Source organism: Rhinoderma darwinii, chromosome 4 (assembly GCF_050947455.1).
Source record: "Rhinoderma darwinii isolate aRhiDar2 chromosome 4, aRhiDar2.hap1, whole genome shotgun sequence".
NCBI classification, from domain to species: domain Eukaryota; kingdom Metazoa; phylum Chordata; class Amphibia; order Anura; family Rhinodermatidae; genus Rhinoderma; species Rhinoderma darwinii.
In genome coordinates, this window is record NC_134690.1 from 393,499,475 (window position 1) to 393,571,563 (window position 72,089).

At 44.1% G+C, this 72,089-nt stretch overlaps 1 protein-coding gene across 3 annotated transcripts; it reads left to right on the forward strand.

Annotated features, from left to right (window-relative positions):
• Positions 1-24,809: 24,809 nt before the first annotated feature.
• LYPLAL1 (lysophospholipase like 1) lies at positions 24,810-60,446 on the forward strand. 3 transcript variants are annotated; one of them, XM_075864601.1, is made up of 5 exons: positions 24,810-24,870; positions 36,530-36,629; positions 52,551-52,720; positions 58,642-58,757; positions 60,133-60,446. In XM_075864601.1, the coding sequence occupies exons 1-5, from the start codon at positions 24,825-24,827 to the stop codon at positions 60,367-60,369; spliced, it is 669 nt and encodes a 222-aa protein (XP_075720716.1). In that variant the 5' UTR covers positions 24,810-24,824; the 3' UTR covers positions 60,370-60,446. The 3 variants fall into 3 exon arrangements, with proteins under 3 accessions (XP_075720716.1, XP_075720714.1, XP_075720715.1); XM_075864599.1 differs by lacking the exon at positions 24,810-24,870 and adding an exon at positions 29,506-29,736; XM_075864600.1 differs by lacking the exon at positions 24,810-24,870 and adding an exon at positions 29,506-29,700.
• Positions 60,447-72,089: the final 11,643 nt, after the last annotated feature.

The window sequence follows — 72,089 nt, forward strand, 5'->3', positions numbered from 1 at the left end:
ACTTACCTGCAAACGCGGATGCTGCTGCAGAATCAACTGTAGCCTCTGGTGCCGGTGTCCTCGCTCGTCTGACACGATGCAGGACCTGTGAGTGACGACACAGCGTGATCTCTCGAGAACACGGCTGTGTCTGCACTGCCAGAAGCTGGGCGTTCTGAAGAGAAGTGGATGATACTTCTCATCAGAACGCCCAGCTAGTAAAAGTATTAAAAACGCCCCGATGTACGCACATAATACACGCCCACTTGGACTTTTACTTTTAAACACACCCACTTGGACTTTTGCAAGCATCATTTGCATAACTACAAAAATGGTCATAACTTGGCCAAAAATGATCGTTTTTTAAAAATAAAAACGTTACTGTAATCTACATTGCAGCGCCTATCTGCTGCAATAGCAGATAGGGGTTGCAAAATCTGGTGACAGAGCCTCTTTAAGATCTAAGACAACTTATTTAATTTAAGTTGTCTTGTTTTGAGTCGAATATGGTCAACATTGCCAGCAGACTATAGAAAATCTTGCACTGTTTCCCTAATCTCACGTGATCCTCTGGTCTGAATGTCACGTTGGGTTTGTAGACCCACTGGGCCGTACCGCCTTGGCGGTATGGCAGCTGGCCAACAGGGCGCAGGTAACAGTCTATAGTTCGTATAGTGTACCTGTGGCAGCTCGGACAGTAGCAAGGCAGGCTCGGCTGGGACTAGGCAGCAGGCAGACATCAGGCGTGGTGTAGCAGGACAGGCGTGGTATGCAGCACAGCACGACTACAGCTCAGCGCGGTACTCGACAAGGATAGCACGGGATACAGGATAAAGGTACGTGAAACACTGGGAACTGGAAAATACTAGGAGACCATTTGCACAGACAAACTTTGGGTACGACAACAACGCTCAGGCATGGGAGGAAGGAGCTGGGCCCTTCTTATAGCCCAGAATGCTCTGGGAGCAATCAGCACAATCTCCCACCTGCGTGCGCTTTGGCTTCTTAAAGGGAATGTGTTGCCAGAAAAACATGTTTTTTTTAAAAAAATTAAACATTTAGTGTGTGGGTGATTAAACATTGTTCAAATTTTTTTTATTTTTTTCGCGAGTCAGGAAATATTATACATTTTTTCTAATTTATAATACTACCCATTTTTGGTCACTAGATGGAGCTAGTTCCCAAAATTGCAGCATTGCAACATTGGGTTAAAAGCCCTCGCTCTAGTGAGCTCTCAGCATCCCCCCCTCCTTTATCCTGGCTAGTGCCGGGATAAACGAGGGGTTTGAAAGGTTTAACCTCCTACACTGTGTGTCGCCATTTTTTGAGGTAACCCACAGTGTAGTAGGTTTACATACAGTAGTAAACACACACAAACACTAACATACATTGAAATCTCTTACCTGCTCCTGCCGCCGCGGCTCCCTCCGGCCAGTCCGCTCCCTTTGCTGCCGCTGTTCCATGTGCACAAGTCCGGAAGCCGCGACCGGAAGTAGTAAAATTACTGTCCGGCCGCGACTTCCGGTCCACAGGAAAATGGCGCCGGACGGCGCCAATTTCGAATAGGACTGTGTGGGAGCGGCGCATGCGCAGTTCCCACACAGACGCCGTACACGGCAGTCAATGGGACGGGAGCCGTTCGCAGTCCCTATGGGACTGTGGCTGCCGTATTCCATGTCTGTGTGTGTCGTTAATCGACACACACAGAAATGGAACAAAAAATGGCAGCCCCCATAGGGAAGAAAAAGTGTAAAAATAAGAAACAGTAAAACACAAACACACAAATGAAAATAAACGTTTTTATTAAAGCACTAACATCTTTAACATATAAAAAAATTATTTGTGATGACACTGTTCCTTTAAGTCTGGACTGAGCTCGCGAGCGCACCCTGGTGGTCACTGTGGAACAGGACGGAAGTATGTGCCGACATCTCTGGAGAGAAGAGCGTCGACTGGATGGAAGGAGTTCGTGGTCATCGACCATGGACGTTACACTGACTAAGTCATCTCTCTGCATAATCATCTGATGTCCCAACCTTGAAGAGCATGAGGGCACCTAAGAACCCTTATAAGAAATCCACACTCATGAATTTTGCAAAAATAATAAGGGAAATGGATGGGAAATTAAACCGGCGTGTTAGGTCCTCCTTAAAGTTCAACTTCCCTTTAATCTAAACATGACTTTTAATATTTGCACATTTCATCATCGTCCAGACTCTTCAGAAAGCCTTCTACTACCTTATTGTGAAATCATTTGGATATCCTGAACAGATCCACGCGGCCGTCATGGTGGCCTAAGTAGTGAGATCACCACTGGAGCTGGAATATATCTCTAGTGAGACAGATTATTTAGAGGTTGTAATAAGATAAATTTGCAGTTTGACCCAGAGCAAATTACTAAAAAGATCAAATATCACCAAGAAATGGCAGATCACCCCCAGGAGCATAGAACTTTATATGGGGCTTCTTATTGTGCCTATTAAAGCATATGCAAAAAATATCTACATGTATATTGAGGGCCAATTAAATTTTACCATTGGTTATAAATGTAATCATTTTATTGAGCCTCCCCAGAGTAACATTTATATTAAATGGCAAAAAGTGTGCATATATTTGTAGCCGCTTTATTAAAATATAACTAGATTTAATCATTGACCATGGAAAAAGTTAAAGTTCACATAAGGGTAACATGTCAGCAAACATCACATATGGATCTTCATATTGATTCATCCTTGTTTATCTAAGGCTCTGTTCACACTTGCATTACTGCTTTTTTTTTTGCCAAGAGTTCCAGTATTTTTGACAGCAGTAATCTGTCTGCAGTGATATTCTTGCCATCAAAAATCCCAAAATCCTGTCCTGATGGACCCTATTATAAGTCAATGGAGGTCACCAGGTTTTATTGGTATCTGTTCGAAAACAGATACCTCTCATGGCTCCGTTATCAGCATAAGCCATGATGCCAGTGTGAACAGAGCAAGAAGGGTCCCTTAACAAAGAGACTATCACAAAGTATCTTCCTTCTAGGACCTAACTGTAATCTGTGGGGAAAACTGTTACATTTCCTTGCAGCGCCACCACAGGGGATATTAAGCATTTCACAGTGCTCATACATATCAATTGGTTGTTTGTGTATTGCAGGTCAGGACAAGTCCTCCAGAGATAACCGCTCAACACTCTGGTCAAAAGATCAGGATCCTGAACAGAGAAACCCCCCAATCCTATTAACTCAGAATTCCCTCTTCCCTAAAACTTCTTAAAGGGAATGTGTTGCCAGCAAAACATGTTTTTTTTTTTTTAGTTAAACAATTAGTGTGTAGGTGATTAAACATTGTTCTAATTTTTTTTATTTTTTTCACGAGTCAGGAAATATTATAAATTGGATTCAATTTATAATATTTCCCAGCACTGGTCACTAGATGGAGCAATTCCCAAAATTGCAGCATTGCATGTGGTAAAGCAACCACATTGCTTTATGCTGCAAAATTGGGAAAAAATCCCTCGCTCTAGTGAGCTCTCAGAATCCCCCCCTCCTTTATCCTGGCTAGTGCCGGGAGAAACGAGGGGTTTGAACGGTCTAACCTCCTACACTGTGTGTCGCCATTTTTTGAGCTAACACACAGTGTAGAAGGTTAACATACAGTAGTAAACACACACTGAAACACGAACATACATAGAAATCCCTTACCTGCTCCAGTCGCCGCCGCTCCCTCGGGTCCGTCCGCTCCATCTGCTGCCGCTGCTCCATGTGCACAAGTCCGGAAGCCGCGACCGGAAGTAGTAATCTTACTGTCCGGCCGCGACTTCCGGTCCACAGGAAAATGGCGCCGGATGGCGCGCATTTCAAATTGGACTGTGTGGTAGCGGCGCATGCGCCGTTCCCACACACACGGCGTACACCAAAGTGGATGGAACGGGCCCCGTTCGCATTCCCTATGGGACTGGAGCTGCCGTATTCCATGTCTGTATGTGTCGTTAATCGACACATACAGAAATGGAAAAAAAAATAGCAGCCCCCATAGGGAAGAAAAAGTGTAAAAATAGAAAAAAGTAACACACAAACACACAAATAAATATAAACGTTTTTAATAAAACCCTAACATAAAACTGATATAAAAAAAAAAACTTTGGTGACACTGTTCCTTTAAAGGAAATGTAGTACGGGCTATGAGACTGTACTCCGATACATCGGCTTTCCGGAAAAAGCTGAACAGAAAAGAAGCAGCTCAACGATCACCCGAGAACTTCTGCCACTTTGTTTTAGCGATTGATGGGGGTCTCAGTGCTCGGACCCCCACCAATCAAAACTTCTGACATGTCACTATAACATGTCAGAAGTTTGTCGAACGTTTGGCTACAATTTAAGGGGTTATGGTTCTCCACCCTCACAAATGAGTTTTCTATGCTCTTCTATGATCTATGACCATCTGATAATCCAGAAGATCTGATAATCTGACATCTATCAGGTACAATTGAGGCCGAATATAAATATTTGTGTTTTGGGATAACGTAGACTTCCATATTTTACCCATGTTTATAAGAAAACATCTTAGATATGAAACATTGAATGTTACGGCTTCTACATAATAACAGATTTTTTATTATAGTTGTATCTCTCGTCAGACGGTGTTCTGCATGTCGTTTCGGGGGCCTGCTTTACCTTTATTTTGCATTAGGGTGTCAGCAGCTCCCCGGCTACAGGGGTTGAGATAGTCCTGCTCATGGCAAGAGCAAAGTAAATGGGATTTAAAAAGTGTGACTTTCTTTTCTCACTTTGAACAAATCCTCGATGACTGGATTTTTTATTCATTGCACGTGAGAGTTTGATAGTGGAGAGACATGGGCTGGAATATTTTACAGATCTGGAGCTTGAAATGGTTTTATATGATCAGAAAAAAAAGAACATATGGTAAGTTTAAGAGCTGCGAGAGATATGAGAGCTCTTAAAGTGCCGTTCCATATATTGTATATCGAAAGACAAAAATAATCAGCATATTTATATAGATATTGACAAATGCCCTGGTCCTGGAGGTGCACAAACTTTCCAATGTGTTCTCTGTCTAAATATAGTACTCAAATCATAGAATCACTGTATGGATTGGCATGATTTGGAAATGTGAGCCCCACGACAAATTTAAAATGTATTCGTTTTCTGTACTAAAGGTGATTGGCCTCATTAGGGACTGTTCTTTTTGGACAATAATATTTTGTTAAAAAGGGTTCCCCGATAATAAGTTGATCACAGGGTGTCCTGCTGCATGGACCTCTAGCGATCAGCTGTAATCTGTGGGGAACCCAGGAAACAAGTGTTTAATTTCTCTGCAGCGCCGCCACAGGGGAAATGAAGCATTACACAGTGCTCAATAAAAACAATAGGCTGTCCGTGCAATGTATGCACATGCCTGGTCCTCCAAAGCAAGAGATTGTCTTTGTAGCCACTCTCTAACCTGGCTAATAGATGAGGATCCTGAATGGGTGACCCCTCTCTATTTATAACTCTATTTAACTGGAGGACCCCTTTAATCCCTGATTTAAAAATAAATCAAGTAAAGCAAAATGTTGCTGTAGTTCCAGTCCACGATGCTTTCCTGCAGGGGTCTATGTTCAAATATCTCCAAACTTGGCCATGTCGTCTACCCAGACTAGGACATCTCATTTCTGTCTTATATTTGTGCAGACGAAGGGTAAAGATAATCAATCTAGGTGCCAAAAAATGGTACTGCAACTTTTTTCTAGCGCCAACTCACTTCATGGCATGATGAGAGTCCAGGATTCAATTTCGTTAGGTGCTCAATGGGAAAAAGCATTGGTTCATTGGTCAAAATGGTGCCACTGAGAGGTCTACCTATACGGAAGACAAGACATGAAGAGATGTTTTCCATTTATGGCCTGTTCTTACGACCCTTGGAACCCCACTGACCAGCAGATTAAAGAAGTCCAGGCACGGTGGCTTGTCATACTTTTGGTTGTGCCTGGTACTGCATCTTGTTCAGACAAGTCAATGTGCGCTGATCGCTCAGACCCCACCGATCAAACATTGATGTCCTAACTTAAGGATAGGCCATGAATATTTTACTCTCGGAAAACCTTCTTGTATTTCTAGTATTATGAAATAATGTGCAGTGACCCTCTTGAATTATTCGTTATTGCAGGTGACGGAATGAACAGCGCAGTCGACTATGGTATTGATTCTGTCAAAACGACGGAACCCTTGCACAACGGCGACAAACGGAAACCATTTGCACCGGATCCGTCACTATTGAAATCAATGGTGATGTAATTGGAAACCTATGGTTTCCCTTTGTTTCAGTTTGGATTCCGTTCATGGGTTCCCCTGATGGAAAGCTCAGACGGAACCCATGAACGGAGCCCCGACGCAGGTGTGAAAGAAGCCTAACATGGCTATGTCAGTAAAATAGTACAAAGGAGAAAAAAGTAACAAAACAATTAGAAATAAATGTATACGATATTGACTCTACAGGAAGCAATTGATCATTTTTTTTTACTCAGATACTATTTTATTGATTTTAGAGATAAACAACATATAAATAACCCCCCCACCTCATAACCCTATCCCCGTCAAAAGAGCGCCTACCAAAGACCATGTACTGTATATGCGTGCACTATAATACACATCTAGTATTTTTCTATTGACATATCTCTAAATAATACTTTTATAAACATCACATTCTGATATCATAACCTGAGGAATGTACAGAGATGAGCGGCGCTACAGAGACACTACTTATCTTTTCCTGCAGAAGCAGTCTACTGCAAATTTTGTAGGGAGTTCCTTCTCCTGTGCCAACCACTGGGATGCAGTGATACCGCTTTCTCTTTAAGAATAGGTTCTTCAGCAGTTTCAGGATCTCAGCTGCTGCAGAACATCGTAATACGCACCTCATATGCTGCAGATCATCGTAATACGAAGTACAAGAGGAAAGGGGAAAAGGATTGGGAAAAGCTGGTATAGCACTTAAAATTTACTTTTATTGATAAACCAACCTAGCTTTCGAACCTCACATTATAATTTTACTAGAAAAAGCTGAGATATTCTCGGCGAAACGCGCGTCGGGACGTTTGTAGGCAGCTTAGGAATCTATTCCTTCATATTTAGTTAGCGTAGTTAACCCTTAAACTGTCACCCAGGACTCTCTGGGAGTTAGCGTGGTACAAGCTAAACGCCGCACCTAATCTCCCTAGTCCCTAGCCACCATGCTTCGTCCTGTCCGACACAATTGTTGACTGTAGCCGCCTGTAATAGCGGCACCTGTCAAAATCCAATCCCAGCAGTTACGATCCCATTTATTACCATCTCCACGTGGTCCGGCAGCTCCATGCTGTTGAGTGATCTGTAGCGCTGCATTGAATGTATTCACTGACACTACGCTTACACAATATATTGCAATGTCAACTTTAAAATAAAGGGATAATCTATATCTTGACTAATCAACTCCAGTCTAGAATCAGCTAACTAATAATGTAACAATATAATGTGAAGTTTGAAAGCTAGGTTGGTTTATCAACTGGGGACATCCAACTTATTGATTCCGCAGGGTAAATAAATATTACCCAAATTCTGACTTATATTTTATTATCTTTGTGCACTCCGCAGTATCTTAGATATAATCAATAAAAGTACATTTTTAAGTGTTATCCCAGCTTTTCCCCTTTCCTCTTGTACTTCATATAATTCCACGGTGGTGTACACCTGGTGTAACAACTCATATTAGTAATAATTCAAGTATCACTATTATATTTAGAACCCCATAACACGCACCTCAGCTGCTGCAGAATATCATAATACACACCTCATATGCTGCAGAACATTATAATACACACCTCAGCTGCTGCAGAACCTCATAATACACACCTCAGCTGCTGCAGAATATCATAATACACACCTCATATGCTGCAGAACATTATAATACACACCTCAGCTGCTGCAGAACCTCATAATACACATCTCAGCTGCTGCAGAACCTCATAATACACACCTCCGCTGCTGCAGAACCTCATAACACACACCTCAGCTGCTGCAGAATATCATAATACACACCTCATATGCTGCAGAACATTATAATACACACCTCAGGTGCTGCAGAACCTCATAATACACATCTCAGCTGCTGCAGAACCTCATAATACACACCTCCGCTGCTGCAGAACCTCATAACACACACCTCAGCTGCTGCAGAATATCATAATACACACCTCATATGCTGCAGAACATTATAATACACACCTCAGGTGCTGCAGAACCTCATAACACACACCTCAGCTGCTGTAGAACATCATAATACACACCTCAGATGCTGCAGAACCTCATAATACAAACCTCAGCTACTGCAGAACATTATAATACACACCTCAGCTACTGCAGAACCTCATAATACACACCTCAGCTACTGCAGAACATCATAATACACACCTCAGATGCTGCAGAACCTCATAATACAAACCTCAGCTACTACAGAACATTATAATACACACCTCAGCTACTGCAGAACCTCATAATACACACCTCAGCTACTGCAGAACATTATAATACACACCTCAGCTACTGCAGAACCTCATAATACACACCTCAGCTACTGCAGAACATTATAATACACACCTCAGCTACTGCAGAACCTCATAATACACATCTCAGCTGCTGCAGAACCTCATAATACACAACTCAGCTGCTGCAGAACCTCATAATACACAACTCAGCTGCTGCAGAACCTCATAATACACACCTCAGCTGCTGCAGAATCTCCTAATACACACTTCAGCTGCTGCAGAACATAATAATACAAACCACAGAGCTCTGTGACCTGTATAAATACATAGTCTTAGAACTCATGGTTGACCTCTAATATTCTTATAAGGCCTGATTTACACGAGCGTGTGCGTTTTGCGCGCGCAAAAAACGCTGCGTTTTGCGCGCGCAAAAGGCACTTGGCAGGTCCGTGTGTCATCCGTGTATGATGCGCGGCTGCGTGATTTTCGCGCAGCCGCCATCATAGAGATGAGGCTAGTCGACGCCCGTCACTGTCCAAGGTGCTGAAAGAGCTAACTGATCGGCAGTAACTCTTTCAGCACCCTCGACAGTGAATGCCGAACACAATATACACCAACCTGTGAATAAAAAAAGACTTTCATACTTACCAAGAACTTCCTGCTTCCCCCAGTCCGGGCTCCCGGCCGTTGCCTTGGTGACGCGTCCCACTCTTGTCATCCTGCCCCACCTCCCAGGATGACGCCGCAGTCCATGAGACCGCTGCAGCCTGTGATTGGCTGCAGCCTGTGCTTGGCCTGTGATTGGCTGCAGCTGTCACTTGCCTGAATTGTCATCCCGGGAGGTCGGACTGGAGTTATCGGTAAGTCAGAACGTCTTTTTTTTTTTACAGGTTCATGGATTTTCGGAGCGGAAGTCACTGTCCATGGTGCTGAACCAGTTTAACGCTTTCAGCACCGTGGACAGTGACTGTCTCCTGACGTCGCGTACCCGAACATTTTTTACCGGTTTCGGTCAAAACGAGTTTGGCCGAACCCGGTGAAGTTCGGTGCGCTCATCTCGAATTTGACACTCCGTTTGGATGTTTGTAAACAGAAAAGCATGTGGTGCTTTTCTGTTTACATTCAGGAGTTTGACAGCTCTTGCGCGAATCACGCAGTTCGCACGGAAGTGCTTCCGTGCGGCATGCGTGGTTTTCACGCACCCATTGACTTCAATGGGTGCGTGAGTGCGCGAAAAACGCACGATTATAGAACATGTCGTGAGTTTCTTTCTGCGCACACGCGCTGAGCGCAATTCACGCATCGTCTAAACTGCCCCATTGACTAATATAGGTGCGTACGACATGCGTGCAAAGCACGCGCGTCGCACGCGCGTATATTACGTTCGTGTAAATGAGGCCTAATTGTCAGTAATACATTTGAACACTCTAAAGCAGAGCTGTGTGCATGGAGCCTGTATGATAGTCCCCACACTATATACAGTAGCTGTAGGCACTCTGTGTGCCGCTGTACGCTGCCTCCTTATGGCATCGTATTAGGACCCGTGCACACGACCATGCCCGCAACCGCGTTCCATACAAAGTATGGGAGCACGCCCCGTAAAACACGAAAAATAGGACATGCTCCATAATTCCCGGCACAGTTCTACGGCACGGACACCCATCCGTTGTGATACAGAAAGGTGTCCGTGGCCAATAGAACTGAATGGGTCCGTAAAACCGCAAACCGTGTCCGCGGTTTTACGGTCGTTTGCATGGGGCCTTAGGAAGTTAATCTCCCCTAGAAGCAATGATAGTACATTGTGGAAAAATATTCATAGGGTGGCAAGGGGTTCAAATTTTCTCAAGTCCAATCTTGCAGGATTCCCGATTATCAAGTATTTTTGTACTTTTGTCTGATTTAAAGGAATTTTTATCTATGTATAGTAAAATGAGAAAACTTCAGCTATTTTATACCTTTCCCAATCATTTTTCCTGAAAGGCTCCTAAAAGAATAAGAGAGTAGTAGTATTCCTTTCTAATGAGATGAAGAAAGATCTTTATGACGCAGAGGAATGTCTTGCCATGTAAAGCCCGGGATACTTTCAACATTTGTGTGATCTGATTGGCATGAAAATAAATAGAAAGGGTGGTCTGTTTAAGGCTCTTGTCCAAATCCAATCACATTACATTTTCTTAGTATCAACAGTTGAAAATACTGCGGCTGTTGCATTAACAAAACTGCTTGGGAATATCTCCAGAGCAGATGGCTGCGAGCACATGGCAGAGGCCGGGGGATTACAAACCAACCCACTCCCTTTATATTTTTGGAATTTATTACATTGAGGGGTCTAAAATGAGTTTACAAAATATTGGAAGTTTAGGACATAATTCATATTTATAGACTTGTCATAGACAGCCGACATAATCTATCATCATTTGGGATCAGATTAGGGATCGGAACATTAAAAAAAATGACATCAAATATATAATATAGCATGAGCTTCTCAAAAATGTTGGACTTTGGGCAGAATTTTGCCTTTTATTTGTGAAACTCCACTCAAAATATATAATTTACAGTATTTTATTATATTCTTGGCTTATACGTGCAGATCGTAATGCAATTGTTACGCTGCTGGTCGTGCTCAAGGCCGCAATACCAGACAATCGCTATCACATGGGAGGAGCACTCATCAATACCGACAGAAAACAAAAGGCACAAGTAACTCACCAGTGGATAAGCGAAACTGAATACTGAAGGTAGTAGAAGATGGAGATGATGAATAAATTGGGTGGATGGCAGATGAGTAGCATTCAAGCAGTTAACAGATGACTAGACAATGGACAAGAATTCACAGCACTCACTGACCCTATCTGAATACTATCCCACAGTAGCGTTAAACAACAGCTTGGCAGCAGACCAAATGCACAGGAAAGTTAAACAAATCAGTGAAACTACTGATCCCAGGAGACAAATAAAATCACTATACCAAAACTAGATCTCTCAGAGGACCAACAAGTCCCATAGTACAAACAAACACATAGACAAGAACAAAAGATACCAACTAGAATCTGGAAAGTGGCTAACACATGCCAGAAACAGTATAACCAGCACCTGAGTAATCCAGACCTGAAGTATATATAGACCCAAGAAAAGTACTCCACTTTAATTAACCAGGCAAAGCTAATTGATGACCAAATCCAGACTCAGACCAAAGGCATTGCCTAGCAATGCCCAAACACAGAGATACCAGAAATTATTGATTAGCAGCAGTCCTACTGCTTATCATAACAGTAATTAGACATTATTGAGATCAACACAACTACCTATTCTATGTTGTATTAGAAACTACCATCCACATTGTCATGTAATGGGTTGTCAAAGCCCCACCCCATCTACTGGCATTATTAAAATATAATTCTGTTTTAAAGGGGGTTGTTAGATTAGGCATATTGAAGCCGTAGAGGGGGTTCTCCTATTAGCTAGGTTGAAGCGCCTCTGCCAGGGGCCCTAAAGCAAATCTAAATTAGCTGCCACACCGAGGGGCAAGAAAAAAATAATAAAATAAACCCTGACTAAATACAGTTATTCACAGTGCTGCTGGCAGTCTGAACTGCCACCTACGCTTATGTCTGCTACTCTGGAGATTGGTACTGGAGCAGAGCTGTGCAGATAGCCTGGCAGTGGCGATTGGTGACCAGTGGGATGGGCTCCAAAAGTCACCAGACTTGGCTGGCCAATAAACAGAGCCTATCTGCTCGGCAGTTTTCGTCAGTGCCAAAGACTTTGAATGGAGTGGCAGAGCGCATGCCTGACCTGTGCTCCATTCAACGCCTTCTGGCAGCATGGGAAAACGGTTATCACCTATCCAGGGGTTAGGTGCTAATTTGTTGTGCCCTGAATACCCCTTTAACCTTTATAAGAGATCAAAACTCCACCATATAAAGCATTGAAGTGGTTTTATAATTATGGATATGTCATAACGGTCTGATATGTGGTGGTCCCACCTTCGGGAATCCTCACCTATTCTGCAAGCAGGCGGTGGCGAACACATCCAGGGGACTGAATGGAGGGATGGTTCTCTCTATTAACATCTATAGGAGATGGACATGCTACAAATGTCTAGTGGGAAAAAAACAAATGCTTTGGAGCGATAATTGAGATTTCATTATAATGTCAATGGAATGGATGAAAAATGAAATAACGGAAAGATCTCCGGCTTTTCCCCAGATTTATCATGTGCTGCTAAGATTGCATGTCACTTGCAGTAGAGGCAATGAGATCCACATGATCACCATCTCCCCAAGTTCACCCAATTACATCGACGGCTTCAAAGCGGCAATCTGTTTTTAGACATTTTCCCACATAGTTGAATTTTCGTTAAATGTATCGCAACGTGGAATATTTAGACATGATAATTATTCAGTTCCTTGGTAAGAAAAACATACAAACATACAAACACTCTGTACGCCGGGTGCTGGCTCACGTCAAACTTGAAAAGCCGTCGGCTCCCAATTGTTGTTCCCATTGGTAAGATAATGGAAACTTTGGATAATTGGGAGGACTGGGAGAAGGGCTGGGAAGGAGGGTCAAAGGTTGATTGCTGTTCTATCCCGGAGACTTGTGATAAATGTTGAGCCCTCCCATGCTATAATGAATGGCTGCTATACACAGGATAGTTATAAATGCTTCTATCTGTTCAATGTGTGCGCAGGTTTTCAAGACAAATTACACCCTTTAAGGATCTAAAGAAGGGTCTCAAACATTCAACTTAAAGTGGTCTAGGATATTTGTCTACCTCTGCATTAGTATATGCTACTGTTCCAGAAAGTATTATTTTCTCCTTTCAGATCCCCATAGTGTACACTGCAAACTGCGGTGCTTTGGGTTGCCTAGCAACTGCTTGTCTTTTTGTCTGTGTGACCACCATTTCAGTACATGTAACTACAGAGCCAGCACCAGATGTATATAGGCCCTGCGATGATAGAGTCACAGTGGGCTCCTGTCAGAGATATCAAACCTGGAGAGCCCTTCACAGGGTTATACTCAAGCAGCGGGATGCAGCAAAATGGAAGCGGCCTTTTCAAGAAGTTTGGCTTATATAAAAGGGCATGGCTAAATGAATTCAGACCCCCTATATTAATATCAGACCCCACACTAGACCCCATCAATATATTCAGACCAGCTATATTTATATTAGACCCCTATATTAATATCAGACCCCACACTAGACCCCTACATTCATTTCAGACCCCAGACCAGACCCCCAAAATATACTCAGACCCCCTATATTAATATCAGATCCCAGTCCAGACCCCTCTAATTATATCAGACCACAGACCAGATCCCCTAAACATATTCAGATCCCAGACTAGATCCCTTATATATTCTCAGAACCCAGACCAGATCCGTTAAATATATTCAGACCCCCTATATTAATATCAGACCCTAAGCCAAACAACTATATTAATATCAGGCCATAGACCAGATCCGCTAAATATATTCAGATCACAGACCAGCCCTCCCAAATATATTCAGACCCCAGACTACTAAAGACTTGACCCCCTAAATATATTCAGAACCCAGACCCGATGCCCCAAATATATTCAAACTCCAGACCTGACCCCCTAAATATTCTTAGACACCAGACCATTCATTTAATTCAAACCCCAGATCAGACTATATACTTACCCTCATCCCTCTTGTTCAGCTGGACGCCGTCATAACCCAGTGTAGCGGCATCCAGCATCAGGACATTGTGTGTGACGCTGGATGGCATCCGGACCCAGTGCAGCGGCGCCCGGTGCAGAACAAGAGCCGGAGCGAGAAGGGTAAGTATATCCGTTAGATAATAGCTGATTTTTTTAACGTTTTTTTTTGGATGTTGCACCACCTCGCCAACAACCGGGTGAAGACTATATACCACTCGGTGACCGGGTAAAGAAACGCTAAAAATAGTGTAACTACCGGTAAACCCGGGAACGTTGACATGTGTGCCCGGTCTACCGCACCCTTGGCTTGACAAGCATAGAGCATGATTTTCCAGATCACTATCAGCCTAATAGGTTACCTATCAATGTAATTACAATGTATTATAGAATCACAGGATCGCATGTTCCAGTCCCGTTATGGGATAAAAAAAATAAAGTTAAACAAAGCAAAAAAAAAAAAGTATCCAATGTAAAACACAAAAAAACTTTTTTTTTAAATGAAAAATACACTTATTGTGCAAAAGTAGTAAAACCTAAAAAATAAGTATACATATTTTATATGGTCACACTGATAACGACCCGTATAATAAAGTTAAAATGTTATTTCAGTTTACTCCCCCCAATAAAAGCTAATCACTATGTTATGTGTACCCCAAAATTGTGTCAATAACAAAATATGACTCTTACGGCAAAAAACAAGCGCTCATACAGGTGCTCCAACAGAACAATAAATAAGTTATGGCTCGGAATGCGGCAATGCAAAACTGGAAAACAAACCACTGTGTTCAGAAAGCCCAAAATAGGCTGCGTCCTTAAAGGGTTAATACCATGGTAACAGACTTCAAACAAACCCTGTGTAGTCTGATTCTGCAGACACACTTCTTTCCATCAGTCCTGTACTTCTTGCTATCCTACCCAATGTATGTTAGTAAAGAAGTAGGGGACAGATGGAAGGGTGTTTTACTGTAGTATCAGACTACACAGGTTTTGTTTGTAGTCTGTTACCATGGAGACACATAGGTTCTCCTGAGAAGTTGTAGATAAAAACAGTAGGACATTTTTAATGAAGACTTTTGGCAAAACTGATACATTTTTCATGTTGCCAAGGTGGACATACCCTTTAAATATTTACACATTAAGCAAAGATTTGAGGTTCTTCTGATGTCTAAAGAATTATAGAGCACGTGGCAAAAAAAGTAAAAGTCTAATAAAATGCGTGCGGAGAAGTATGTTTCTTCAAATTATTTTCTATTAAATGTTCTACTTCTAATGTCCTATTGAAGATTTTCTTAATAATAATAAAAGCTTATAGATTTTCTTTGCGTTTCGTGTTTATTATTATACAAGCCATAGAGAAAAGTCTTTCATTCTGTGATCTTTGTTTTACTGCAAACAGACTGCACCTGGGCAGTAAAATCTTTATGTGCTTTATGTTGAAGGGAACTCATGCATATTATATACAATACAATAAACCTGCTTTCAGTGTAATTTAAAAAAGTCAAAGTTCCAATATACAATGATGCTACTCCTCTTAAAGGGGCTGTCTAGATTTCAGAAAACTCATTCTTATATACCCTATAATGGGATTCTGAGTCAATAGAAGGGGTCTTTTGTTCAGGACTTTACCTCTTGACCCTTATCTCTTTAGAGGACCTGTCCTTTCCTGTATTACACAGACAACCCATTGATATGAATGACCACTGTGTAATGCTTAATTTCCCCTGTGGGGGTGCTGCAGGAAAATTTAACACTTACTGCCAGGTTTCCCTACAGATTACAGATGATCGCTGGGGGTCAAGGCAGGAGGACACTTTGTGATCAGGTAATTGTAAAGGGACCCTTCCAACAAGTAGGGATTGTAAAAAGTGGAGAACCCCTTTAAAGTAGATATTCTACTCTAAAGGCCACTATGTAGTTACCATCTAGCTAAAAGTTTTGTAACTTTGCAAATACATTGCTTTATTTGTCTATCCTGATCCCGTATAAAGCTTAATTCAAAATGTTACTGCCACATGAGCTCACATAACCCAGTAAATCCCTGCTTGTCCAATGTCTATATACACCTTGCAAAGTAATAGGGAGCAATGCATCATAGAGTGTTGACTTGGTTCTCCAGAACTTTAAGGGTATGTTCACACGTAGTCAACAAAAACGTCTGAAAATGCAGAGCTGTTTTCAAGGGAAAACAGACCCTGCTTTTCAGACGTTTTTTTACCAACTCACATTTTTCGCGGCGTTTTTCGCGCCGTTTTCGCGGCGTTCTTTACGTCCGTTTTTGGAGCTGTTTTCATTGGAGTCTATGAGAAAACAGCTCCAAAAACGTCCAAAGAAGTGTCCTGCACTTCTTTTGACGAGGCTGTATTTTTACGCGTAGTCGTTTGACAGCTGTCAAACGACGACGCGTAAATAACAGGTCGTCTGCACAGTACGTCGGCAAACCCATTCAAATGAATGGGCAGATGTTTGCCGACGTATTGGAGCCCTATTTTCAGACGTAAAACGAGGCAAAATACGCCTCGTATACGTCTGAAATTTGGCCGTGTGAACATACCCTAATATTGATAACCTATTCTTAGGATAGGCCATCAATGTTAAAATCGGTGGGGATCCGACTCCAGGCACCCTCACCAATCAGCTGATTGGTGGGACATCTTCATTGCTTACCAGGCACAGCTCTGTACATTTGGTAGTGGCTGTGCCGGGTACTGCAGTTTAGTCCCATTCACTTGAAAGAGACTGAAATGCAAAGTGCTGCAATACCAGGCACAGCCACTACCAAATGTAAGGAGCTGTGCCTGGTAAGCAAGAGGACGCAGAGCTCTTCCGCTGCCCATTCAATCAGCTGATCAGTGGGGGTGGCGAAGCCGGACCTCCACCGATCTATTGATGACCTATCATAGGTCATAAATATCCAAGTCTCGGAAAACCACTACGATATTAGATGTATGCACAGCCTCCTCTATTGTGTTGTTAGCGACGTCATTCACCGGAATCTGCTCACACGTTTCACACTGCAGCCCTGGGAAGCGGAAAAGCTCTTGATCCCGGAATGATCATGAATCCTAAAAAATGCTGCAGTAAGAGCTGTCACTTTTTTCATCAGGGCTGGCAAACTGATCTCAGTCTTCAAATAAGGCTTGACCTGGGAGCGAAAGTAGTCAATAAATGTTAGCCGGAACAAATGCCCTTCTGTCCTCACTCCAATCTTGTTTGGGAGTAGGGATTATCTGAGATGACAAAATAAATGGGGTTTAGTTAAGTTGAGCTCTACTGAGTTAGGTCAGTGGTAGATCCAAAGGTATTCATGATTAAGGGGAGGGGGTCTTCTGCTGCGGAAATTAGAAAAAGATGATGAGGCGGAGCTGAGAGATATTGTATTCGAACATTAGACTTTGCTCGTTTCTTCACTGACCAAAAGAAGTAGTAATATCTAGATCAGACAAAACCATTATTGACTGAGGAGATTACAATAGGATGCTCTCCGGACTGCTTAGGTTTCTTTGCCAGACATTTTCATTTCTGTTACAAAGAAATAATGATTAGAAGTCTTAATTCAGTTCCTTAAAGGGGTTCTCCGCTTTGGGCAATCCCCACTGGTTAGAAGGGTCACAATAAGTTGATCAAAAAGTGTCCCCCTGCTGAGACCCCCAGCGATCGGCTGTAATGTGTGAGAAAACTCGGCAGTAAGTGTACAATTTACCTGCAGTGTCACCACAGGGGATATGAAGCATTACACAGTGCCCATTTATAGCAATGTGTTGTCTGTATAATACAGAACAGGACAGGTCCTCCAAAGCGTGAGATACTCTTTGTAACCGCTCTCTACTCTGGCCAAGAGATGACGATCTTGAACAGAGGGACCCCCTCTAATAACTCTGAATACCCTGATAGGGTGTATGGAAATGAATTTTCTAAACTGGACAACCCCTTGAAAACTGACCATACACTTGAAATTGCTATTCCTCCTGACTCCACCATAAACATGCGTACTAGGCTCGGCAAACGCTCTATTGACAAGGAAAATTGTGACACCTTGTTGTATATTTAGTCATACATTTCCAGCAGGAATAACAGAGGAACGGAACAATCCAGAGTTCTAAGAAAAAGTGCTCCTGAGTTGTTATTTCATTGAGAATACAAATGTTCACTAAAGAAGTCATGTCAGGAGAGAGAATTTATATTTAATAGTTTTCATTATACCCAGGGAGTTAAAGGGGTTGTACAGGATTAAAACAACATGGCTGCATTATTCTAGAAATAGCGCCACATTTTTTATATGGGCTGTTACTGGTATTGCAGCTCACATGAATTAAAGTGAATAGGGCTGAGCTGTAATCACATGCACTACCTGTGGACAGGTGTGGCACTGTTTTTTATAATTATGTACAACCCTTTTAACTCTTTTTATATATACAAAGAAAAAGTGATATTTTCCATTGTTTCCATATGAATTTTAATATTTTCGAAATGCAATTTAATGCAAAGTCATCATAAAACTGACTGACTGAACCTGATACAAATTGTTGAGTCAAAACAGCATTCTCCTTGACTGAAATACACGACCTCGAAAGCGTTTTGCTCAGACGTCTTGCACTTTTCCATAAATAGCCTAATTTCGGCCCATTTTTTATGAAGAATGTTTGTCATTTTGTCAGATGTTCTCCCCTAAACAGGTCTCATTGTGATTTCATAGATTTCCCCGGAGTCATTTCAGTTATTAAGTTAAAATGAAGTTATTTAAATACTGCTGTCAAAGTTCAACCATCATAATCATTTTGGGCCCTTGACAAATTCCATTGTAACTACATAATTCTGACCTAAAGTAGTAAAATTTCCACTCACTTCCATTAACTTCAGCAGTTAAAGACACCACTTTCCAGTGGCTAAAAAAAATAATTTCCCAGATGCAAAAACAAATGGAAAAAAAACGTATTACCAAAAAATACTCTAGTTACGTTCCTTTAATCCGGGATCCGGTAATCCAGAAATTCTGATAATCCGGCACTTGTCTCCCACACAGAACTGTGTGATGATCTGGACTTTCCTATGTCCAGAACCAATGATAAGACTGCTTTGATTTAAAGAGAATGTCTTTTGTATTAATTTTAGCTTTGCTAATTAGATGTAAGACGGCAGAAGAGATATATATATTTTTTAAATGTTGCAGCTATAGATTTTTTATTTTTAAAAGCATCCTTTAGGGCGGCCATATTGGAGATACACACTTCCTTACAGTACTACTGAAACAGAAGTTTCCAATATGTGATGTAGTAATGTAATGTGATGTAGTTTCTCCAAAAGGGCGAATCAATTTGCAATCACAAACTAATATACTTTTTGTGTCAATCTATCACTTTTTTTAAGTTCTCTGCTGTCTGTTTACATCCAGAAGTTCAAAACACTTAGAGATCGAGCAGGGGCGTAACTAGGAAAGACTGGGCCCCATAGCAAACTTCTGACTGGGCCCCCTCCCCTAGATGCCATACATAGCCCCCCTCGTAGATAGTGCCCCCCTGTAGATTGTGCCATACAGCCCCCTGTAGACAGTGCTATACAGCTCCCTCTGTAGACAGTGTTACACCCCACTTGTAGGTAGCACCCCCACCTCCCCCTTGAAGATAGTTCCATAAAGCCCCTCCTTGTAGATATCGCCATAAATCCCCCTGTAGATATCGCCATAAAGCCCTCCTGTAGATAGTGCCATACAGCCCCCCCTGTAGATATCTCCATACAGCCCCCCCTGTAGATAGTGCTATACAGGCCCCCCTGTAGATAACACCATACGGCCCCCTTGTAGATAGCGCCATACGCCCCCCTGTAGATAGAGCCATACGGCGACCCCCAAAATAATAAAACAAAAAATGACATACTCACCTAGGCCCCGTTCCTGCAACGAACGGAGCAAATCAACGCCTACGGGATCCTTGTGTAGGCCGGCGTGATCCAGTGACATCATCATGCCGGCCTGCGCAGGGATCCCATCCCTGCGCCTGATAGGCAGCAGGCCGAATGTGACCTGTAGCCTAGTAAATGGCTACCTCCCTACTCTGCCATAGTGTTCAATAGTATCTGTGTCCTGAGAACGCAGATACAATTGAATGTGGCGTCACTACCGCTGTAGCAGCCATAGCGGCGATAGTGATAGCTGGCGGCACGGGCCCCTCCTGCCACGGGCCCTGTAGCCGTTGCTATGGCTGCTACAGCAGTAGTTACGCCACTGAGACCGAGTCCGGCTCACAATTACGAGGTGGACACAATTGTACTCAATCTAGACCAGGGGTCTCAAGCACGGGGCTCGCGGGCCGCATGCGACCCCTGAGGCTGTCATCTGTGGCCCGCGGGACATAGAGCAGCTAGTACATGCTCTACTCCGAGACTCTGGAATTCCCTGACATCGCTGTCCACATATGAACAGCGATGTCTGGGGCTTCCCCAGAGCCGGAGTCCCGTGCAGAGCGCTAGTATAGGCTCTGCTCCGGGACTCTGTGGAATTCCCTGACATCGGTGTCCATATATGGACAGTTTTGTCAGGGTCTTCCCCAGAGCGGTGTCCCGGGCAGAGCGCTAGCATAGGCTCTGCTCCGGCACTCTGTGGAATTCCCTGACATCACTGTCCATGTTAGGACACACGATGTATGGGGCTTCCCCAGAGCTGGAGTCCCGGGAAGAGCGCTAGTATAGGCTCTGCTCTGGGACTCTGGGGAAGCCTCTGACATCGCTGTCCATACATCGACAATGATGTCAGGGGCTTCCCCAGAGCAGGAGTCCCAGTGATGTCAGGAGCACAGCTGGAGTTCCAGGAAGAGCCTACTAGCGCTCTGCCTGGGACTCCAGCTCTAGGTTTGCCCCTGACATCTCTGTCCATATATGGACAGTGATGTCAGAAGCAGAGCTGGAATCCCAGGCAGAGTGCTAGAAGCGGCGCTGCTCCGGGACTCCAGCTCTGGGCAAGCCCCTGACATCACTGGCAGCATCTGCGAAGGGCACTGTGGCAGCATCTGCGGGGGGCACTGTGGCAGCATCTGCGGAGGGCGCAGTGGCAGCATCTACGGAGGGCTCTGTGGCAGCATCTACGGAGGGCACTGTGGCAGCAACTACAGAGGGCACTGTGGCAGCATCTACAGAGGGCACTGTGGCAGCATCTACAGAGGGAACTGTGGCAGCATCTACAGGGGACACTGTGGCATCATCTACAGAGGGCACTGTGGCAGTATGTACAGTGGACACTGTGGCATTATCTAGGGGTGTGTTGCCTTATCTACAGAGGGCACTGTGGCATTATCTACAGAGGGCGCTGTGGCAGCATCTACAGAGGACTCTGTGGCAGAATCTACAGAGGCCACTGTGGCAGCATCCACAGAGGGCACTGTGGCAGTATGTACAGAGGACACTGTGGCATTATCTAGGGGTGTTGTAAAGGATCTGACAGACACAACTTCTGTGTCGACGCCCATAGGTAATCAGTTTGCACCTGCTTCTATGTCTGTGAGACTGACTCCATCTTCCACCACCCAGGATGGCAGGCTTAGGAGTGGGAAAGCCTATCACAGCCTGGCCAGACTGAGCTAGCTCCCACCCTCTGTCTATTTATACCTGCCTTTCCTGTTCCTCCTTTGCTTGTGATTCCTCTCTGTTGGTTTCCTGGCCCTGCTGCAGATTCTTGAACTACTGATCCTCTGCTTGTGATTGACCTTGGCTTTTCTGACCACTCTTCTGCTCGTTCACCTCGCTTGTTGCTCACGGTGTTCCCGTGGGCAACTTCCCCATTTCCCTGTCTTCTTTGTACCCTTGTCTGTTTGTCTGTCGTGCACCTATTGAGTGTAGGGACCGTCGCCCAGTTGTACCCCGTCGCCTAGGGCGGGTCGTTGCAAGTAGGCAGGGACTGAGTGGCGGGTAGATTAGGGCTCACTTGTCTGTTTCCCTACCCTGACATTACAGGTGTGTTGCATTATCTACAGAGGGCACTGTGGCATTATCTACAGAGGGCACTGTGGCAGCATCTACAGAGGACTCTGTGGCAGCATCTACAGAGGCCACTGCGGCAGAATCCACAGAGGGCACTGCGGCAGCATCCACAGACGGCACTGCGGCAGCATCCACAGAGGGCACTGCGGCAGCATCCACAGAGGGCACTGCGACAGCTTCCACAGAGGGCACAGAGGCAGCATCTACAGAGGGCACTGCGGCAGCATCCACAGAGGGCACTGCGGCAGCATCCACAGAGGGCACAGCGGCAGCATCTACAGAGGGCACTGCGGCAGCATCCACCGAGGGCACTGTGGCAGTATGCACAGAGGGCACTGCGGCAGCATCTACAGAGGGCACTGCGGCAGCATCCACAGAGGGCACTGCGGCAGCATCCACCGAGGGCACTGTGGCGCTATCTAAAATGGGGCTGCCCAATCTTGACATGTGTGTCTGCCAAACGCTGCTAACTGAGCCTCCGGACTGCATTTAGCGACACTTAAACTGGAAAACTGGATTGTTGAAATAAGAACGTGGAGAAATATCTCAAATTTTAAACCTAGTGGTATTATTATAGTAATGTAGTATTATTATTATTATTATTATTATTATTATTATAGTAATGTAGTGTTATAGTAGATCAAATAACTAATTGATTAACAATAATTTTGTATTGTATCAAATTTGAAAGTAATGCGGCCCGTCCACTTCCCATTTTTTCTATATGTGGCCCACTTACCCGGCCGAGTTTGAGACCCCTGGTATAGATAGGGCAGCAGGGTGTGTGTGCTTTATGGCTGCTTCAATGAATGAGAGTTAATGGACAGTGAAATGTCAATACACTTTTATAGCTTCCACAAAGTGATAGAGTACAGCCCCTCCCCCAAAGACCAGAAAGTGGCAGAGGAGCTGCATACAAAAGCCTTATCTGTGTTTATAGTGTTAGGGTCCTTTTACACCGGCCAATTTCGACCTAAAACAACGAGTGCTGATCAATGAGACAGCTCGGTGATCGGCGCTCATTTGCTCCTTTCAGAAGGAGCTATGTATGGGGACGAGCGCTCGTTACTATGATCGCTCGTCCCCATACATTTCAATCATGTCGGCAGAACGGCAGTCGGAGATGTGCTGCCGACAACGATAATATTTACAATCAGCCGATGAACGAATGTTTGCTCGTTCATCGGCTGATCGTTGCCCTGTTTACACAAGGCCGTGCTCCGGAACGAGCGTTCTGTGAATGCTCGTTTGCCCAATCATTGGCCCGTGCAAAAGGGCCTTTACTATCCGGCCTTATGTAAACCTCCAGCAATACAATAGAGCTGTTATTAAATCCCTCACATACTGCTGATTCTGTCCCAGTCTACACAGCAAAGCTGAAAAGTGACTTCACGAAACACAGAATGTCAACCTATGTACTGTGACGGTGGATATTAACAGTAAGAAAAGCAGCAGCTTGTTTTATATAAAAATATATTGGGAAAAAAAAACTGTAAAAAACATACGTTTATAATAAAAATAATATTGTTGAAAACGGATTAAAAGTACATTTTCTACACTTTTATTTGATCCTAAGGTTAATCCACAACTTCTGAGAATCGGCAGAAATCAGGTCCCGTAATTGGCCGACTTTTAGGAACTTTACTGTACATGTTAAACACAATGGAGAACATTTATAAAAAGTAATGAATGTTGTTTCCCTTGACAACCAGATTCCTAATGATTTTTATAGCGCTGGCGGGGGACCGGAAGTCTATTTGCACAGCCTTCTTTGATGACGATGCGACTCTTCGTTATGTGACCGGCCCCTCAGTACTCTATGTACAAGCAGTAGTACAGCGAGTACATGGTGTACAGCGGGGCCGGTCACATGACGAAGTGTCGTATCGTCATCAAAGAAGACTGTGCAACTAGACTTCCGATCCCCCACCAGCGCTATATCTATGAAAATCTCAGAATCAGCGTCACGGGGGACCGGATTGTATATTAGAGAGTTGGTTTTAGAGAGTTTTGGTCCCCACATAACCCCTTCAGGCCGGGTTCCCACGTAGAATAAATGCTATGGAATTCTGTGTGGAAATTTCGCCGCATTTACAGTAGCAGCAAAGTGGATGAGATTCAGAAAATCTCATGCCCACGCTGTGGAAAAAAACGCAGCGTAAAAAATAATAAATTGACATGCAGTGCGGAATTTAATTTCGCAGCATGTCAATTTATGCTGCTTTTTTCTTGATTTTCCGATGCGGGTTTTCCCTATTGAGTTCAATGGGGATGCAAAACCAGCAACAGAAAGCCAAGTGTTGCAAATTTTGCGGCCTATTTGCAGCGATTACGCCGCAGAAATCACAACTACGGAAAATAAAAAAAAATCATACTTGCCCAGAACGTCCTCCTCCTTCCTGCAGTCCGGCCTCCTGGGATGACGTTACATCTCATGTGACCGCTGAAGCCAATCACAGGCTGCAGCGGTAGCCACATGAGGTGATACGTAATACCAGGAGGCCGGCCTCCTGGGATGAAGTTACATCCCATGTGACCGCCGCTGCAGCCAATCACAGCACATCCAGGGAGGCCAGACCGGACTGTGATGGAGGGACGCGTTGCCACAACAACGACCTACGTTTTTATGAGCGGCTTTTACCGCTGCTTTTCGCAGCAGAAATTCCGTCCTAATAATGCACCACAATGCGGTGCGGTTTTCGGACGGAATGTACTGCGGGTTCTAGGTCAGGTGATTTTTACGCTGCGTATTCGTCCCGTTGGAAACCCGGCCTTAATGTTAGAGTCAGATTTTTGGGATATTCTGTAACTATGGAAACTTATCTGTGTGTGTATATATATATAAGGAGCACGCACTGACTGGATAAATGAGTACACCCGGCAATCAGTGCACGTCCCTGATAGAGCCCCCATAACAAAACCAGCCACAACATCCCTTATACCAGGGACCGCCAAAAGTTCCCTCATTACACGCCAACCGCAGTTCCCCCGTAAAGAAGCCACCAAAGAAACCTCCGTGCGCCTCCATATAAATCAGCGGGACATGTAGGACAGAAAAGGTTCATTGATGTCTTCGGGCTCCGTGTAATGTGCCCTCATGTGGATCACCCCCTGATAATCCCGGCTGGGAACGTCATGTACAGACTGGACACCATCGATGTGAGGCGCTGCGGGATCAGAGAGGTGAAGGGTTTTCTTCTATATTTTTGGCCATAATGCATCTTAGGGGGGATTCACACGAGCGTGTGTGTTTTGCGCACGCAAAAAACGCTGTGTTTTGCGTGCGCAAAAGGCACTTAACAGCTGCGTGTGTCAGCCCCGTATGATGCGAAAATCACGCAGCCGCCATCATTTTGACACTCCGTATGGATGTTTGTAAACAGAAAAGCACGTGGTGCTTTTCTGTTTACATTCATAGTTTTACAGCTGTTGCGCGAATCACGCTCGTCCCACGGAAGTGCTTCCGTGTGGTGCGCGTGATTTTCAGACGTATATCCCGTTCGTCTGAATAAGCCCTTATACTGCGGTTCTACAGAAAGTAAGAAAATCCCTTTAAAATGTTCCCCGCAAACTAAAGGGTCTCATAAAGGTCCATAAACTGTTTATGGGGGTACCTTGCACTGTTTATAGGGGCACATTGCACTGTTTATGGGGGCACTCTTGCACTGTTTATGGGGGCACCTTGCACTGTTTATAGGGGCACCTTGTACTGTTTATAGGGGCACTCTTGCACTGTTTATAGGGGCCCTCTTGCACTGTTTATAGGGGCACTCTTGCACTGTTTATAGGGGCACTCTTGCACTGTTTATAGGGGCACATTGCACTGTTTATAGGGGCACCTTGTACTGTTTATAGGGGCACTCTTGCACTGTTTATAGGGGCCCTCTTGCACTGTTTATAGGGGCACATTGCACTGTTTATAGGGGCACCTTGTACTGTTTATAGGGGCACTCTTGTACTGTTTATAGGGGCACTCTTGCACTGTTTATAGGGGCACACTTGCACTGTTTATAGGGGCACTCTTGCACTGTTTATAGGGGCACCTTGTACTGTTTATAGGGGCACTCTTGCACTGTTTATAGGGGCACCTTGCACTGTTTATGGGGGCACTCTTGCACTGTTTATGGGGGCACCTTGCACTGTTTATAGGGGCACCTTGTACTGTTTATAGGGGCACTCTTGCACTGTTTATAGGGGCCCTCTTGCACTGTTTATAGGGGCACTCTTGCACTGTTTATAGGGGCACATTGCACTGTTTATAGGGGCACCTTGTACTGTTTATAGGGGCACTCTTGCACTGTTTATAGGGGCACATTGCACTGTTTATAGGGGCACCTTGTACTGTTTATAGGGGCACTCTTGTACTGTTTATAGGGGCACTCTTGCACTGTTTATAGGGGCACACTTGCACTGTTTATAGGGGCACTCTTGCACTGTTTATAGGGGCACCTTGTACTGTTTATAGGGGCACTCTTGCACTGTTTATAGGGGCACCTTGCACTGTTTATGGGGGCACTCCTGCACTGTTTATAGGGGCACCTTGCACTGTTTATAGGGGCACCTTGCACTGTTTATGGGGGCACTCTTGCAGTTTATAGGGGCACCTTGCACTGTTTATGGAGGCACTCTTCTAGGTGCCCCTATAAACAGTGCAAGGTGCCCCTATAAACAGTGCAAGGAGCAGGACGCCGCCATGACACACACGTGACTGCCGGGCTCCCCTCACATGCGCACTATATAGCGTTATTTATCAGTGACTAGACAGCGGTATATATATGAGAGACGAGCCGTGCTGCTGCTGCTGCTGCGGGGTGTGACCTGCGTCATCAGCTGTACTGTCATATCCTGGAGAGATTATGTAAGCCCCGCCCTCACAACTAACCACGCCCCATTAACAGTGCAAGAGTGTCCACATAACCACACTGCATGAGTGCCCCCATAAACTGTACAAGAGTGGCCCCATAAACTGCAAGAGTGCCCCCATAAACTGTTCAAGAGTGGCCCCATAAACTGCAAGAGTGCCCCCATACACTTCAAGAGTGTCCCCATAAACAGTAGAAGGTTCCCCTATAAACAGTGCAAGAGTGCCCCCATAAACAGTGCAAGGTGCCCCTATAAACAGTGCAAGAGTGCCCCCATAAACAGTGCAAGGTGCCCCTATAAACATTGCAAGAGTGCCCCCATAAACAGTACAAGGTGCCCCTATAAACAGTGTAAGGTGCCCCCATAAACAGTGCAAGAGTGCCCCCATAAATAGTGCAAGGTGCCCCTGTAAACTGCAAGAGTGCCCCTATAAACAGTGCAAGGTGCCCCTATAAACAGTGCAAGGTACCCCTATTAACAGTGCAAGAGTGCCCCCATAAACAGGGCAAGGTGCCCCCATAAACAGTGCAAGGTGCCCCTATAAACAGTGTAAGGTGCCAATATAAACGGCAAGAGCGCCCCCATAAACAGCGCAAGGTACCCCCATAAACAGTGCAAGGTGCCCCTATAAACTGCAAGTGCCCCCATAAACAGTGCAAGGTGCCCCTATAAATAGTGCAAGGTGCCCCTATAAACAGTGCAAGAGTGCCCCCATAAACAGTGCAAGGTGCCCCTATAAACAGTGCAAGGTGCCCCTATAAACAGTGCAAGGTGCCCCTATAAACAGTGCAAGAGTGCCCCCATAAATAGTGCAAGGTGCCCCAATAAACAGTGCACCTTGCACTCTTGCACTGTTTATAGGGGCACCTTGCACTGTTTATGGGGGCACTCCTGCACTGTTTATAGGGGCACCTTGCACTGTTTATAGGGGCACCTTGCACTGTTTATGGGGGCACTCTTGCAGTTTATAGGGGCACCTTGCACTGTTTATGGAGGCACTCTTCTAGGTGCCCCTATAAACAGTGCAAGGTGCCCCTATAAACAGTGCAAGGAGCAGGACGCCGCCATGACACACACGTGACTGCCGGGCTCCCCTCACATGCGCACTATATAGCGTTATTTATCAGTGACTAGACAGCGGTATATATATGAGAGACGAGCCGTGCTGCTGCTGCTGCTGCGGGGTGTGACCTGCGTCATCAGCTGTACTGTCATATCCTGGAGAGATTATGTAAGCCCCGCCCTCACAACTAACCACGCCCCATTAACAGTGCAAGAGTGTCCACATAACCACACTGCATGAGTGCCCCCATAAACTGTACAAGAGTGGCCCCATAAACTGCAAGAGTGCCCCCATAAACTGTTCAAGAGTGGCCCCATAAACTGCAAGAGTGCCCCCATACACTTCAAGAGTGTCCCCATAAACAGTAGAAGGTTCCCCTATAAACAGTGCAAGAGTGCCCCCATAAACAGTGCAAGGTGCCCCTATAAACAGTGCAAGAGTGCCCCCATAAACAGTGCAAGGTGCCCCTATAAACATTGCAAGAGTGCCCCCATAAACAGTACAAGGTGCCCCTATAAACAGTGTAAGGTGCCCCCATAAACAGTGCAAGAGTGCCCCCATAAATAGTGCAAGGTGCCCCTGTAAACTGCAAGAGTGCCCCTATAAACAGTGCAAGGTGCCCCTATAAACAGTGCAAGGTACCCCTATTAACAGTGCAAGAGTGCCCCCATAAACAGGGCAAGGTGCCCCCATAAACAGTGCAAGGTGCCCCTATAAACAGTGTAAGGTGCCAATATAAACGGCAAGAGCGCCCCCATAAACAGCGCAAGGTACCCCCATAAACAGTGCAAGGTGCCCCTATAAACTGCAAGTGCCCCCATAAACAGTGCAAGGTGCCCCTATAAATAGTGCAAGGTGCCCCTATAAACAGTGCAAGAGTGCCCCCATAAACAGTGCAAGGTGCCCCTATAAACAGTGCAAGGTGCCCCTATAAACAGTGCAAGGTGCCCCTATAAACAGTGCAAGAGTGCCCCCATAAATAGTGCAAGGTGCCCCAATAAACAGTGCACCTTGCACTGTTTATAGGGGCACCTTGCACTGTTTATAGGGGCACCTTGATATGTTTATTGGGGCACCTTACACTGTTTATGGAGGCACTCTTGCACTGTTTATAGGGGCACCTTGCACTGTTTATAGGGGCACCTTGCACTGTTTATGGGGGCACTCTTGCACTGTTTATAGGGGCACCTTGCACTGTTTATAGGGGCACCTTGCACTATTTATGGGGGCACTCTTGCAGTTTATAGGGGCACCTTGCACTGTTTATAGGGGCACCTTGCAGTTTATAGGGGCACCTTGCACTGTTTATAGGGGCACCTTGCACTGTTAATGGGGCGTGGTTAGCTGTGAGGGCGGGGCTTACATAATCTCTGCAGGATATGACAGTACAGCTGATGACGCAGGTCACACCCCGCAGCAGCAGCAGCAGCAGCAGCAGCAGCAGCAGCAGCAGCACGGCTCGTCTCTCATATATATACCGCTGTCTAGTCACTGATAAATAACGCTATATAGTGCGCATGTGAGGGGAGCCCGGCAGTCACGTGTGTGTCATGGCGGCGTCCTGCTCCTTATCCCGGTGTGTGGTGTCTCCTGCAGGGAAGCACTCGGCCTCCGTCATCTTCCTGCACGGATCAGGTGCTGTCCCTCGTGTGCTGCTGTGCGGTACCGCTGGTACTTGTAGTTCTACAGCAGCTGCTTCCATTCATTCTCTTTATATGTAGTGTTATATACTGTCGTGTATGGTGCGTGAGGTTGACTGGGGGAGGGGCGTAAACTACTGTGAGGTGAAACGTTTTAATAGATACACATAAACCCCTCCCTGAAATAATCTGACCACACCCCCATGATGTATTTCCAGTCCCCACAGCAGCGCCAGTCACAGTACCCCCATAATATTTCTACGGTAGCAACAGAGCCCACAGCAGAATACCCATAGCAGTGCCAGTCATATAGAATACCCATAGCAGCGCCATTCAGAGCCGAGCCATAGCAGTGCCTGCATAATGATGCTAGCAACACAGTCCCCATAGTGGTGCTAGGTGCAGTGCCCCCATAACTTTTCCGCAGAAATTATCCATAAAATATAGAACATGTCCCTAATTACGGCACGGACTCCCCATACAAGTCTATGGGCGCTTCTGTAATTACGGACGACTACAGCTGTGAACCCGTAGCCATAAATAATTATGGAAGCGTTGCTAGGCGACGCCATGTTTGCAGATGTTGCACATCGTTTGCGGTTTTCTTTTTGAGGATCCATATATACGGCTTTACTACTTCTGTAAGTTGCGCACGACGACTGATGCGTATTTATGGAAAGTATTTACGGACGGATGAATATACGGTCGTGGGCGCGGGGCCTTATCTTTATCGGCAGCCTCTCATCCTCACGCTGCGTAAAAAATTCTCCGAAAAAATGTTCATAAATTGACCGGCGGTGCGTTTTTTGTTTTTTTTTAACCCGCAGCATCTCAATTCATGCTGCGGAATCGCTGGATTTCTTTTGTGGGTTTCTATGGATTTCAATGGGGAGGTAAAATCTGCAACAATTAGCAGATGTTGCAATTTTTGCGGCAAAAAAGCTGCAAAAATCGCAACCTTAAAGAAGGGTCTGTTCTTACCTAGTTCTCTCTGTGTCCAGCCCGGCCTCCAGGGACACGTGACCGCTGCAGCCAATCACATCACCCCAGGAGGCCGGGCTGCAGGACATCAGAGGGACGTGTCGCCAGGATTACGGGTGAGTATAGACTTTTTTTTACGTGCAGTTTTCCGCAGTGGACATTCCGGACAAAAAATTGCACCACAATTTGGTGCGGTTTTTTTGTCTGAAGTCCCTGTGGCGTCCAGGGCGGATACGCTGTGTACTTTTATGCAACATATCCGCCCTGTGTGAACATAGCCTTAAAGAGGCTCTGTCACCAGATTTTGCAACCCCTATCTGCTATTGCAGCAGATCGGCGCTGCAATGTAGATTACAGTAACGTTTTTATTTTTAAAAAACGAGCATTTTTGGCCAAGTTATGACCATTTTCATATTTATGCAAATGAGGCTTGCAAAAGTACAACTGGGCGTGTTGAAAAGTAAAAGTCCAACTGGGCGTGTATTATGTGCGTACATCGGGGCGTGTTTACTACTTTTTCTAGCTGGGCGTTCTGAAGAGAAGTATCATCCACTTCTCTACACAACACCCAGCTTCTGGCAGTGCAGACACAGCGTGTTCTCGAGAGATCACGCTGTGACGTCACTCACAGGTCCTGCATCGTGTCGGCCACATCGGCACCAGAGACTACAGTTGATTCTGCAGCAGCATCAGCGTTTGCAGGTAAGTAGCTACATCGACTTACCTGCAAACGCCGATGCTGCTGCAGAATCATCTGTAGCCTCTGGTGCCGATGTGTCCTCGCTCGTCTGACACGATGCAGGACCTGTGAGTGACGTCACAGCGTGATCTGCCAGAAGCTGGGCGTTCTGAAGAGAAGTGGATGATACTTCTCATCAGAACGCCCAGCTAGTAAAAGTAGTAAAAACGCCCCGATAATACACGCCCACTTGGACTTTTGCAAGCCTTATTTGCATAAATACGAAAATGGTCATAACTTGGCCAAAAATGCTAGTTTTTTAAAAATAAAAACGTTACTGTAATCTACATTGCAGCGCCTATCTGCTGCAATAGCAGATAGGGGCTGCAAAATCTGGTGACAGAGCCTCTTTAAAGAGGCTCTGTCACCAGATTTTGCAACCCCTATCTGCTATTGCAGCAGATCGGTGCTGCAATGTAGATAAGAGTAACGTTTTTTTAAAACGAGCATTTTTGGCCAAGTTAGGACAATTTTTATATTTATGCAAATGAGCCTTTCTAAAGTACAACTGGGCGTGTATTGTGTGCGTACATCGGGGCGTTTTTACTTCTTTTACTAGCTGGGCGTTGTGTATAGAAGTATCATCCACTTCTCTTCAGAACGCCCAGCTTCTGGCAGTGCAGACACAGCGTGTTCTCGAGAGATCACGCTGTGACGTCACTCACTTCCTGCCCCAGGTCCTGCATCGTGTCGGCCACATCGGCACCAGAGGCTACAGTTGATTCTGCAGCAGCATCAGCGTTAGCAGGTAAGTAGTTACATCGATTTACCTGCAAACGCCAATGCTGCTGCAGAATCAACTGTAGCCTCTGGTGCCGGTGTCCTCGCTCGTCTGACACGATGCAGGACCTGGGGCAGGAAGTGACGTCACAGCGTGATCTCTCGAGAACACGCTGTGTCTGCACTGCCAGAAGCTGGGCGTTCTGAAGAGAAGTGGATGATGCTGATTCGTCAGAGCGCCCAGCTAGTAAAAGAAGTAAAAACGCCCCGATGTACGCACATAACACACGCCCACTTGGACTTTAACTTTAAACACGCCCAGTTGTACTTTTGCAAGCCTAATTTGCATAAATATAAAAATGATCCTAACTTGGCCAAAAATGCTCGTTTTAAAAAAAAAATAACGTTACTCTTATCTACATTGCAGCGCCGATCTGCTGCAATAGGAGATAGGGGTTGCAAAATCTGGTGACAGAGCCTCTTTAAGGCTATGTTCACACAGCGTTTTTTTGCAGGCATAATTTCTGCCTCAAAATTCCGTTTGGAAGTTTGAGGCAGGTTTTCCTCTCCCTGCACGCCGATTTTCGCCCGCAGACATTGAGCGCCGCGGGCATAAAACGCCGCAAAATACGCTTTCTCTGCCTCCCATTGATGTCAATGGGTGGTCAGAGGCGGAAACGCCCGAAGATAGGGCATGTCCCTTCTTTCTCCCACGAGCCGGTTTTACCGCTCGCGGGAAAAAGACGCCTCCGCCTCCCATTGAAATCAATGGGAGGCATTTTCGGCCCGTTTTTGACGAGTTTTGCGGCGCGGTTTCATCGTCAAAAAACTCAGTGTGAACATAGCCTAAGGGTCATTGACACAGTAGAGGTGAGAGAATCCCCTCACTGCATCTTCTTTGGCCGGTGTACCCCTGAATCTGGATGCCTATTTTTGCAGTTAGTACCCAAAAAACACCCCTTCCAATTTCTTTAATTCACTACTTGCATTTTTTAGTAGTGGGCACAGCCAAATATAATACCATGGCATGAGGTGGTCACTGCATGGATTCTTTGCTGTCCAGTTTGAGACTCAGCTGACAGCCTGGTTGCTAGGGATACGCTACCTAACAACCACAGGCTTTTCAATGAGGTTGCGCGGCACCATGTCCATAGTAACCAGCCTGTCTCAAATTACTCAGGTCTTCAGATTTGGCACTGAATCAAGGGCAGAGAGAGAGAGCACCAAGACTCCAAGAGGTTGTCTGAAACGTTTCAAGGTGTTGTACAGGGTTAGAGAAACATGGCAGCTTTGTTCCAAACACAGCGCCACACCTGTTTACAGGTTGCGTCTGGTATTGCAGCTCAGCTCCATTAAAGTGAATAGGGCTGAGTTGCAATACCACACACAACCTGTGGACAGGTGTGGCGCTGTTTTTGGAAGAAAGCCATGTTCTTGTAATCCTGGACAATCCCTTTGAGTCAGCGTATGAAGCCAACCCTTGCAATGAAATATCTGAACTAGTCGTCGAACCTCTGACCCTAGAGAGTGGCCCCATTATAAACACTCAGCGCAGTTAATTCTGTGGTTTTATATGATCATAACTCATTTCAGTGGTCACTGTGTGTATATATATATATATATATATATATATCCCCCCCCCCCGCCGGCCTTGTTTTTCCATGTGTCATGTTCCTCACTGTTAGATGCCCTGTAAACCAAAGCGAACATTGGTGATTTTCAGTCATGCGTTTTAAAAGACTTGTTAGTGGTCTGTGTCCCCCGAGCAGACGACTAGATCATAATGTACAGTAATTCCCATGTTAACGAGCTGGGCGCCAGTAATGGGCATGAGGTCATTCGCCTGCCATTAAGAGGACTGTGGGTGAGTCAGCGGCCGGCGCTCGGCTCTTTATAACTTCAAGGGTTTGTATTCTTGTTGAGCATGACGGGTTTTGGGCATCTTTTTGGTACTTTCTGACCCTTGATTAATCAGGAATTAAGGAATCAAAGGCAAAAGTATGAATAAGCCGACACGATGTAGCAGAGTTAAAGGGGTATTCCCATCTTCATAAGTAAACCTAAAAAGCTCATCCACTAAAAGTTATGCACTTTTGCAAATACCTTAATTTTTTTCTGAAAAGCTGTAGTTTTGGAGATATCGGGGCTCCATCTCCATGACATCGACTCTGTCTATTGCTCGTTGCCTTGGGATCCGGCCACCGCTAATTTCCCTTAGCGGTGGCCGCGCTTGCGCAATGATTTCCTCTCCATTCCTTGGGGGAGGATGGATGGCCGTGTCGCATGCGCATAATGTCCCGACCATCTCATCGAGAGCACGCGCGCATGCGTGATAAGTAGGGGGGGGTTCCCGCGAGGAGAGTGAGTTTGGTTTAGTTTATTTGTAACAATGCGTGTAAACTGGTAATTGTGGGGAATACGAGGGGGGATCGTCTCAGCCGCGCTTGGCCTGGTTGAGACGATAGTTAAGCCACCTTTACCCCCCATGCTACAGTATCTAACCGCGTCGGGTGTGCGCGCTAGGGCCCCATGCACACGACCGTAAAATCGTCCGTATTTGCGGGCCGTAATTACGAACCCATTCATTTCTATAGCCAACGGACACCTTCCTGTATCTTTACGGGAAGGTGTCCGTGCCGTAGAAACCTTCCATAAAAAATAGGATATGTGCTTTATACTTTATAATGGGAGCAAATGGGGACGACTCTCCGCGGCCGGCCGTGCCCGTAATTACGGACAGTGATTACGAGCAGGGACGTGTGCATTGGGCGTAAGACAGCAGAGAGGCTTGATTGACGTCTCCCATTTAGATCAAGCTACGCTTGGGAATAACCCTTTAAGAAGGGAATCGGACACATGAACGTCAATTGCTTAAAAAGCAATTACATGATATCCTTCGCAGTGCTCCCGTAGTGTTGTACCGCATTGAAACTCCCCACTGTTGCCTTGCCGAACCATTAGAATAAGGATACGGCTGTATTAGAACACCGTAAAAACCCTGACAGGGCGGCCATACAAGTCTACGGGCCCTTATTGTACCTGTGTATGCCTCTGACTTCATACAGGGGTAGAAGGAGGTTTTTTCTGTCTGATTCCGTACAAAAGTTAGGCTATGTTCACACACAAACTCAAAAACGACTGAAAATACGGAGCTATTTTCAAGGGAAAACCGCTCCTGATTTTCAGACGTGTTCTAAGCCACTCGCGAGTTTCGCTGCATTTTTTCCAGCTGTTTTTGGAGCTTTTTCCGATAGTCAATGAAAAACGGCTCCAAAAACGTCCCAAGAAGTGTCCTGCACTTCTTATTTTTCGCGGCCGTTTTTTTTATGCGGAAAAAACACAGCGAAAAACCCTCTGTCGGAACAGAACGCCGTTTTCCCATTGAAATCAATGGGCAGATGTTTGGAGGCATTCTGCTTACGATTTTTCGGGCGTTTACGGCCCGAAAAACGTCCGAAAACACTCTGTGTGAACATACCCTTACCATCCGGGAGCTCCGAGATCACAGCTGTTGTTACCGGGGATCCTGCACAGAGCAGTTAAAATGTTGGGAGTCCATTAAAGGGTTATTCCCAGACATTTATGTCTGATAGATGCGGGTTCCAGCTCGGCTGTTTCCGTCAGTCCCATAGACATTTATGTCTGATAGATGCGGGTTCCAGCTCGGCTGTTTCCGTCAGTCCCATAGACATTTGGGGCAGATTTAATAACACTGGCGTTTCATACGCCAGTCTTCGTTATCTGTCCCGCCGGCCGTGTGGCGCAACGACTGCGGCCGTGCGCTACCTTTTCCTCCATCAGAAATAAAAAATACATAAAAATATTCTCTCCTCTTCTCCCCTACGTGTCCCCTCAACGTGCGGCGGCTCATACAAGGTCCTGATGCTGCCCTGATTTAGGACCTTGCATTAGCTGCCGCACGCTGAGGGGAGGGGAGAAGAGGTCATGCGAGTATAAGTATTTTTTTTGTTTTTATTTTATATATTTTTATTTTAGTTTGATGGTCTGAGAAGGGGGTAGGCCGATCGAGTGAACATTCCTCTACCTAGACCTCGGTAGAAAAAGACCGGTAGAATGAGACGCTAGGAACAGAATTTTCAGCACATTAGCATCTTGGGTCTTGGGTTTTGTCCAACCTTGACCTATTCTATAACCGAGGTTCTTCTGCCCTTAAAAGAGAATTTTCAGGAGATGTCCATGCCTGGATGAGGTCTGCATAAGAATGTCCACCCTGTCCCGATTGCTGCCTATAGGATGCAATTTTATTAAACTAGATGGCGCTATCCAGTGCGTCATTCAGTATAGAACATATCACCTTATTGTCTATAGTGGTTTTATTTTCTTTCCAGTGATAAATTCATAGCTGAACCTGTTTTCTCTGTAGGTGACACAGGACCAGGAATAAAATCATGGATACGGGAGATCTTGAAGAAAGATTTAGCATTTAGCCATATGAAAGTCATATTCCCTACTGCTGCAGCCCGGTGAGTTTTCCTTTGAAAAGATTTGATCTGTTTTTTGTTTTTGAAAGGAACACTCCAGGCAAATGCAATACACTGTGTTATTCCTAGTGCAGGGGGCGGAGCATGACAACCACCAATATAATGCCTGTGTCATGCTCTGCCCACTCGGGCCCTGCACTAGGCTATAGGTTTCTCAGTTTTGCACAGTGTTCCTCATTTATTAAAATCTTGTTGTAAAACCATTCTCTTCCCCCAAATATTGAAACGAATGAATATTATTGTCCTCATATTTCATTTGTTAGAGCAGAAGTTTGTGCTCCAGAGCTGTAGACCGAAGTTTGTAAACCGTTTGAGGCATTTTGGAGGCTATGGAGAGCTGTCTCTGGTCACCCAGTCACTCATTCTCAGCCTTCTCCTTCCCTTCTACTCTCATAGTTATGACATCACTGTGTACTTAAAGGGGTTTTCTGATAATCAGTATTTATCACCTATCTACAGCTGATAAATATCTGATCAGTGGGGGTCTGACTTCTTGAATCAGCGGTCAGACCTTCACCGATCCCGAGAATGCACTTACCTGGCAGGTACTGTGACTGGAGCGGTACTGCGTATACACGGCCACCACTCCATTCTCTATGCGGTTGTCAGACGTTATCGCCAGCGGCTCCATAGAAAGTGAATGAAGTGTTGGCTGAGCATGAAAACTGCGGAGTCACATGGTGTATCACATGATCACTCTCAGCCAGTCAGCAACTCTGAAAAGAATCACGTGACATATACTCCACGACTCAGAAAGAAGAGTCACAGAGTGCATCACTTGATTCTTTTGGCGTCTGCTGCCTGGCGCAGAGGGGTCATGTGATGCATCACGTGACTCAACAGAACCGGGAAGTACTGTGTTTTCAGCCACCTGCTGGGTACTTTGGGAGGCTTTTTACTGGATGTAATTGTACCCACTTATATTAATCTATTAGGGCGTCATTCTGAAGTCCTTATTTTAACTGGTTCCGGACCGCTGGCTGTGTTTTTACGGCCAGCTGTCAGGGTCCTTAAAACCTGCGCCATAGACTATTTACGGTGCAGGTTTTAACTTGCTGCCCAAGCGATCGGGCAGCTGAATGTCGGGTCTCCGGCTGTCAGTGACTGCCGGGGACCCTGAGGAGAAGATAGAAGCAGCTTTCGCTGCTTCTGTCTTCTCCGATCTTTTACACAGCGCTCAATGAACGCTGTGTATAGGAATAGAGGCAGCGGCCGCGCCGCTGTCTCTATTGACCCGGTGATCATGTAACTGGTCACATGATCGCCGGGTGCCGTTAGTGGCAGACTGCTGCTGGGTCTATTAGTGACAATCGTCACTATGAGAGGGCTGATTTCCCCTGTAACTGCTGCGCAGCTCCAGTTACAGTGGAAAAGATGGTGTAAAAGAAAGAAAAAATATATATATAAAGTCCCCCAAAGGTCTTTTTTGACCATTGAGGGACAGACCATAGCAATAAAAAAATAAAAGTAACGTAAAGTGCAAAAAAAAAGAATAATAAATACACATAAAATGCCGACCCCAAAAAAACGTGCCCCCCCCCCCCCCCACCCCGGCCAATCATTGTTGTAACGCTAGCCCGGACCCAATTACCCTAATATAGACATGTAATATATAAAAATTTACGATAGACAATGACGATCACAAATAAAAGGTGTATTTTAGGGTAAAACTATGTTATTACCAAAAAAAAGTAAAAAAGCTTATTTTTTTTACTATTATCTTCAAACTTTAAGCCTAAAAATTCTAAAATAGCAAAAAGGGTGAGTATAAAAATGCTAAAAAAAAATAAACCTGCATTGTCTATGGAAAAAACATAGCAAAAATCACGTCGTTAGCCCAACAAATAAAAAAGTTATAGCCGTTTAACTAACGTGTCTGGTCCTGAAGGCTCAAAATAGCCCAGTCCTGAACTGGTTAATATGTTAGTCGTTGTAACAGATTCTCCTTAAAGTGTAGCTTCATCTTTGAAGGGGGAGATAGAAGAGGGGATTATTTTGCACAGCGGAGCAGACACGTGTGTGATAAAGGGTTTTGTTAAAAACTCAACCCCTCTCTTCCAACTTATGATATAAGAGAAGAACTAGCCATAGAGAGAGCGTTGCAAATATGTCTGGTGTCGAACGCCAGGAAAGAACTCGATTTATTTTAGACTTTAAGGGTCCTGGTACATGGCCCGACATGGGCCATGTAAACGATCATGATCATCGTTGATCGGCACTGATTTGCTCCTTTCGCACGTAGCAATGATTGGATATGTATTGCGTTTCTCCAATCGCTCGTTCCCATACATTTTCATTATGTCGGCAGCGGATCTCCCTGATTATACATTGAGATGTGCTGCCGACAACGAGGATTTTTAATTCTGCATAAAAGAGAAGATCAGCCGATGAACGAGCATTTACTCATTCATCGGCTAATCATTGCCCTGATTACACAGGGCAATGATCAACGCTCGTTGGACCGATCATTGGCCTGTGTAAATAGGGCCTTAACTTATGGTCAGGTTAAAGGTGACCTCAGATATGAAATATTTGTTGCCAGAATTAGTCAATTTTGGTGGGACCTGCTGATAATTTAAAGAGAACCTGTCTTCTCTCCTGACGTGTCTATTTTAATAAACGCTTGTATTCCCCATGAAATAACAATTCCAGAACATATTTTCTTAGAATTCTGTGTTATGCTATTCCTCTGTTATTCCTCCTAGAAATATATGAATAAATTGACAGCTGGGTGTCACCATCCCTCTTGTCAAAGGGGCGTGTCCATACACAGTCTCACTCTTTCAGCAATGATTGGACATTGTCGGTCTGTGTAAGGACACACCCCCAACTGCTAACACCCAGTTGTCAATTTATTCATACATTTCTAGGAGGAATAACAGAGGAAAGGCACAATGCACGGTTCTAAGAAAAAATGTCCCAGAATTGTTATTTCATGGGGAATACAATTCTTTACTAAAATCGACACTTATGGACAGGTGATTGATCCTCTTTAAATTATTAATAGTTTTGGGGAGAGGGTACTTCACTCACACTTGTTTATACAGTCTTCTCCGGACGTGGAGAATCTAAGCCAATTCATACAATTAGGCAAAAAGAAATAGACAGCGAGGCAGCACTTCCTAGTGCTGCCTCGCTGTCTATTTCTTTTTGCCTAATATTGAGGACCGTGGACCAGGTCCAGTGGAGGCGTGCACCCCTTCTGTGGTCCAGTGCTGTGGAATCTTTTCCTTTGTGAAATCATACGATTAGGCATTGGGGTCCTCCAAGAAGCTGCAGGCAAAATAAATCTGATGCCTATTTGTAGCCCTGTCCCCAGTGGCGGATTAAGTAGACCATAGGCCCTGGACTATTCCACAAACTTGGGCCCCTCTTCCCCCACCGCCGCTCTGCCGTGTCTATAGTGAACACCACCTTTCTGTGAGAGCATTGACAAATGGGTGTTACGATTCCTCTTGTCAAAGGGCTGTGTCCCTACAAACTGACAGTCTCCAACCATCGCTGACTGTATCACACTGTGTAGGGACACATCCTCCTGACAATTGTAATGTAACACGTATTTGTCTATTAGTCCTGGCTACACAAAGACTTTATGTGGAATACAAGGATTTCCTACAACAGACGTGTCAGGAGAGGGGACAGATCCTCTATAGATCCAGGGACTCACAAGTGACGTCTTCTCTGATGGGAGTCGTTCTCTTTTCTTCTCCATCTGACACAGACCGGTATGGCGACTTCTCCTGATGAGACATCTTTGTTCTGCAGCCATTTCCAACCTCTATACAAACACAAAAATTCAGACACGAGGCCCAGGACCATACATTAAAGGTGTTGTCCGGGCATGGACCGGTTTTTCATAATGATAACCTATCGATGTGCCCAGACAACTCCTTTAACTCAGACTAATAAATTAGAATGCATACAGACCCCAGACCTTCTAAACTATTGCCGTCCCCAGACCAGACCCCCCTAAGCAAATACAGACCCCAGAACAAGCACCCTAAATAAAGACCTCAGACCTGACCCCCTAAACTAATAATGACCCAAGACCTGACTCCCTAAACTAATATAGACCTCAGACCAGGCCCCCTAAATACAGACCCTATACATGACTCTCTAAGCTAATACAGACCCCATAAACTAATACAGAGCCCAGACCCCCTAAATGTACGGACCCCAGACCAGACCCCTAAATACAGACCTCAGACCACTTAAACTAATACAGACAGCGGACCCCTTGAATACAAATGACAGACCAGACCCACTAAACTAATACAGACCCCTAAATACAGACCCCTTAAACTAATACAGACCAGACAAATACAGGCCCCAGACCCCCTAAATACAGACCCCTTAAACAAATCCACGATCCCCTTATACTTACCTCGCACCTCACCTCACGGTCTCCTCTCTTGCTGCAGTTGTAGGAGCTGCGGTCATGTGACCAGCAGGTCTCTCTTCAGTAAGAAGAACTGCAGACGTAAGGTCATGTGACCTTTATGTCTGCAGGTCCTTTACATGACACACAATGCCATGTTGTCGTGGCAAAAACGCATTGTACTTGGGGCGGCCTTGGGCCCCGGGCGGCCGTCCAAAACGCCCAATGATGTTCCGCCATTGTCTGTCCCTTCAATTCATTTTTTAGGATTGTTGCAAAGCCTTTCTATCCAGCACGTTCACCACCATTCTGCATGTTTCCCCCCTTCATTCCAGGAAAATGTCTAAAAGATGAATCACTTATTGGAATCCCGAGACCCTATTCTGTTTTTTTCGGGATGGTGTGTTACTGTTCAAGCTTGGATCACACTTTGGTGATTCATCTACTTGTTTCCCATAAATGAGGAAGCACAAAGCATTATATTGGTGTTCTCCGGCAGTGTGACGAGCATTACCCTTGTGCAATGGCATGTGCTAGTATTATCTGCCGGCGTCCGAGAGGTTCTAGAGCAGATTCTGGACGCTGGCCGTAGCATTAGTGGGATCCTGGCCACGGGTTTCCCCTTCTGCCTTTTATTACTGGTATAAAGGGCCATAAAAAGTTTGACGAGTGAGCCAAAACCTGCCCGTAACTCACAAGCATCCCCCATGCCAAATTCCTAGATGCAATTACCAGCAAGAGAGAGATATTAATCACCCAGTTTACTATAAAGAAGCCGCCATGGTGTCAGGAAGCCGTTCTGCCACTCCTAGGCCCATGGCTCAACTACATGATTCAAAGATATATTGAAAATACATTTCAAAATCTATTTTGTTATTTGGTGTATTTATTACATTGAGATTTTCGTATCTTTACTAGATTTTTGGGTAATTTAGGGCCCTACAAAAGGGACACATGCAGATACAGCGCACCATAGCCCATTTCTTTATGAAATGCCGAGCTCAGACCAACGGGGCAATTATTAATGCCCCGAATGGGCTACAAATTGAGAAAGAGGTCTATGTGTGTAAATGTAATCTTGAGGCCTTGTTCACACTGCGTGTTTTTGACACGTTTTATGCCGTGAAAAACGCGTCAGACGCATGCTTTGAGCTTGCCTTTGACATCAATGGGAAAACGCATTGTAGTGCATATGACACTTTTTCACGCGTTGTGTAAAAGAAGAAGTGTCCGATAAATTCTTGGTGCGTAAAACATGCCGAAAACGCGCCTAATTCCCATATTTGACGCGCTTAAAACGCATCAAAAGCGCCTGTATTTTAAAAAGCACTTTACAAAAACCCAAGAGTTTTGGACACGTTTACACATCAGGGTTTTGTTTTTTTAGCATTGTGTGAACAAGGCCTAAAGGGGGTGATCTGAGTCAGTATACCCTATTACGGAATTCTGTTTTAATAGGAGGAGACCTCTGTTCAGGACCCTCATATATTAGCCAATCGCCAAAAAGGTTCTTGCTCTGGACAGCCAATTGTGTAATGCTTCATTTCTCCTGTGGTGGCGCTGCATGGAAAGTTAAATCTTGCTGCCAAGTTCTTCCACAGAATACAGATGATCAATCAGGATCCCATATGATTAGCTTGTTGTTGGGGGACCTTTCCAACAAATAGGCACAGTCTACTAATTAAGAATATACATTAAAGGCTATCCCATGGATAGGCCACCAATGTAATGTCTCAGAAAAACGCTTTAAGGGCTGGTTCACACTGAGGTTTTTTTGGCGCCTTTTTCGACTCGGAAACCGCTGCAAAAAATGGGCGATAACGGCTCCCATTGATTTCAATGGGAGGCGTTTTTTCCCCACGATGGAAGAAAACGCTCGCGGAGGAAAAAAAGCGACATGTTCTTTCTTCCCACAATTCTATCTCTGCCTCCCATTGAAATCAATGGGAGGCAGAGAAAGTTTTTTTCGCTGCATTTTTTGCCCGCGCCCGAAAAACGCGTCAAAGAAAGTGCAGGCAGGTCAAAATCCTGAAGGAATGTTGAGCCAGATTTTTCTGCCTGCAAAAAAACTAAGAGCCTAAAGTGTCCAGTTTGATGAAAATAAAGCCTAATCTTTGAATAATGTACTTTGTTTTACAATTAATTTTAATATCTATGATTGCTGTCAGTGAATTGGAGTGTTTCTTTTTATATCCAGAGGTTGAAGACCTGCCCTGACCTAATACATCTCCCAATAAGGGTTTGCTGCTATTGTATTTAGTGTAGACAACATCAGCAGCACTAACTTCTCTCCTGTCCTTAAAATTTGCTACAATGTATCAGCGCATGTAAAATTTGTTGGACTAGAAACCAGACTGTTGTATAGACGGGATATAATTATAGCAAATTCTCATTTGTAAGAAGTATTAGGTCTGTACAGGTTATCTTTTAAAATATATTTGTTACAGCAAGCAGAGATATTGAAAATGGTGAGAAATTGAAAGACAAACGGGGAACTTTTACCACTTTAGTGGTGTTAAAGAGGCAAATTATGGCGAACACCATATTTGCACAAAAAATTGTGACTTTCTATCGTTTTCCACCACTTTTTTAAAAGTGGGTGGGGCTTAGTGGAAGGGGGAGACTCCACCTCGAGCCCGACAAATTCGCTATAATTTACACCAGAAACGTTCCCTTTTTGGCACACGGACAGCAGAAGAGATGACAAATTTATTAAGAGGCGTGCGCCAGTCCTGTTCTTATGCCAGTCATTTTACTAAATCTGCCCCACTTTCTATTATAAAGTTAGAGAATTTTTTAATTTTACAATAATTAAAGGGCTGTTCTGGGATTTTAATATTAATGGCCTATCCTTAGGATAGTCCATCGATATCAGATCAATGTGGGTCCGACTCCCAGTGCCCCCACCGATCAACTTATTGTACGGCGGCAGCTCTCTGATTAGCCCTTCATTGTTTACCAGGCACAGCGCCATACATTATGTAGTGACTGTGTCTGGTATTGCAACTCAGTCCCATTCAATTCGGCCCCTTCAATTGAGCTGATCTGTGAGAGTGCCATGAGTCAAAGCCTTACCAATCTTATATTATGGCCTATTCTAAGTACAGGCCATCTATATCGGTCTCCCCTTTACGTTGTATTTACATAAAAGTAGGAAACCCCTTTAAATGACTATTTCAGCTCTGCTACATCTGTATATAAACTATGGAAACCATTTACATTTAAAAAAAATATGTATTTTTATTTCTTTGACCCAGCTGTACAGCCAGTGACCTTTCCTATCTAACATCACTTGAAGTAATGACCTAGATCAATCCTGACCATCTCCCACTTTCCCATGCGAGCCGCCTGGACTGCACTGCTTTATCCCTTCTAGTTTAGTTTACATTTGAGGTTTTGTAGAGGAATTTTTGGCGTTGCAACCTCTGGCCCGTACGCAAATCTCTTCTTCATTCTTTGCTTCTTTTTGATCCGCATAACAGATTGGACGGCGGTCCTTCCCATCGCGCTCCTTTTCTAGGTTTGCAGAATGTTGCTGACCTGCTATAAATAGCGTTATTGATGCGCAGTGGACTGGAGATTACTAGACTTTTATGTGCTTTTATTTTTTAAGTTCCAAATGTGAGGTTGAGTCGCACAGCAGCGAGAAGAAACCACTTGTCCTCAAGGAGCACTCAAGGTAATGTAATAGGGCGGTAAACGCAGCAACAGAGTTAAATTCAGGGATCTTGCTCTCAATTCTGTAAATCAGCAATACCATCTAGTGGCTACTCAAAAACATGCCTCAACCTTATGCAGGAATTGTTTTTGAAAGGTACGCTACTTGAATATTGTGTTTAAAAGGGTTGTCTGGTTTAGAAATCCCATTTTCTAATACCCGATTAGGAAATTCTTGGGGTCCCCCCCCCCTCTATTCAAGACCTTCAGAAGGCAGCCACAAACAGGGTCTCATTTTGGAGGACCTGGCATGTCTATGCATTACACAGCCCATTCATTTCAATAAGTGTAATGCTTCATTTCGCCTGTGGTGGTGCTGCAGGGAAATCGATCTTTGTCGCCAGGTTCCTCCACAGATTGACTGATCGCTGGAGGTCCCAGCAGCGGGACAACCCGTAATCGGCGTGTTGGCAAGTGACCCTTTTGATAATCCGCTGATCGTTGTGAGGCCGGCTTCAGAAACTCTGCAAGTTCCGCTGTTATCGCTAGGTGGAGTTGCAGCCAGTTATACATTTCTCCTGCCCAAACAAGGGTTGACCATGTAATATATTGACCGGTTAGGTTCACCAAAGTGAGAGTCACTATTTGTTGGCTCATAGGGCTGGTTCCTGAGCAGGGCTCCCTCTATGTCGTCCAGTGAGGCAACCTCCTTTAACGTTGATCGCTAATCTTTAGAATAGGCTATCCAGGTGTATTTTGTGGGGGTCCAACCGTGGTGTTCCCACCAAAGAAAAGGGAGAAGGAGCTAGAAACAAACAAGTAGAAGTCTGAATGCAGCTCTGGAAGTAGAAGCGGCACCCATTGATGGCATCCGGAATGGCATGACGTCCCTACCCTGCGAATTAAAGCACATCCCGGTGTCCCTTGGCCTTGCACATCCCGCTTATGTCTCACTGCTTTGCTACTTGGTGTTTTGACCCCTGGCCCGTCCTCTGACTACGCCCTCGTCTGCTGGCTTAGCGTATCCTGACAGCCAATCGGCGACTACTTGTTGGACCGCGGCCAGACTAGTAAAGTTGATACTTCCTTGTGGGGTTTAAGGATGAAGAGCGGGGAGATTTCCTAAACTCCACACTCCAGTTTAGCCCGCGCCGAACCGATCGAAGCTCAAAGACTAAAAAAACGTAAATAACTCAATTGGAGTGAATGGAGCTGAATTGCAATACCACACACAACCTGTGGACAGGTGTGGCGCTGATTTTGGAAGAAAGCAGACCTGTATTTCAAATGCTGAACAACCCCTTTTTAACTCTTTCTGACTTCATGCTCTGAGGGAACAATATCCGTCCTCTATCTGCTGTATTTTCCACCTGATAAGCACCAGCATGTCACCACTGATAGAAAGCAGATGCCGGTGTCCGCTGCCTGCTACAGCTTGGTACGATGAGAAAACAAAGGCATAACCAGGCGGCTGCTCTAATGTCTGGAAATGTAAATGATCAGACGCCGAGTTTTCTATACTGGATTCATCCATCAGATTCTCCCAGAAATATTGTGACAATTCGAAGAATATTCGTGAGATTCCTGTACTCCGGCATCCAATAGTCCAGCACTTGTTTCCAGCACAGAACTACGTGATCATCTTAAAGTGTAACTAAACGTTCATAAAATTTTTGACGTGTCAGAAGTTTTGATCGGTGGGGGTCCGAGCACTGAGACCCTCCCAAACCAAGCTGCAGAAGCGCTCGGGTGAATGCTGTGCCGCTTTGTTTCTGATAGTCTTTGGCTCTCCTCAGAAAGTGAGCAAGCGATGTACAGACTAACAGCCTTTCTATTGAGCCTGTACGCTGCTCGCTGTGCTTTCCGAGCAGAGATAAGCAAAGCCGATCACTAGCAAAGCGGCGCTGCGTTCACCTGAGTGCTTCTGCCGCTTTATTTTAGCGATCGGCGAGCGTCTCCGTGCTCTGAGCACCGCTGATTAAAACTTCTGACGTGTCACTAAGTTTTATGAAAGTTTAGTGATGCCTTATTCACACGACAGGGTCCCGCCCGAGTGTCGGCCGATAAAATCGGCCGTTTTTCCCGGCCGGTTTGTATTAGTTTTGCATCCGTTCCAGGCCGGGAATATCTGGACAGTGACATCAGGGGCAACTCCTGAAGGGGAATCCCCATGTGGCCGGTGATTCCACTTCAGGAAAAGCCCCTGTCTGTGTCCATTTATGGACACTGAACGTTACTGGCTTCTCCTGGTGTGGAATCCCCGGTCACAGAGTGTTCGGGGATTCCGCTTCAGGAGTTTTCCCTGATGTCACTGCCCAGATATGGACAGAGACATCAAGCGCTCTGTCCAGGAGCGGAATCCCCGAACACACGGGGATTCCGCTCCTTCAAGGAGCTAAAGTGGGGCTAGCACATAGCATAGCAGCTGCTAGCGGCGCCATCGAAGGTGTCGCCGGGCCAGGGTGCTTTTAAAACAAGCAGGGGAAGGGAGCCAGAGCAGTGCTCCCTTCCACCTGCTGTACACCCCGGCCCTGCCACACAGTGTATAAACTTACCTCCAGCGTACAGCCATTCGTCCGAATGGCATAAACTCCTCCTCCTCACATGCACTCTGCGCTGTGAGGAGAGAGCGAGCGACGGTAGACACGGCCATCACTCGGGACACATTCCGGTGATGGCCGTGTATTACCCGGCCCCATAGACTTCTATGGGAGCCGGGTAAACGGCCGAAAATAGGACATGTCCCATTTTTTGACGGCCAGGTTTCCCGGGCCGTCAAAATATTGATCGTGTGAATAGCCCCATTAGGGGTCTATTGTTCCTACTGCAGCTGGGTGACGGACGTTTTATGAACGGCCGTCACCCGGCCGGGAAACCGTCATGTGAATAAGGGCTTACACTTTATATCTCTGAAGAGAAGTCGAAATCGAAGGGCAGAGAGACTGGAGAGTTTTCCATCATTTTCTATAACCAGCCAATAATCCAGAATATTTTATAATCCCACACCCATCAGGTCCTGTTAATGGTGGATTTAAAAAATATAAATTCAAGTATAAAGCGACTTTCCACCTTCTTACCACCATGTTGTTATTAGGTCCAAAATTCTGTGCTAATTCACCGTGTAATATCCAAAGGTGAAGCAAAAATGATCAGAATTTATTTTTTACTTTTTAATAGATAAATACATAATTTTTCGACAATCTCCTAGTTTTTCGATACTTTTTTCCATCTGTCAACAAGATTTCCTAATCCCACTTTAAAAAAATGTTTTAGGCTGAACTACGAGCCACGAATGCACTGCTGTCCTCACCTCTTCATCAGACGTGAATTTTCGTCCTCGTAGGGCTCCACATAATCCTCGTCTCTCCAATAGAATCGGTTCACGCTCAATCTTGTCATCAGTCGTGGACGGGCGTCCAGCTCCTTCCTCGTGGCTGACACTTGTGCGACCTTCCTTGAACGCGTCTATCCCTTCATACACACTTCTTTGCGACAAAACGCTTTCCCCATACAGTGCACATAGTCTTCGATAAATATGGGCACTAGACCCTCCCTCAGACCATAAAAAAACGTATCACTGCACGCTGCTCTTTCGTTCAAATCACAAACGGGGCGGCCATTGTTTCTCGCACCGCAGTCACAAATAAACAGACGTAACACGTTCAAACCTGCACAGCAGTGACTGGGGAGACCATGTACGGAAAGCGCTAAGACCGTGTGACCAACAGAAGTTTTAATATAACCGGAGTGCGGATAATTTACGACTCACCCTGGTATCTGTAAATGGGTCTGAGCTCACATTTTCTGTTATGGAGCTCTTAGGCTTCATGCACACGGCACATGTTTGGGCCGTGACATATGATGCTAGGAGCCCCTGCCTCTCCACAGAAATACTGTCCCGTACTGAAAACCTGTCACGGACCGAACACGGCCGTGTGAATAAGGTCTAAATCTTCTACTCCCATAGAGTTAAATGAGGGGAGTGGGTGTACTGTGTCGTCCAATAAGCACATTATTTTACCTGCAGTGGGACCCCGTAAAAAACTTTAGGGGACTAAACTTGAGAACCCTTTTGTGCGTGGATCCCAATGTATCACCTGTGCACCGATGACTCCAGAAAGCATTGTGAGATCTAGGATTTTAGAAAGGATTTAAAGGGTTATGAGATTAAAAAATATGATCTGTTTTTTTCACTCCGAGAAACAGCGCCACTCCGATCCAATTGATTAATCTGGTATTGCAGTTCAAATTCATCCCTTTCAATGCACTGTTTCTAGGGGTGAAAAAAGCAGACACATTTTATGTAATCTCATACAACCCTTTCAAGAGGACCTGTCCCCTCTCCTGACTCGTCAGTTTTAGTGAAGAATTGTTTTCCCCATAAAATTAACAATTCTGGAGCATCTTTTCTTAGAACTCTGCATTATGTAGTTCCTCTGTTATTACTCCTGGAAATGTATGAATAAATAGACACCTGTGTTTTACCAGTTGGGGGTGTGTCCCTACACAGGCTGACACTGCCCAATCAGTGCTCTTGGTCTCAGACTGTGGGGACACACCTCTTTCACCAGGGGAACGGTAAGGCTATGTTCACACGCTTACTACAAAACGTCTGAAAATACGGAGCTGTTTTCAAGGGACATCATATCCTGATTTTCATCCTTTTTTTTAAAATCAAACTTGCGTTTTTTACGGCCGTTTTGGAGCTGTTTTTCTATAGAGTCCATGAAAAACGGCTCAAGAAGTGACATGCACTTCTTCGCAGGAGTTTTTTAACGCGCCTGTTTTTCAAAACGGTCGCGTAAAAAAATGGCCCGTCGGAACAGAACGCCGTTTTACCCATTGAAATCAATGGGCAGATGTTTGAACGCGTTCTGCTTCCAATTTTTCGTCCGTTTACGGGCCGAAAATAAGCCGTGTGAACGTACCCTAACACCTAACTGTCAATTTATTCATACATTTCTAGGAAGAACCACAGAGGAACGACACAGTGCAGCGTTCTAAGAAAAGATGTTTCAGAGTTATTTCACGTCACATAGAAGTATTTACTGAAGCCGACGCGTCAGGAGAGGTGACCGCTCCTCTTTACGTGTAGTTTTCGAGAGTTAATTTAACCCTAACCTTTTGTCGATTGCTCCGTTTCGATGAACGATGTAGCCGGTCGGCATCGGAAATCTATGTTTGATCAAAGCCCGTCTGTGCTAGAGCAGAAGTGTAATCCGATGAAATGATTGCTGAGATTAGAGCACTTCAGAGGGCCGGCCCCGCGGTTTTACATGACCGGAATAGATTAAACCACATTTTATTTGTGAACCAAGAAAAATAGAAAAAAAATTGGCTAAATCTCCATCGTCTGCGAAAGACACAATTGCTCAAATAAACATTCAAACAATTGTTCAGACTTCGTTTTTATTTCAACTTTTCACGGTCCAGATCATATAAAAGGTAAGTGAGTGTACGAGACATTAATCCCTTATCTGATTGTCAGTAGAGCTTTACCCCGGGGTTGTGTTATTTCCTTTTTTACATTCTTATGTTTTGTGGTTTTTCATAGATAAACAACGGATTCGAAGTAAAATAAGAACACTGGCTTTCCATGCGACTTAAAGGGGATGTCCAGTATAGAAAACCTATTTGCATACAACCTAGTAGGGAATTTTGAGTTAATAGAGGGGGGGGGGGGGGGTACCCCATGCCGGATCCTCATCTCTTGGGTAGTGCATAAAAGAGCATAAAAAAAAAATATCTCTTATTCTGGAGGACCTGTCCTGTCCTGCATTACACACACAACCCATTGCTTATATATATATATATATATATATATATATATATATAGTTACCTGCGGTGGTGCTGCAGGGTAATTGAACACTAAGGCCCCATACACACGACTATTTTTCAACCGTAATTACAAATCCATTAATTTCTATGGGCTACGAACACCTTTCCATATTTTTACGGAGGGGTGTCCGTTCCGTAGAAATGATCCGTAAAATATAGGACCTGTCCTATTCTTGTCCGTAATTACGGCATGGACCCCCCCCCCCCCCTAGAAGTCTAAGGGCGCTTCCGTAATTATGGGTGGCACCCGTAGCCGTCCGTGATTAGGGAAGCGTTGCTAGGCGACGCCAGGTTTGCAGATGTTGCACATCATTTGTGGTTTTTCATAGATAAACAACGGATTCGAAGTAAAATAAGAACACGGGCTTTCCATGCGACTTAAAGGGGATGTCCAGTATAGAAAACCTATTTGCATACAACCTAGTAGGGAATTTTGAGTTAATAGAGGGGGGGGGGGGGGTGCCCTATGCCGGATCCTCATCTCTTGGGTAGTGCATAAAAGAGCATTAAAAAAAATATCTGCTAGGCGAAGTCAGGTTTGCAGATGTTGCACATCATTTGTGGTTTTCTTTTTGCGAATGCATTACGGAGCGTATTTGCGGATACCGTTCTGTATATGCTGATAAGATGCGGGTGACTACGGATCCGTATTTACGGATGGATGCAAATACTGTCATGTGCACAGATTAGGCCTCATGCACACGGCTGTGGACAGCCACCCGCATTTTCGGCTCGTGCTGGCATACAAAGTATGGGAGCACGGTCTGGAAAAAGCTAAATATAGTACATGACCTATCTTTTGTGGCGACTTTCTATGGCCCGGACACCTTCCCTTAAATATACAGAAAGGTGTCCGTGGTCAATAGCAATGAATGGGTCTGTAATTGCGGACGATTCTACGGTCGTGTGCATAGCGCCTTACAGCTGATCACTTGGGATCTCAGCAGGGGGAACCTTCATGCTCCGCTTATTGTCAGGAGACCTGTTAAACTGCTCAGCGTCCTGGCATAACCTTTTCAATTTTAGGAAGTGCGTGCTCGTGTGTGTTTGTTTTGCGGGACTAATTGGTAATTTTTTGGGCTACATATACGTAAAGGAGTTTCCAGTCCTAAGACATTTATGGGCTATCCTCAGAATAGGCCATCAATACCTGATCAGTGGGGGTCCAACTCCTGACACCCCTGTCGAGCGCCACAACCCGTGAGTTAGACCCCCACCGATCAGGCATTGATAGCCTAGCTGAGGATCAATTTCTTAAGACTGGAAAACCCCTTTAAGGATTTTTTATTTTTTTATTTAATTTTGATTATGCCGTTCACCAATCACTTTAAATAATGTAATAGATTTATAAAACAGGTTGTTATGGTGATCTCCAATATGTATATATTATTTGTTGCTTTGTAAGGGTATGTTCACACAGCTTATTTTCAGGCCGTTTTTCGGGCCGTAAACGGCCGAAAAATCAGAATCAGAACACCTCCAAACATCTGCCCATTGATTTCAATGGGAAAACGGCGTTCTGTTCCGACGGGTGTATACACTTGGTCTCACTGATGTTGCGTTCATAATGACGTGATGCCCCGAAGGAGTGATTGGACACTGAGGTCCAGTGTATACCCAGGCTGGATGATGACCGATGCCTCAGGACTGGAGTAAGATTTTAGTGGACAACCATGGCCAAGTATCTTTGGCATATGGGCATAACGCTGAACTACTGGCACCCAAATAATGGCCTTGCTAAGTCCGAACCAGGAGCTGAGGGAGTGTCTCCCATCCGCCAAACTTGTGATCACATGACACGGATATCTGCAACTTAATAGGGTCTTATGGAATCAGGGGGCAAGGAGGACTGTGGGCCCCCTGATTGGCACTTCTGGAGCCCATAGTATGCCTGTCCATACATGTTATGTTGGGTATTTGGCTTAATATGGAAGCGTACACCACCAGATAATGATGTCATAGTGTACGATACGCGGCTGGTATATCAAATACTGTGTTTCTGATGTCTCCTATGTCTTATTATCTCTAGACCCTATACACCTATGCGGGGAGGCATCTCCAATGTTTGGTTCGATAGGTATAAAATCTCCATTGACAGCCCTGAACATCTTGATTCTGTCAATTCAATGTGCCAAGTATTAACAGATTTAATCAAAGAAGAAGTGGCATCTGGTATTGCAAAAAACAGAATACTGCTGGGTAAGATCCGCTGTCATTGGGCCGTATTTACTCTTTATCGTTGCCTCATTTTAGGTGTGAATGCAGAGAAAGATTTTTGTTGTGGTCGTTACTGTGACATTGATCGTGATTTGCACGAGTCTTATAACTGGACGACCCCTTTTAATAAATCTGTTGCATTTTTCGCTGGCCGTACGCCACAATTGTGGTCGCACTGACTGGCACTAGAAAATTCACAAAAACTTATCCTATCTTCAATGCAGTCTTGGAGTAACCTTGTTTCCGCTCAGTCGATATAAACATTCATGTTTGACAGACTGCTTTCTAGGGCTACAGCGCCTAACAACCAACTTATTCCAATGAGGCTGTCGGACAGCACGTCCCTAGCAACCAGTCTGTCTCCGGTTGCCACCTTACCGGGGGCAGAGAAGGGGGCCACAACATTTGGCAGGACATTAGCATTACCTTTCTCTATCTCTAACTACTCTGCGAGCCATATTTTTCAAACATAAATTTAGGTGGAAAATCTGTAAGACCATTCATCTGCCAGTATACACCATGAAGGTCTGATAGGTGCATGTTCCACCTCCTGGACCCCCATCTATGGGAAGAACGCAGGTCCGGTGATTCCAGTTAGCAAATTCTCAGCTGCCGCACTCTCCATATAGTTCACTGAGCCACAGTTGACTCTTTCGATAACTCCATAGAGTCAAGTGGAGAGAGTCACGTGCAACACCGCCACCTCTCCATTGAACATTATGGAGGCTGTAGCGCTTGGGAATCGGTGAACGAAGTCATTAGACCCTATTCTCTTGATCGGTGAGGGCCCAAGTGGTAGGAGACAAATAAGGGGCGGACCATTGGTGCCCAAGTAGATAAAGGGGCCCACTGCCAACTTGGTAGCAGCTTCCTACTGCCTGTAGTGCACAATTACTGGTGGATTGTTAGAGAAACATACGGCTATGTTCACACGCAAAATCAAAAACAGCTGAAAATGACGGAGCTGTTTTCAATGTAGCTGAAAAAGTTTTTTGAGCCATTTTTGGAGCTGTTTTTCCATTGACAATGAAAAACCGCTCAAGAAGTGACATGCTCCTTCTTTTTACAAGGTGTCTTTCTACGCACCGTTTTTTAAAACCTCAGCGTGAATAACCGCCCCATCTGAACTAAACGCCGTTTATCCCATTGAATTCAATGGGCAGATGTTTGTAGGTATTTAGTAAGGTGTATTTCGAGGCGTTTACGCCCTTCGAAATACGCCTGAAAACTCTGCGTGTGAACGTACCCTAAGGGTATGTGCACACACAAACTCAAAAACGTCTGAAAATACTGAGTTGTTTTCGAGGAAAAACGGCTCCCGATTTTCAGACTTTTTTTAAGCAACTCGTGTTTTTCAGCTGCGGTTTTTTACGGCCATTTTTGGAGCTGTTTTTCTTTAGAGTCCATGAGAAACGGCTCCAAAAACGAAGTGACATGCACTTATTTTTCGCGGCCGTTTTGTTTCAAAACGTCCGCGTAAAAAAACGCCCCGTCGGAACAGAACGCAGTTTTTCCCATTGAAATCAATGGGCAGATGTTTGAAGGCGTTCTTCTTCCGATTTTTCGGTCGTTTACGGCCCGAAAATAAGCCGTGTGAACATAGCCTAAGGGTGATGCTGTAGCATGACCTAGAGAGCAAGGGGCCCATGGACTGTTCTTGCCCAGGGGCCCCCCTGCTGTCTTTGTCCACTCCCATCTGGCATTTATGGCAAGTTGAGACTATCCCTTTAAGAGAAACAACATGAAGTAAAGAAATCCAATATCTAAAAATTATAATATAATAAAAAAAGAAAAAATAATCCTTATATGATAAATATTTTTGATCCATTCATCTACTTCATAGATAGACCTTTAGATATTCCCTCGTAAAAAAAAAAAAATCCCCACAACCCAAACACATTGTTAGTAGATCAGAAAAGATGTAACGCGCGGCTGATAGACGATACCCTGATCCAAGGCGATCGGAATGAACTCATGGAACATTCCGGCTAGTCCTGCGCCTGTCATGAGCCGGGGAGAGGGAGAACTTTGGCTTCTGACAGGAAATTACCTTTTGCTCTTGTTAAGACATTATGAAATGCCGAACAGTTACTCCGCGTAGAGGGCAAGTCATTATGTCAACATTTTTTGGAAGCGATGCCAAGGAAGACGCACATTATTCTCAGCGAGCGATGAGAACAGAAACGAAGCCCCCTAGAAAGCATGTGTTTTATGCATCAGGTCAATCTCGGCCCTGAAATACAATCTCGGTGAATCATAAAGTTTTGCCACAAACTATAAATATTTATTGAGATCACTGTCTGCAAAGAATTTACTACAGTCCATACCTTGGGAATGCTGGGTTATTGAGTGATACGCTGCAGAATTTTTTTTAATTTTTTTTTCCGGTAGAAAATTTAATTTTAAAGAGCTGGGATTTTTTTTTTTTTTTTTCCGTGTATGCATTTGTAGCATTCGCCACATGAAAGTATCATTACTTAATATTCAACGCTGGAGGTGACTGCATCGTAGAAGATTGTAAGTGAGTCATCCCTGCTGTATCTGCCAGATTGTGACTAACTGGGTGTAAAATGTAACTTGGGCTTTCTCAGAAGTAATGAGATTTCAATGGATTTATTCTGCGAACCTACTTATGCAATAGTGCCCATAAAATCTATGTGATGGTGTAGTGTGTGAGAGCGTGGCTATAATGTTACCGTCGCATTAAACTCTTTATGCCCTCTAAGCAGCTGAAAAGTAGAGGAACAGGTTAGGTATAATACAGGTTTGGTTATTTTGGAGCTTTTCATGGGCTTCTATAAAGTTTAGCAAATGAGACTTAAAGGGTATGTCCACTCCCGTTTGTATCTATATCTAATATACATAAGTGGTTAAGTAATATTGTCCATACATTACATTACTTATTCTGCACTGATCCTGAGTTACATCCTATATTATGCTCCAGAGCCAGCACTCACTATTCTGCTGGTGGAGTCACTGTGTACATACATTACATTACTTATCCTGTATTATACTCCAGAGCTGCACCCACTATTCTGCTGGTGTAGTCACTGTGTACATACATTACATTACTTATCCTGTATTATACTCCAGAGCTGCACTCACTATTCTGCTCGTGGAGTCACTGTGTACATACATTACATTACTTATCCTGTACTGATCCTGAGTTACGTCCTGTATTATACTCCAGAGCTGCACTCACTATTCTGGTGGTGGAGTCACTGTGTACATACATTACATTACTTATCCTGTATTATACTCCAGAGCTGCACTCACTATTCTGCTGGTGTAGTCACTGTGTACATACATTACATTACTTATCCTGTACTGATCCTGAGTTACATCCTGTATTATACTCCAGAGCTGCACTCACTATTCTACTGGCGGAGTCACTGTGTACATACATTACATTACTTATTCTGTAGTGATCCTGAGTTACATCCTATATTATGCTCCAGAGCTGCACTCACTATTCTGCTGGTGGAATCACTGTGTACATACATTACTTATCCTGTACGGATCCTGAGTTACAGCCTGTGTTATACTCCAGAGCTGCACTCACTATTCTGCTGGTGGAGTCACTGTGTACATACATTACATTACTTATCCAGTACTGATCCTGAGTTACATCCTGTATTATGCTCCAGAGCTGCACTCCCTATTCTGCTGGTGGAGTCACTGTGTACATACATTACATTACTTATCCTGTACTGATCCTGAGTTACATCCTGTATTATACGCCAAAGCTGCACTCACTATTCTGCTGGTGGAATTACTGTGTACATACATTACATTTCTTATTCTGTACTGATCCTGAGTGACAGCCTTTATTATACTCCAGAGCTGCACTCACTGTTCTGCTATTGAAGCCTTCTGTGTACATACATTACATTACTTATCTTGTACTGATCCTGAGTTACAACTTGTTATTTACTTCAGAGCTGAATTCATAATTATGCAGGCTTCAGAGCTGATATCTCCCAGCATTCCTTGCTGGCCTAATATCTGCGCCAATCTTGGTGTGGTGGTTTGTATTCTGGAAATTGTTTTCTTTACATCAGCTAAGCTGTTACCAGCGTGTCTGACAACCGTTTTCTAGTAGCAACCCGCAGATTTGTAATTGCTGCTCTGATGTATTAAACAGGATGTAACTTTGGATTAGTACAAGATAAGTAATATTATTTTTAACCAAGTTACTTAAAGGGGTTCTCCAGTTATAAGAAATTGATGGCCTATGCTCAGGATAGGCCATCAATTTCTGATGGGTGGGGGCCCGACTACTGGCACCCCTGCCGATCAGCTGTTTTTAAGATAACTTTGAGGCTATGTTCACAGGGAGCGGATAGCTTTGGGGCTATGTTCACAGCGTATCCGTCCTGGCGGCCGCAGAGAAAAGGTTGATATTTACGTAGCGACGCGTCCCTCGTCTGTCCTGCAGGCCGGCCTCCTAGAATGACGTTTCATCCCATGTGACACCTCCGCCTGTGATATGCTGCAGCAGTTACAAGGGATGAAACGTCATCCCAGGAGGCCGGCCTAGACGAAGAAACACAAAATTCTGGGTAAGTATAAGATTTTTAATTTTTTTTCTGAGTTGAGTTTTTTATGGAGGGATCGGTGCTTTTCCACTTCAAAAATCGCAACATCTGCTATTTTGTTGCAGGTTTTACCTCCCCATTCAATTCAATGGGGAAAACCACCAACAAATAAGCAGCGTTTACACAAATACAATTGACGTGCTGCGGATTAAAAAAACGCATCGCAGGTCAATTTCTGAGTGTTTTTCCTCATTTATGCAGCGTGTGGATGAGATTTGTTAAATCCTAATCCACTCTGCTTCAACTGTATTATGCTGCAGATTTACCGCAACGAAATCCGTTGTGGAAAATCTGCAGTATTTATGCTACGTGTGAACACAATTTGAGATGCAGATCAGTCTCATGACCTAAATTGCAGGTTTCGGATTTTTAGGCAATTTAAAGTCATGAAACAGTTGTATGACTGCCAGGTTCCCATTACAGTCCCGCAAAGTTAGTCAAATGCAACGTCAGCGGAACTCCGCGTCATAGTTACACAATTGTGTGGCTCCTATGGGTGCAAATGGTCATTGTCATCATGTAGTGTGGGCCTAATGAGAACTAGACCTCCTTTACCCTACTAATATATAATTTTAGGTTCAGCCCCTGAGCCCTGCTCTTGTAGACTATGGCTGCTATTGGGGAACATCCCTGCTGTGACTGGACGTAGGACACTTTTTCAAGGAGTTTAGAGTGTGTATCTTCCCATTAAGCAACTTACAGAATCAAATGAATCCAACTGTATGTAAACCCCCAACATGATTCTTGAAAATGGTGCTCCAGGTAAAAAAATAAAAAACAATATAATGCCTCATAGGGCACCCTCACTAAAAATCAAAGGAACTTTAAAAAATAATGGGTTAACCGCGAAGGAGAGCTGCTCGCCTGGCTCAGTTTTGCTGGGGAGGAGCAACTGTTGCTTCAATGTGGTACAAGGAGCTTGCAGCCACTGACCGGTGATACTGCAGGTTTTAGATGCTAAGAAAGTTAATTTATCTGATGAGAAGTGTTAAAAGCAACGCATTTCAGGGCTATACCAGCCTCTTCCTCTGGCAAAACGCTTGTCTTGTGATTCCTGCTCTCCACATCACAGAAAACTGTACAACAGAACCGGCTCTGGATTCTGCACCACAACTTTTATATAGGAGCTTTAGCACTGACAACCTGGCATTAATTTATTCAACATGTCAAATAAGGTGGAGGTTCTTATTTTGCTTACTAATGACATTTCCATGTTTTATATACAATATTTTTTTTTCTAGGTTTCTTGGTACACTGTGATAAATATTAGTATGTTTTTATTTGTTTTTTTTTTTCTTTCTCCAGGTGGATTTTCAATGGGTGGCGCCATGGCAATGCACTTGGCTTATCGGTATCATAGAGATGTCGCTGGAGTATTTGCGCTCTCAAGCTTTCTAAATGAGAACTCAGTGGTTTATAAGGTATCTGTCACAATTTAAGGGATAAACCCCCTTGATTCTGAGTATTTCTGCATAATTTGGAGAGTTATTGCGAATTATCTTATATATGGTGGTCATTTGTGAGTTGGATTCAACATTGAATGAGTATTTTTGTGAATAAGGAATTTCATCATTGATGACATAACTATGTATTATCTATGTTTGAAGTTAGTTATCAGCCCCTACTCTTAGGCCCCATGCACACGACCGTAGATTTCGTAATTACGGACCCATTAATTTCTATGGCCAACGGACACCTTCCCGTATATTTACGGGAAAGTGTACGTGCCGTAGAAACCTTCCGTAAAAAATAGGACATGTCTTTAAAGTAGGAGCACGGTTCGCAAATGCGGATGGCTGTCCACGCGCACGGTTGGTGCATGGGGCCGTATTTTCAGCCATCCGTAAATACTGCCCGTAAATCTGGATCCGTAGTCACCTGCAACTTATCCACATATAAGGAACGGTATCCGCAAATACAGTGCTAAGTGCATCCGTATATACTGATCCGCAAAAGGAAGAAGAAAACCACAAATCATGTGCAACATCTGCAAACCTGGCGTCGCCTAGCAACGCTTCCGTAATTATGGACGGCTCCGTGTGCACATGTTCTATCTATAATTACTACGGCATGGACACCCATCCGAAAAAATATGGAAAGGTGTCCGTAGCCCATAGAAATGAATGGGCCGTAATCATCAGCGCATGCGCAGATTATGAAGCAGGGCCGAGCGACTACGGGGTCAGGTGTGAACTCGGCTATTACACTGCCTGGCCCCTGTCAATCAATGGAAGGAGGGGGAGGGTTGAGCTGGGGAATGACGACAGCCTGACGCCCTCGTTGCTCCAAAATGCTCATTTGCATAAACGGAATAAAACTACTTTCTCTGCAAAGGAGTCACTCATGACAAAAAGGTAATGCACGTTAGAATCATGTTAGTCTAATCTATAATACGCTGTTGCTGGTTTTTTACAGACATTTCTGGTGGCTGACTCCCTTTAAGGTTATTTCTGTCCTGGTCATGTGATGGACACACAGGTGCGTGTCTCGTTACAGGACACCGCTCTGGTAATTGTACTGTAACGGGTCGTGCCACCTGTGTGTCCATCACCTGACCAGTTAAGATTTTTATAAGCTATGACCATTTCCATTCAATGACAGCAAGCACATATCTTAAAAACCGGGAGAAATTGATGCAGGATGTATATTGGAAATCGGACAACTTTTCATTATACAAAGAATAACTTTTTTATTGACTAAAACTTTAATACCCATTTTAGTGCAATATTTTTTATTTTATTTTAATTTTTTTAAATTTTAGTTTCACCACTTTTTTTTCTTTTCCTTGTTGTTTAGGAACTTGAAGGAACTTCGCAGAGCCTACCAGAATTATTTCAGTGCCATGGACAGGCTGATGAATTAGTCTCTCACCAGTGGGGAGAAAAGACCTGCACACGACTGAAAGGTCTTGGCGTCACTTCGTTTTTCCACAGTTTCCCAAATCTTTGTCATGAACTCAGTCTACAAGAATTAGAACAGTTACGGTCTTGGATTTTAAAGAAATTGCCCGAGGTCACCGCAAACGTGCCGTAAACCAGGAGAGAAAACGTAATAAATGTTTGTAATCAAAAATAAATTGTATTTTGGGTCTCGGTTTTATGGGAACCTTTTCCACATTCTGCATGTCTTGATTTGTTTATGACGGTTGTTTCTTATGAAAATAATTTTTTAATCCTATTTTAGCTTTGGTTTGGACACCGAGAAGGAATTGTGATCCGTCTACCAGGTTATTTGTATATTTTACTATGTAGCACAATACAACTATTATTATATAGCAAAATTCAGATCTCAATCAGGAACGGCCCCTAGGGGAAGGCAAATTCATATGGTGCAGCTACCCTACCATAGAGAACAGTAGAGCTCCTCAGTCGTCTTCTCTGGGGGCACTGTATGGTATCTTACGCAGCTCTAAAAGTTTTTGATTTGTGTATGTTTTTGTATACGCACATGAAATGGCCAAAAGTATGTGGACACCTCTCCTGGTTCTGGTTCTTCAGCCCCACCTATTGCAAGCAGGTGCATAAAATCAAACTCAATCTCCATAGACAAACCTTGCTAGTAGTACGAGTCGTACTGAAGAGCTCAGTTTCTTTAACGGTGGCACTGTCCTAGGATGGGACCTCTGTCACGAGTCAATTAGTGAAATTTCTGATCTGATAGAATTGCCCCGGTCACCTGTAATTGCTATTATTGTGAAGTGGAAGCATCTCGGAGTGACAACAGCTCAGCCACAAAGCGGTAGACCGTGAAAACTTAAAGAGCGGGGCCGCCGAGTGCTGAAGCATGTGACACGTAAAAAGCCACTACTCCCTGTTGTATCACTCACTACAGAGATCCACAATGCCTCTGGAAGTGACATCAGCACCAGAACTGGGCGTCCAGAGCTTCATCAAATGGGTTTCCATGGTCACTGCACACAAGCCTCTTCACCATGCACAATGCCAGGCAGCTGCTGGAGTGGTGTAAAGCACGTCGTCACTGGACTCTGGAGCAGCGTGTTCTCTGGAGTGATGAATCACTATCTGGCAGTCTGATAGAGGAATCTGGGTTTGGCGGATGCCAGTAGAATGCTACCTACCGGAATGCATAGTGCCTACTGTAATGTGGTTAAGGAAGGGTAATGGTCTGGGGCTGATTTTCACGATTTGGCCCATCATTTTCAGTTGGCTCTTTGCTCTGTGAGCTCCTGTGCACACAGCGAGCACCATAAAAACATGGTGTGAGGAGGAATTCGAGTGGCCGCACAGAGCCCTGACCTCAACACCATCCAACACATTTGGCATGAACTAGAACAGAGATTGTGACCCAGGCCCCCTCCTCCAACCTCCGTGTCAGACCTCAAAAATTTTCTTCTGGATGAATGGGCAAAAATTCCAACAGACACCCCAAAATCTTGTAGAAAGCTCCCAGAAGAGTGGAAGCGGTTATAGCAGCAAAAGGGGCCCAACTCCATATTAATGCCCATGCTTTTGGAATGGGATGGCCGACATGCTCATATAGGTGTGCTAGTCGGGTTCACATACATATAGTGTATCTATATATGGGCATTTTTATATCCTTGTGTTCTGTGTTTTTACCGCCATATGTATTTTGCCAAAAACCTTGTAATATATGGAGAATACACGGTCACAAGCACTGCAGCGTGAATGTCATACATGTATCTACCCTTTGACCCAGTCCTGGCTGATTGTGAATTGCGGACCTCTGATAGTTTCAAGGGGAACATCATTTGGAGTATATTTCTCAAAACTAGCAAAATTTGGAGTTGCAAAAAGCAACCAATCCAATTTCAGCTCTCATTTTAAAAGACCCTTTAGAAATAGAGCTGGGATTTGATTGGTTGCTACAGGCATCTACTCCTTTATCCTCTTCCACTTGTATTGATAAATGTGTCTCCTAAGATGCTCAATGATAACCTTCTATTTTTGGCCGAAAGGTTGTCACAGTCCTACTTGTCTGGCCCAAGTGTCACATTAGCACAGAATAATTGATATTCAGCATTACATATAACAGGATAAATCCACTTTTGTCAATTGGTGCGTGAAAATCGCGCACAGCACACGGAAGCACTTCCGTCTGTCGCGCGTGATTCGCGCTACAGTTGTTAAATAAATGAAGGGAAAAAAAAGCACCACATTCATTGCAGTTTCTAAGCATCGAAAGCGCGTGTCATAAGGATGCCATATGCGTGTGAAACACACACACACACACACACACACACACACACACACACACACACACACACACACACACACACACACGGAACTGCAACGCGTGAAAAAAAACGCAACGTTCGTGTGAATTTTGCTTAAGGGTATGTTCACACGTTGAGTCAAAAACGGCTGAAAATTATGGAGCTGTTTTCAAACAGGAGTTTTTGAAGCTGAAAATGAAGGGTCTTTAAATTTGGAGCTTCTTTTCAGGCGTTTTTCATAGTGTTCAATGAAAAATCCGCTCAAAAAAACGGCTCAAGAAGTGACATGCTACTTCTTTTTCGGAGCGTCCTTTTACGCTCCGTTTTTTAAAACAGCTGCGTAAAAAGACGCCCCGTATGAACTAAATGCTGTTTTTCCTATTGATTTCAGTGGGCAGACGTTTGTAGGCGTTCAGCTTCCGTTTTGTCAGGCGTAAACGCCCCGAAATACGCCTGAAAACACTGCGTGTGAACCTACCCTAAGGCTTCGTTCACATCTCCGTTCATGGTTTCCGTCTGAGCTTTCTGTCTGGGGAACCCATGAAGGAAACCCTGACTGAAACAAACGGAACCCAGGAACGGAGAACCGACGCAGATGTGAACGAAGCCTAATTAGGGTTCTTTCTCCTCCTGATCCTCTTCATGGTCGGCAGCTCAGGAGGACAGAATTTCACATGTGCCGAAAGATTGTTTGGCCAACAGTTATTCTCCCCCCAACTACCCCATACACGTGCACGATCAGCTCCGACGAGCGTGTCCGTGTTTTCAATAGGGAAAAGGGACGTGCCTGACCGTTCTATCTCCGGACATCTGCCATGGGGGAAGAGTCAGGATCCCGCCATACACATTAGATAGTCGGCCGGTCCCGCCGACGTATAGTAGGGTCAAAGCCACGTAAACCTCCCTCTTTCTCCAAACTTATTGTTTCACTAGCATTACAGGGGGTGGAGGAGGGGCTGGAAAGTGCAGATAGTATTTATTAAGGTTATTACCCACCTTGGGACACCATTTTTATGATACAGAGCAGCAAATCCCTGATATATTATCTGCCTACAGCTACCACTAGGGGGAGCTTAAGAGCTTTCTGCAAACTACTGAGTTCAATAAAAGCTGTATTTCCGTAAACTGCTGCCTCTAGTGGTCGCTACAGGCAGACAGGATAGTATAATCTAAATCGTCTCTACAGATGATTTTGAGCTCGATCAGAGAACTTCAGCTCTGATCACCAGAAAGATATTTTATGAAATTAATCAGCACAGAATTTAATATCTGTCTACATTAAAAAAAAGAAAATTCTGCTCCTACACTTTAATGTTCCATTAAACAGATTTTCTAAAATTAGTTCTATAGGGCATTAAGGCTCAATGCACACGATGCGTATTACATGCGGTTTTTCCGCATGGATTTGCGTGCAGCAAATCTGCAGCGTAATACACTACCAGCATAGTCCAGGAAATCTCATGTACACGCTGCGGTATTTTTCAGGACGGAAATTAACCGGTGCGTTTTTTAAACTCCGCAGCATGTCAATTTATCTTGCGAATTGTATCTGCCTATTGCTGTGGAAAATCGGACCAAAACCCGCAGCATAAAAACGCATCAAAACATAAAAACCGCACGGAAATAAAAAACACGATCGGTTTTTACCTACATATTTTCGGCAACGTGTGCATGTAGTCATAAAGGTTTTTTTTTTGCTGGAAAACGCATTGATGGCCTATCCTTAGGCCTTATTTACACGAGCGTATTTCACATCCGTGATACGCGCGTGTAAATCACGCACGTCGCACGGACATATGCAAGTCAATGGGACCATTCAGACATTCCGTGTTTTTCACGCAGCGTGTGTCCGCCGCGTGAAACTCACTGCATGTCCTATACTTGAGCGTTTTTAGCTCATCACGCACCCATCGAAGTCAATGGGTGCGTGAAAATCATGGACAGCACACGGACGCACATCCGTGTGCTGTGCGTGATTCGCGCAACAGTTGCTCAAGAAATTATGTGAAAAAGAAAACCACCGCCTTAATTTTATTTTGTAAACGTCAAAACCGTGTGACAAGGATGGCATACGCGCGTAAGAAACGCAGACAAGCACCATACACTGTCACACGGAACTGCAACGCAGGAAAAACGCTGCGTTTTTTACGGGCGCAAGATGCACACGTTCGTGTGAATAAGGCCTTAGGGTGATGTTTGGGGTCCAACCCTAGGGACTCGATCAGCAAAATAAAGGGTCTGCGGAGCTTCCTTCATTGTTTATTCACAGCGCTGTGTCCGCTCCGATCGTTGGAGATCAGACTCCAACCAATCACATATTTACGGCTTATCCCAAAGATTGTAAAACCCTGTAAAGAGGATCTGACACCGAACTATCCTGCCCTGACATAAGTCATCACAGTATAGAATGAGTTAACAGGAAGCTGTCAGCAGGTTTGACCCCTCAAGACTACTGACGTGGCTATATAGAGGATGGGTAGAGCAGTCTAAGGCTGGGTTCACACGACCTATTTTCAGACGTAATGGAGGCGTTTTACGCCTCGAATTACGCCTGAAAACACGGCTCCAATACGTCGGCAAACATCTGCCCATTCATTTCAATGGGCTTTACGATGTTCTGTGCCGACGACCTGTCATTTTACGCGTCGCTGTCAAAAGACGGCTCGTAAAATAACAGTCTCGTCAAAAGAAGTGCAGGACACTTCTTGGGACGTTTTTGGAGCCGTTTTCTCATAGACTCCAATGAAAACAGCTCCAAAAACGCAGCGAAAAACGCGAGTTGCTCAAAAAACTTCTGAAAATCGGGCTGTTCTCCCTTGAAAACAGCTCCATATTTTCAGACGTTTTGGACTCTACGTGTGAACATACCCTAATAGTGAGCTAAACACAAGAAATGGTTATAAACCATACCTAATAGAAATCCCAAAATATGCAATCCATATATAGCACGGTGCCGTTTCGGAGAGCAATAATTCAAAAAGAAAAAAAACAAAAAATATTTTCCAAAACATACCAGGCACTCTTTGGGATAAGAATAATTTTATATAAATTTTTATTAAATTCCATATAAAAATATATTTTAAAGATTTTTCATATATAAATATATCTCTTTCCTCTTTTATCCATAATACAAAGATTTTTTATAGGAAAAGAAAAGGGTTTGAGAAAACACATTTGTTTCAAACTAGATGTACATAATTTAAAAAAATGTCTCCTGGCCAGGATACCAACACAGACTTTTATAACCTTACTTCCATTCATTTATCCCCCTCTAAACACAATGACATGTCATGATGAGATATCTAGGTAATAGGTGTTCTATACATAAGCCAAAATCAGACCCATATAAGAGATTAGCTATAAGAACCGGTTCTGAAGATTTTTTATCCAGACACCATTGGTCTCCGTTCACACTTGCGCTTTTTTCTTTTTACTCATTCTTTTCTAATTTTGGTCTGAAACCAACAGAGACAGTTCCTCTTGTGTGATAGCAATGCAATTGTATATAAGGAGTTAAATATTCATCTTTAAATCTTCCTATACTCGGGGGCAGCCGAGATTTCACCCAAAGGTGAGCAAATTTAAGCAATGGAGCACGCTCCTACATTTAAGAGTCGGAATCCTGCTATGCTGGTATCCACGTAAAATTTTTATTCAGACACCATTGGTCTCAGTTCACACTTGCATTTTTTGCTTTTTCCTCCTTCTTTTAGAATTTTGGTCCGAAACCAACAGGAGCAGTTCCTCTTATATAATAGCCATGCAAATATAGATAAAGAGTTGAATACTCATCTTTATGTTGATCTCGCAACTCAAGGTGGACTGAAAGTTCACTCTTTTTCACTATGTTCCTCCTCCTGGAGCAATTACCCTAATAGTACCTGGGGTTATAGTCATGCCGATTTAATGACCGAGAAATTCAGGTTTCAATACTCCCGATGCCGTAATTGCAAGTGCCATGGAGGCGGCCTCTTCATGTTTCGGGCTCTCTCTACTAAACACTTGCCAGCCCCTCTGCTCTGAGTGACAGCTCTAGCGTCCAATGGGTTGTCCGCTAGAGCTGTAACTCCAAGGCCCAGTTCACGGTGTGTTTTTTTTACGTGGAAACCGTGTCAGAATCAGCGGGAATAGACGGTCGAAACTGCCTGTCGGTGATTTCAATGAGAGGCGGAGGTGTTTTTTTCCATTGCGGTTTTTAGCCGCTCACAATAAAGAAAAAAGCAGCATGCTCTTTCTTCGTGGGAGTTCACACTGAGTTTTTTGACGAGTTTTTTGATGCGGAAACCGCGTCGGAAAACGTGCCAAAAAACGGCCAAAAATGCCTACCATTGATTTCAATGGGAGGCAGAGGCGTTTTTTTTCCGCGAGTGCAAAAAACGTCTCGCGGGAAAAAAAAGAAGGGACATGCCCTATCTTCGGGCATTTTTCGCCTCTGACCTCCCATTGACATTAATAGGAGGCAGAGAAAGCGTATTTCGCCGCAAAAATCGACGGGCAGGCAGAGCAAAATCTGCCTCAAAATTCCAAACGGAATTTTGAGGCAGATTTTCCTCCTGCAAAAAAACTCTGTGTGAACCCAGCCTTACTGTGGCTCAGCCTCTGACCTCCTATTGAAGTCAAAGTGAGGCAAAGATAAAATGGGCATAGATAAAAAACGCCCTGAAGGAATTTTGAGGCAGATTTTTCTGCCTGCAAAAACACTCAGTGTGAACAGAGCCTAAAGCAGTGTAGTGGTTGGGGAGCATTCATTGAGGAGAACCTGGGGCACTTCACATAAAGGGTCCGCCTCCGTGGCACCGGGTACATTAAGCCCTGGATATCTCGATCATGCAACCTGAATGACTATAACCCCATGCTCACACTTTTCCTTCCTCTATATAGCGCTATGAGGGGTCACAACTGCTGACAGATTCCCTTTAAATGATTCGAGATAAAACGGATTTTATATTTTTGGGCTGTTTTTTTTTTTTTGTTTTTTTTTACAAAACAAAAATACACAGATTAGATTAAGTGCTAAACTGCTGGAACACTTTCCTGACCATTGTACAAGCGAAGAAGGCCTCATGTATTTGGCACAGGCTGTGCAGATAAAACACAATTACTTTCACAAAATGGGGTTTCCAATAAAAACATTCTTATAACGAAACTGTTATTAAAAGGAGCAAAAATGGTTCTTTTAATAGTTTTGTTACATTAAGAAGAATCCAGATGTTAAATCCAAACGTAATGAGGAAAACGGATTATGTGATAGAGCGGAATAAATAGCACACATTGTATCAGGGAAGGAACACGGTGTAAGGGAAGTTTCGATTTTATTCCGATTTTTAGTTTGTTTTGTCGTGCGCTATTCTTCAAATAACGTGTTCGGAGGAAATGGAAAATGATTGAATGGAAAGGAATAGTAAACAGAGTGGATTTTAAACTTACTTGGACCTGTCACCCGAATAAAGTGGGGCGGCTATTATCACTCCCCTTGGACTCCTTCATGTTTTATTGAATCACAATGGATTAAATTCGACTTTTTTCTTTAACATTGATCTACAAAAAGTGCTCTCGTTACCATAATTAAAATAAAGTAAATGAATGCATTAGTATTCAACCCCCAGGCAGGGATTTATTAGAAGCAACTTTGACATTAATTGCAGCCTAAATTGTTCAGCCATAACATTAAAACCACTGACGGGTGAAGTGAATAACATTGATGATCCGGTTACAATGGCGGCTGACAAGGGGGGGGGGGTGGATATATTAACCCCTTAGTGTCTAAGCCTGTTTTGGCCTTCAGGACCAGCCCCATTTTTGCAAATCTGACATGTGTCACTTTATGTGGTAATAACTCCAGAATGCTTTTACCTATCCAAGCGATTCTGGGATTGTTTTCTCGTGACATGTTGTACTTTATGATACTGAAAAAAATTTGTCATTAAATTCAATATTTATTTGTAAGAAACGCCAAAATTTAGAGAAAATTAGCAAAAATTAGCATTTTTCTAAATTTTAATGTATTTACTTGTAAAACAGATAGTAATACCACACAAAATACATACTAGTTTATATTTCCCATATGTCTACTTTATGTTTGCGTGGTTTTTTGAACATTCTTTTATTTTTCTAGGACGTTACAACGCTTAGAACTTTAGCAGCAATTTCTCATATTTTCAAGAAAATTTCAAAAGGCTATTTTTTCAGGGACCAGTTCAGTTCTGAAATGGCTTTGAGGGCCTTATATATTAGAAAGTCACCATAAATCACCCCATTTTGAAAACTGCACCCCTCAAAGTATTCAAAACAGCATTCACAAAGTATTTTAGCCCTTTAGGCGTTTCACAGGAATTAAAGCAAAGTAGAGGTGAAATTTACAAATTTCATTTTTTTCTTCAAAAATTCATTTGTAATAAATTTTTTCTGTACCACAGAAGGTTTTACCCAAGAAATGCAACTCAATATTTATTGCCCAGATTCTGCAGTTTTTAGAAATAACCCACATGTGGCCCTAGCGCGGTCATGGACTGAAACACAGGCCTCAGAAGCAAAGGAGCACCTAGTGGATTTTGGGCCTCTATTTTATTAGAATATATTTTAGGTACCATGTCAGGTGTGAGGAGGCCTTGTGCTGCCAAAACAGTGGAAACCCCCCAAAAGTGACCCCATTTTGGAAACTATACCCCTCAAGGAATTTATCTATGGGTATAGTTAGCATTTTGAACCCACAGTTTTTTTGCTAAATTTATTTGAATTAGTATGTGAAGGTGAAAATCTACTTTTTTTGTGAAAAAATTAGGAAATGTTAAATTTTTACAAGGAATAAAGTAGAAAAAACACCCCAACATATGTAAAGCAATTTCTTCCGATTATAGCAATACCCCATATGTGGTAATAAACTGCTGTTTGGACCCACAGCAGGCCTCAGAAGAGAAGGAGCACCATTTGTATTTTGGATTTCTGATTTTGCTGGAATAGTTTTCAGTGCCGTGTCGCGTTTGCAATGCACTGGAGGGAAGAAAACCATGGAAACCCCCCAATAGTGACCCCATTTTGGAAACTATACCCCTCAAGGAATTTATCTATGGGTATAGTTAGCATTTTGAACCCACAGTTTTTTTGCTAAATTTGTTTGAATTAGTATGTGAAGATGAAAATCTACTTTTTTTCTGAAAAAAGGTAGCCATTTTTAATTTTTACAAGGAATAAAGGAGAAAAAGCGCCCCAACATTTGTAAAACAATTTCTCCTGATTACGTAAATACCCCATATGTGGTAATAAACTGCTGTTTGGACCCACACCGGGGCTTAGAAGGGAAGGAGCGCTATTTGGCTTTTGGAGCTCAAATTTAGCTGGAATGTTTTTGGGTGTCATGTCGAATTTGCAAAGCCCCTGAGAGACAGAAACAGTGGAAACCTCCAAAAGTAACCCCATTTGGGAAACTACACCACTTAAGGAATCTATCTAGGGGTATAGTGAGCATTTAGGCCCCACACGTCTTTTGCAGAATTTATTAGAATTAGGCCGTGAAAATTAATATCAACATTATTTCCACTAAAATGTTGAATTTTTTCAATTTCACAAAGGATAAACGAGAAAATGCACCCCAACGTTTTTAAAGCAATTTCTCCCGAGTACGGCAATACCCCACATGTGGTCATAAATGTTTTTTCATTAGAAAGTAATTAACCCTTTACGAACTGATTCATGTTTTGCTTTTTCGTTTTTCCTCCCCGCTTTCCAAGAGCCACTACTTTTTTATTTTTCTGTCAATAGAGCGGTGTGGGGGCTTATTTTTTGCGGGACGAGCTGTTGTTTTTATTGGTACCATTTTTTGGTACGATGCCATATCGGTGGACATAAACGGCTGTTTGGGCACGCTGTAGGGCTCAGAAGGGAGGGACGCCATTTGGCTTTTGGAGCGCATATTTTGCTTGGTAGTAGCTCTGGCGTTTTGCTGGTATTTCAGTTTATAATGTTGGGGCACATGTAGGCTGGGCAGAGTACATCAGGGGCATAATAAGAGGGTATAATAATGGGGTAAATAAATAATAATCCACAGATATGTGGCCGGTGTCGCACTTATAAATGGTGCCCGATCTTATCCACTTTTGGAACACTCTGCACATTTTGCATCGCCATAATCTGGGAGCCGGAACTTTTTTTATTTTTTCACCACCGGAGCCGTGTGAGGGCTTATTTGTTGCGGGACAATCTGTAGTTTTCATTGGTACCATTTTGGGGTACATGCGATTTTGTTGATCACTTTTTATTCAATTTTTCGGCAAGCCAGGTGACCAAAAACCATCAATTCTGACAATGACTTTTATTTATTTTTGACGGCGTTTACCCTGGGCTATAAATGACTATTATACTTTATTCTGCGGGTCGGTACGATTACAGAGATACCATATGTATATACGTTTTTTTATGTTTTGCAGCGTTTGAGCAATAAAATAACTTATTTAGAAAATAATGTATTTTCTGTGTCACCATATTCTGAGAGCCATAACTTTTTTATTTTTCAGTCAAAAAAGCTGTGTAAGGGCTTGTTTTTTGCGGGACGGGTTGTAGTTTGTATCGGTACTATTTTGGCGTACATGCGACTTTTTGATCACTTTTTATTACATATTTTGTGAGGGGTGGTGACCAAAAAATAGTGATTCTGGCATTGATTTTCGTTTATTTTTTTTGCGGCGTTCACTGTGCGGGAAAAATAATATTATAGTTTTATAGTTGGGGTCGTTACGAACGCGGTGATACCAAATATGTGTACTTTTTTTTTACGTGTTCATTTTTTTTCCTATAATGAAAGACTTATAGGAAAAAAGCAGTTCTTGTTTATGTCACTTATAACTTTTATTTTTACACTTTTTTTAAAACATTTTTATCCTTTTTTTTACTTTTTTTACTTGTCCCACTAGAGGACACTTAGACTTGCAGCTCTGATCGCTGCTAGAGTACATTACACTACACACGTAGTGTAATGTACTCTAACTGCCATTGTGACGTGACAGTCACACTGACAGGAAGCCTACGACGACCACCCTCGGGGTGGTCCTCATAGGCTTCTGTACATGGCAACCCGGAAGCCATTGTCTGGCGTCCGGTTGCCATGGGTACCATCGCCAGCCCCCGTGATTTCACATGGGGGCTGCCGATCGGCGCTAAAGACCTTAATTGTGGCGTTCAAAATCGAGCGCCGCAATTAAGGGGTTAACTGCCGATATCAGCGGCGACAGGCCGCTGATCGGCAACGGGGAGAGCAGGGCTGACACCCTGCACAGTTAACCGCCGCTGCGGTGTAGCGCCGCGCGGCGGTTAACTGTCAAAGCACTGCCGTAACTGTACGTCAAGGTGCGCGAACTTACTGCTCACCATGACGTACAGTTACGTCATGGTGCGTTAAGGGGTTAAGCAGCAGGTGAGCAGTCAGTCCTTGAAGTTGATGTTTTTGAATCAGTAAAAATTGGCAATTGTAAGGATCTGAGCGACTTTGAGCAGAGTGCCCATGCTGACAGCCGAATGCATCTACAGTGGGCATCAGACCTGGACCATGGAGCAATGGAAGAAGGCG

Bases quoted from the DNA above. Each gene is read 5' to 3' on its own strand.
- LYPLAL1 (XM_075864599.1), top strand. From the start codon at position 29,616: ATGGCGGCGTCCTGCTCCTTATCCCGGTGTGTGGTGTCTCCTGCAGGG. The intron at 36,630-52,550 runs GTGAGTTTTCCT...TATTATCTCTAG, and splicing joins TTCCCTACTGCTGCAGCCCG to ACCCTATACACCTATGCGGG. The intron at 58,758-60,132 runs GTATCTGTCACA...CTTGTTGTTTAG, and splicing joins AGAACTCAGTGGTTTATAAG to GAACTTGAAGGAACTTCGCA.